Source organism: Gossypium arboreum, chromosome 5 (genome assembly GCF_025698485.1).
Source record: "Gossypium arboreum isolate Shixiya-1 chromosome 5, ASM2569848v2, whole genome shotgun sequence".
Lineage (NCBI taxonomy): Eukaryota > Viridiplantae > Streptophyta > Magnoliopsida > Malvales > Malvaceae > Gossypium > Gossypium arboreum.
In genome coordinates, this window is record NC_069074.1 from 33,068,059 (window position 1) to 33,140,147 (window position 72,089).

The 72,089-nt window shown below is 30.5% G+C and overlaps 4 protein-coding genes, 1 long non-coding RNA gene and 1 other non-coding gene across 10 annotated transcripts; 3 read left to right on the top strand and 3 right to left on the bottom strand.

The window, feature by feature from the left end:
- Window positions 1-23,975: 23,975 nt before the first annotated feature.
- Window positions 23,976-30,300, top strand: LOC108453777 (protein ZINC INDUCED FACILITATOR-LIKE 1-like). 5 transcript variants are annotated; one of them, XM_017752068.2, is made up of 18 exons: window positions 23,976-24,380; window positions 24,921-25,159; window positions 25,401-25,441; window positions 25,758-25,818; window positions 25,921-26,023; window positions 26,127-26,229; window positions 26,324-26,377; window positions 26,462-26,524; window positions 26,977-27,026; window positions 27,144-27,219; window positions 27,475-27,690; window positions 27,805-27,892; window positions 28,499-28,584; window positions 28,686-28,793; window positions 29,009-29,053; window positions 29,140-29,228; window positions 29,347-29,390; window positions 29,840-30,300. In XM_017752068.2, the coding sequence occupies exons 2-18, from the start codon at window positions 25,015-25,017 to the stop codon at window positions 29,929-29,931; spliced, it is 1,464 nt and encodes a 487-aa protein (XP_017607557.1). In that variant the 5' UTR covers window positions 23,976-24,380; window positions 24,921-25,014; the 3' UTR covers window positions 29,932-30,300. The 5 variants fall into 5 exon arrangements, with proteins under 5 accessions (XP_017607557.1, XP_052883906.1, XP_017607558.1 ...); XM_053027946.1 differs by having other exon boundaries at window positions 24,374-24,415; XM_017752069.2 differs by lacking the exon at window positions 23,976-24,380 and adding an exon at window positions 24,494-24,823.
- A 10,029-nt stretch (window positions 30,301-40,329) lies between these two features.
- Window positions 40,330-41,279, top strand: LOC108451940 (uncharacterized). Its single transcript, XR_001866325.2, has 2 exons — window positions 40,330-40,695; window positions 40,958-41,279. It is a non-coding gene; the product is annotated as an uncharacterized LOC108451940 (long non-coding RNA).
- Window positions 41,280-42,312: 1,033 nt separating this feature from the next.
- LOC108452170 (uncharacterized) lies at window positions 42,313-42,950 on the bottom strand. The gene has a single exon (XM_017749931.2). The coding sequence runs from the start codon at window positions 42,866-42,868 to the stop codon at window positions 42,392-42,394; it is 477 nt and encodes a 158-aa protein (XP_017605420.1). The 5' UTR covers window positions 42,869-42,950; the 3' UTR covers window positions 42,313-42,391.
- Window positions 42,951-43,023: 73 nt separating this feature from the next.
- On the bottom strand, window positions 43,024-43,097 carry TRNAR-UCG (transfer RNA arginine (anticodon UCG)). Its single transcript has one exon. It is a non-coding gene; the product is annotated as a tRNA-Arg (tRNA).
- Window positions 43,098-49,151: 6,054 nt separating this feature from the next.
- LOC108452354 (trihelix transcription factor PTL-like) lies at window positions 49,152-51,652 on the top strand. Its single transcript, XM_017750131.2, has 2 exons — window positions 49,152-49,753; window positions 50,440-51,652. The coding sequence occupies exons 1-2, from the start codon at window positions 49,338-49,340 to the stop codon at window positions 51,284-51,286; spliced, it is 1,263 nt and encodes a 420-aa protein (XP_017605620.1). The 5' UTR covers window positions 49,152-49,337; the 3' UTR covers window positions 51,287-51,652.
- Window positions 51,653-54,332: 2,680 nt separating this feature from the next.
- LOC108449920 (RING-H2 finger protein ATL7-like) lies at window positions 54,333-60,586 on the bottom strand. Its single transcript, XM_017747303.2, has 3 exons — window positions 60,002-60,586; window positions 58,921-59,018; window positions 54,333-55,036 (listed from the first exon to the last, which is right to left on the bottom strand). Exons 1-3 carry the CDS (start codon window positions 60,158-60,160, stop codon window positions 54,610-54,612), a joined length of 684 nt encoding a protein of 227 aa, XP_017602792.1. The 5' UTR covers window positions 60,161-60,586; the 3' UTR covers window positions 54,333-54,609.
- Between the last annotated feature and the right edge of the window lie 11,503 nt (window positions 60,587-72,089).

Here is a 72,089-nt window from a genome sequence, read left to right on the forward strand (position 1 = left end):
AGATCTACCACTGTAGTCAAAGGCATTTGTCACTTTCATAATTAATGAATTCGGTAGCCGTCGTCACCCATTGATTTGTAATCTTCTTTTCACTCCTTTTCGTTGAAATTTCATATCGCTAAATTCACATCACTCCATGCTCCTAGTATGGTTCACGTGAACTCTGCACATGTAAATACATTAGTATTAATCGAATTTTTTATTTTTTAATCGTTAATTAAATTACTTTTTTTAAATTAATCAAATCTAAATATTTTGATTAATTAAATTAATTATCAGAATTAACTGAAATTTATATTTTTATTTTTATTTTTGTTAAAATAAGTATGAAAATATAAATTAAATATATTTATAATGCTTATTTGATCGAATTAATCAAATTAATAATAGCCTAATACATATAATATATAATACTATTTATTAAGTTCAGTTAATTTCGATTAATTATCCGATTTCAAACTAAATTAGATCGGTTTGGTCGGTTAATTTGATTTTAATCTAAATTTGAACACCCCTAAGACCACCCGAAGGTTTGCTCAAAAAGTAAAAAATTTTGGGTAAAAATATAAATCCAAAAAAAAGTTTGTACAAAAAAATAAGATCCATTTTTTAAATGGATCGAGTCTTGGATACGTGTTTTTTTTTGTCCGAACCCAGACTTAGTCTAGCCCGAATCTACAAATAAAAGAATTGTCGTTTTATTATTGATTTTACTACTATTTTATAAATATTTGTTAGTTGTATTTATCTTAGTATTTTATATTCTTTTTTATGTTTTTGCATTTATTGAGAAAGATTTTTTAATATTTTTAGTGTATTTGATGTATTATATTATTTAAAATTTATTTTATATAAAATTTTAATATGGGTGAGCCAAATTGAGTTCGAATTTTAGTATTTTTATTCGAGGTCAAACTTGGACAGAAGTTAAACCCATTTTTTCGAGCTAAGCCCGAACTTAATTTTTTTTACTTGGCCCGACCCGACCTAACCATGCACAACTCTAATCTCATTATCGCATCAAATTATTTAAACGTAACTTTACTTTTTGAATCCTTTCTCATAAATTGAATAATGGAATTAAGGGTGAACGTTGAATCAAATCAAGTGAAAAAATTTTAAGTTAACCGAGTTCACAAGTCCTATTTTATCATTTTAACTCAATTTGAATTTTTTTTAAATTGAGTCGAGTGAAATTAAATTCGAGTCGAGTCGAATTGAGTGAAATTGTTCGAGTTAAATTAAAAATTAAACATGTCAAATAAAAATATTGTTACATTATGGCTAATTTTATATTATAGCACATAAAATTGAAACCATATATATTTGAAATTTTTCAAAGCAAAATAATAAAAAAATAAGACACTTGAGTATAATAAATTTGAATCATTAATTAGCTCTCAAAATTATTATTTTAGAATTTTTAAAAATAAATTTTTATATATTTTTAAAAGTTTTTTAATATTTTATATATTTTTAAAAATATAAAATTTGAAATTTTGATAAATATTTTGAATTTTTTAATTTTGTAAGAGAGATCAATTTATTTTACATCAATTTGTTATTCAAATTGTGAAATTCAACTTAACTTGAACTCAAAACTCTAATCAATTTATTCAATTTAACTTAAATAATTTGAATAACCTAAATAATTCAATTCATTTAAAATTTCTTTTAATTTTTCGAATAGAACCAAAGTCATGAATTTTGCAGTAACGAGGGGCAATTATGGTGGGCAGTTACTTTAATTGTTTTTAAAATATTAATTTATTGTATTTTAAAATAACATATAAAATCAACAAATTTTGAAACACGACAAAATTTCTATTTTATGCTACTTTGAGATACAAGCTGTCAACTCTTTTTTCTTTTACGTTTATTTTTATTTTCATTAGCTAGGTAAAATTGTAACATTATTCCTTTAAATATTATCTAATTTAACTAAAAATTAGTTTATCGAAAATTATTTTAAAAAGCTTAACAATTTTACCATTAAAATTAACAAGTGCTTTTGAAAAGATTAAATATTTATTATAAACATAATTGTGAAATAAAAATTATGTATTTAAATCCATCAACATTATAATAAACTCAATCCATTCAAGACATGAACTGATGAAAGCAGAATCACAATTGTGCTTAAATTATAATAAATTTATTAAAACTACTTTATTAAATAATTAACATTATGATATATAAATTTCTTGAAATTTATAAACTCAAGTTCATAAGTGTTATGATATATGAAATATATAAGTTTAAATTATAATAACAATTATATTGACTGAAATGTAAAGTATCTAATATTTTTGAAACTTAGATTGGTGGTTCAACCGATTAAATCATCGATTCACAGTTCAATCAATCCAAATAATTCAAAGTAAATAAATTATTAAAAATAAAAATATTACAAACTAGCAATTCTCAATTCAACCGTTTTGACTAATTTTTAGTTTAATTTAATTGATCTATATTAGTTTACAGATCAATTATTTTATATCTCTAATTGGACCAATCTCCCAATTAATTCTAAATCCATCGACTAATTTATTAATTTTAAAACTTTTGAATAATTAATATAAATTATTTATAAAATTTAATTTGAATAAATAAATTATATTTACGGTGTCACCAAACCAACTTTTGAAAAGCCAACAACTTTTTCATTTTCTTGAAAAACGAGTTGAGAAGTTGATTTCACTTCACATTTGCTCTCTACTTGAAAAACTAGTTTAATTTGAAAAGTACTTTTAAAATTAAATAGTAAAAAATTCAATTTGACTAAAATCATAAAAGTTGGAGGCTCAATTTATCACCCTCTTAATTAGTAGTATAAGGTTTGTATTACATAAATTCAAGTGTTAAATTTTATAAAAAACTAAATTTAAGAACTAAATTGGTATTTTTTTTCTTAATATAGCATCTTAAAGATAATGAATTTTACTTTCGCTAATCAATTATTATTCAAATATTTTTACTCAAATAATATAAATAAAATATTTTTTATTAAAATAGGATATAGTAAAAATTATTTATAGGAATAGACAAAACTAATAGTAATTTACGGTGTCGCCTCACCAACAGATTACACCACCGTCACCTCTCCCAATCATTACAAAATGATTGAATTTTAAAAAATAATATTTTTTGTGCTGCCATTGTGTCAGGCGACATCGGTATGTATTTTTCGGCCAAATACTAATATTTTTTTAATATAACGGATTAAAAAAATATTTTTTAATACTGTCATGACATGTCAGACGGCACCGATGATAATTTGTTATTATTATTTTTTAAACCGTTTGAAAAAAATTAAAGTTGAAAAAAAAGTAAAATCATAAAAAAAAAAAACAAAACTAAAAAGTAGTATCAAGCGACATTGACTTGACGGCCTACCATCAATGATTGGCCAGTTAAGGAGCCACCAAAATTACAGCTTTTTAATTTTATTTATTTATTTATTTTTAGCCTTTTTTTATTTTTAAGATTTTTTTAATATAACACCTCTTAATCTTAAACTATCGCCGGAATAGTATTATGGAGCATTATCGGCCCTATCGGATAATTTACAACTAATATGCAAATAATTATCAAACATAATATAAAATAATCTTAAAATCCCTTAGATGGACCCTCGAGGCCCAAAATACGAACTAGGAGTGATTCGAGACTAATTCGGGTGCTTGGAGAAATTTTTTGTAATTTTAATTTAATTTTTTTTAAAAAAAACTCAATATAACTCATTTTATAAATATCTAACATTCCCTGCAAATTCAAATTGAGACCAATCCAAACAAAAAAAAAGTCACAACCAATCCAATTCACCTTTAAATACACCTAAATTAAACCTAAAATATTAACTTAATATTTTAATTAAATAAACATTCAAAATATCATTCAAAATTTTACTAACTAGCTTTATTCATTTTTCTTTCCAAGTTTAATACCAAACTTACCAAATTTGTCAAACCATTTCATTTAACTTAGTACCAAAACACCTATGTACATGCCACTTTCATCTAAGGAAGAAGACATCACCAAAATTTTTGTGTTGGAGTCGAGATCATTCGGATGCTGGACCGGGACTCTGGACTCTTATTGACCTGCACACAGAAACAACCGTACGTTGAGTACTTCATACTCAGTGGTATTACCATAATTCAAATTATAATAATAATAATGGAATATAATTATTAAGCATATAACTATCCAATTTTTCAAATATCAATTCATTCTTAAACTTTCATTAATTAACAATAATAATATAATTTATTTTTTTTTAGCTATTCTTCAATTTCATTCACATATCATATGCCTCAATTTTAATCCACAATTCAACTTTCTCACATTTTCAATAATACAATCAATCAAATTCATTTAATTTTTCCCATTTCGGTTATTCACCCTATTAACAAACCCGGACTTTGACGAATACACGGATTCTAACCCAAACACACCAGTACAACACATTGTGCCTAAAATGGTACATAGTACCTGATCAGTATATGACACATAAGTGCCTGAAACAACACACGAGGTGCCTGATACGACACACGAGGTGCCTGATATACGACACATAAAGTGTCTAATCGACAAAGCCGATAAATCCAGTACTCTTCCAAATCCTATGGCATGCCAACTATATCCGACTTAACCCGACCAGTTAATAGGGTATTCTAGTTCTCAATTAAATTTTCACTTTCATACCAAATTTAAGATCACTATTCAATTTCAATTTCACATTCAAATCAATACACAATTCAATTATACATACACATTCACCATCCATCCAATTCTCATTCAACTCAAATATTAATACTTACCTTATACTCTTTTATTAAATATAAAATTTATATAAAACATTTAATAAAAAGTAATTTGAATTATAGTAATACAAACCCGAATTTGTTTGATTACTCCACAACAAGTTTTCCTTTTCCTTTTGATGCCGATGCTTGGGTTCTTTGCTAGCTATGAAAATTAAAAATATTTTACACTATTAATATAACATTGATTTAGAATAAATAATTGAATTTCTATTCAATTTATACCTTAATTTCCAATTTAATTCTAATTAATTCATTTACTTTTCTAACTCAATTCATACTTTATTTCTATTCAATTTCAACCAAACTTATACATGTCTATTAAAATTTCATCATAAATCCCTAATTTTGAAATTCTTTCAATTTAGTGCCTATTATGTAAAACTTATGGCTTCTTTTACAATTCAATCCCTTATTCAATTCTAACTTGAAATTCATTCAATTAAACCCCTAATTCATCATTTTGTTCAACATGAACTATGTTAAAAAACCTAATAACTTCCAAAACCTCAACTTAATTTAAACAAAACTTTGTTCTAAAGCTTCTAAAACATCAAAATCACAAAGAAAAGGACTTAATTGACTTATCTATTTAAACTTCAAGCTTTAAAATTGTAACGCCCCAATTTTTGGGAATTCTGTGAATGTTGGCATAGGTTTAATTATGTTAGTGGGCCTCTAGAAGGCCTAAGCTTAAGATAGAACCCGGCAATTTTAGTTAATTTTTTTGTTCCATAAGAAAAAGGGAGTGAAATTATGAAATAGGACCTATGTGAAAATGTTTGAAAATGTTATAGGCTAAATTGAAGTGGCCAAATAAATAGGAGTGCAAAATAGGAGGATTTGCATGACAAACCTCCCATTTTACATGAAGTGGCTAGCCATCATGTTGTTGTAGACAAAATGTGCACTTGATATCCATAATTTATAGTACAAATTGATACAAATTGATAATGGGTTAGGTAAATGTTCCATGATGGGAATTTCATGTCTTTTGTATTAAAGAATTAAATGGATGAAATATGAAATTTTATTAAAAGAAAAAGGGGTGAAAAGAACAAAGTTTTGTCCATCTTTGTTCATCATAGCCGAAAGTTAGAGAAGTGAAAGGAGAGGAGAAAGCTCTTGAATGTTCGGTCACTTGGGGAAGAAAATTAAAGGTAAATTCATGGTAGTTTGCTTCTATCTTGATGTTCATGAGTTCTTCTTGATTCTACCTTAACTCTTGAAGCATATTTTGGTTTTTAGTTGTGTTGTGAGCATTTAGTCATGAATTAAAATGAAGGAAATGGTTGTTGTTTCATGTTCTTTTGATGAAAAATGGAAGATAGGTGAAGTTGAGCCAAACAAATGAGCATGCATGTGCCTTATATGTTAAAGGGAAAAATCGGCTAACATGTTGTGCTTTAAAATGATGAAATGAAGATTATACTTAAGTAAAATCATAGATATGTGATGATTGATTGGTGATATACATGTTTAAATAACATGCATGCAAGTTATGTGTGAAAGAGTGATTTGGTAATAAATCTGCTTGGGACAGCAGCAGTAACGTGACTTTAAAAAATCACCATAAATTGTGAGAGATGAGTTAGAAGGTGAATAAATTATGTAATTAAAGCTTAATGAGTCTAGTTTCAAATGAAATAAACGAGAACATATTTTGAATTCTGTACAATGAGAAATTTGATTCGTAATGAAGAGTGGTCAGATTAGTCAAACAGTGAAACATGCGAAACTTTGAGAAAAATCTGGTATTGATTGGCCAAACCAAAAATTCTGAAAATTTTATGGATAGAAGATATATGAGTCTATTTTCAGGGAAAATTAAAGGCACTTGATTTGGAGTTTCGTAGCTCCAGTTATAAATGATTTAGTGACTGTTGCTCAGGAAGACAGCTTGCAGTGAAATTATGATTATGTGGTAAACATTGACAAAAATTTGTTAATGAGTTGCTTATTGATTTCTTATAAGCTTACTCGATCTGTAGGTGTGGTTGGCGAATATTGTAAGGGGTTAATCGTAGTTTGTATTTGAATAGTTAGATTAACGTGTTAGTAATCCAATTGTAAGCGGTTCGTGTGTGGATCTCTCAAGATATCGTCATATAAATGCAAGCAGTGTGTAACTAACACCCTCTTATAGACTAGATCGGCATAAGTAAAAGCAGAAATGCCGAAAAGCCAGTATTTTGAGATCTTGCGAGTGTGTGAATGCTCATGAGATTAATAGTTTGATGTATATGGTAAATTAAAGTGATAAGACTGCAGAGTGCGTGATTCTGTGCATTTCGATATTTTTGAGCTTAATGGGCCAAAAACGGGATAATGAGCCAACGGGCCCAAATTGGTAAGAAAACGCTGTAAGTGTTTCTGATCGTACGTAAATGACTATGTTATGTATGAAAACCTTAAGAATAGTTAAATTACTTGAATACCCCTATGTATGCAAAATTACCATTATACCCCTAGGGTTACTTTTGACTGAAAAGCATGACGATCTGATTCTGTATGATGTATGCCATGATTATATCTGTTGCATAGGGACTTGGGTTATACTATGGAGGAAGCGTCCTGGTGGCTATGCCACAATTATCTAATCTGGTGGCTCTGCCACATACATCTGTCCTGGTGGCTATGCCACAATTATCTGATCTGGTGGCTCTGCCACATATATCTGTTCTGGTGGCTTTGCCACAATATCTGTATCTGGTGACTTCGTCACAATATCTGGCAGCCTCGCTGCGATTTCTGTGGTGTGTAGCGGTTGGGTGGGTCGAGTAGTCTCCCCACATGGTGTAAGGCTGGTATGGGGGTGTTATGGATGAATCTGGGTTGGGTTTCTGCATAAACATGTAATATCTGTTCTGTTCTATTCTGTTATGGGCTTATGGGCTTTATTCAATTTCATTGCAGGCTAAGGCAAACTTATTCATTTTCTGTGGGTTGAGCTGATTTAGACTATGGTTGGGTTATTTTACACACTGAGTTTTCCCAAACTCACCCTTTATTTTTCATCCACGTAGGTAAACCCAAACCATAGTGGGCTTGGAGTTGTGAGGGAATTCGGAGTGGCCACACGTTCTGCAAATTCCTGTTTTCTTCCGGTGAATTGGACATCTTTTCTTTTATTTTTATGATTTGGGCTTTAAGTTGTAATAAGGCCGCTTAATTTTTTTTGATGGTTTTGATATGTATTACTAAAATAGGTATTACTTATTTTAACTGTTGAAATTGGATAGCTTTAGGGCGCATTTTCAAAAACAACAATTGATTTCAAAATAACACGACAACAAGCAAAGCTTCCGCAATGAAAATATTTTCCAAAATTAATCACTTTTCCTAAAAATGACTTAATCAAATCGGTTTCCTAGAAATATCCATGGCGTTAAGGTGTGGCAATGGCGGTTTGCATGTCTAGGATTGGATCCGAAGGGAGTTTGGTACTTAAGCAGTCCGATGGACTCACCTCCTCTTTTCCGGTTTCTTACCTAGTGCACAGCTTCCATTCACTTTAACCTATAATGAAATCATCTTTTAAAACACTCAGTAAGTTTTCTTTCTAGATCAACAATATAAAATGTTTTGAACGCTTCGATGTGGCATGTCGGATCCGGTCATAACGTCTGGGCCGGGTTTGGGGTGTTACAAAAATCCTAGTTTTTCCTTTTATTTTTCTTTCTTTCTTTATTTCTACTACTTTCGAAATGTTCTCTGCTTTCCTTCTTTATTCTTTTGCTTTGTTTCTTTTTATTATTTACTTTATATTCTTTTAACATTTAACTAATATAGATTTTTATTAATATAATAATTTAATATATAATATATAAATATTTTACTTAAAATTTAAGAAAATATATCATTATAATACAAGTGTTTAAATACATATTTCACATATGTACTATTCCATCATCATACATTTGTCATATTTTCATTTATTCATTCTATAAAAATCTCATAATATAATAATAATAATAATAATAATAATAATAATAATAATAATACACTATAATAAATATCTATTTAATAACAAGTATAAATATTACAATTGTACACATATATTTTTGTACATTTGTACAATATAAATCACCATCCATTTGACAAATTTTTAATTTATTTATCATACAAAAATCTTATAATATAATTATTTAATTAATAAATATCTTTTAACTTAATAATTATAATAAATAATAAATATCTTTTTACTTAATAATTATAATAAATAATAAATATCTTTTTACTTAAATAAAAGTAATTAAGTATTTAGTTTACAATTGTACAAATATGATTATTACACATGTACATTTTATTATTTATTACCATACAATTCTCTTTATTTTATTTATTTCCTATAATATAATATCTTAACTTTAATTAATATAATTTATAATGTTTTAATTAAATAATATTTTTATAATATAAATCAAGAAAAATTTAAGATTTTTTCATGTATTGTCGCCTCATCTTAACCCATTGGCATATTTACCTATTTAGTCCTCTTATTTTCTTTTACTTTATAATTAAACTTTTACACCTTATTCAATTTAATCTTTTTTACTAATTACTCTAAATTAAGCTAAATTCACCTAATTAAAATCTAATTAAGCACACTACTAGACTCCTAATTACTCTTAATAATTGTTTACGAACTTGAATTACTAAGACGGAGGCCCGATATTACACTTTTCTAATGCCCGTAAATTTTGGGTCATTACATTTCTCCCCTCTTAATAAATTTCGTCCTCGAAATTTACTTGAGAAAAGATGAGGATACTGTACTCTCATCGTTTCTTCTGGTTCTCAAGTCGCTTCTTTTACATTAGATTTCTCCATAAAACTTTCGTTAGAGGAACCTTTTTATTTCTTAATTCTTTCACTTCTCATGCTAATATCTGAACTGGCTCTTCTTCATAAGTCAAATCAGATCGAATTTCAATGTCTTCAATAGGAATAACATGAGAAGGATCCGATCTATATCTCCGAAGCATTGAAACATGAAAAACATCGCGAATCTTCTATAACTCTGAAGGCAAAGCTAATCGGTAGGCAACCGGTCTAATTCTTTCCACTATTTCATACGACCCAATAAAACATAGACTCAATTTACCTTTCTGACCAAATCTCAAGACTTTCTTCCACGAAGAAACTTTAAGAAATACCTTGTCCCCGACTGAATATTCAATGTCTCAACGTTTTAAATCAACATAAGACTTTTATCTGTTGAAAGCTGCCTTTAATCTATCTTTGATCTTTTTAACTATTTCCTCTATCTCTTGAATCAATTTCGGCCAAACCATTTTTCTTTCATTCAATTTTGTCCAACATATCGGTGATCTACACCTTCGGCTATATAGAGCTTCATATGGAGCCATCTGAATACTAGATTAGAAACTATTGTTATAAATAAATTCAGCTAGTGGCAAATAACGTTCCCAACCTGATTCAAAATCAATTATGCAAGCTCGAAGCATGTCTTCTACTATCTGAATTACCCGTTCAGATTATCCATCATTTTGCGGATGGAAAGCTGTACTGAAACTAAGTCGAGTACCCAATGACTCATGTAGATGGCTCTAAAATCTTGATGAAGCTAATGTTGTAGAAGACTACAACGATGGTGAACTTCTAGTCGCTTCAGTCAACAATTCTAAAGTGGGCGAGGAGTATATACTTGATTCAGGCTGCACCTTCCACATGAGTCCCAATCAGGATTGGTTTACAACTTACGAAACAGTATCTGAAGGTGTTTTTTTTATGGGAAATAATGCTTCATGTAAAATCGTAGGTGTTGGAACAATTAAAGTTAAGATGTTTGATGGAGTTGTCAGAACACTTAATGATGTACGACATGTTCCAGAATTGAAAAGAAATTTAATTTCGTTGACTACTCTTGATTTAAAAGGGTACAGATACACAGTTGAAAGTGGAGTTTTAAAGATTTTCAAAGGTTCCCTTGTTGTGATGAAAAGGCAGAGAAAGACTGCCAAGTTATATGTTTTGCAAGGTTCTACTGTCACTGGTAATTCAGCTATCACTTCCTCTTCCTTATCAGATGATGATATTACTAAACTTTGGCATATGCGCCTACGGCATATGAGTGCGAATGGCATGGCAGAATTGAGCAAAAGAGGACTTCTTGATGGACAAGGAATTTGCAAACTGAATTTCTGTGAGCACTGTGTTTTTGGGAAGCAAAAGAGAGTTTGATTCACCAGAGGAATCCATAACACGAAGAGAACATTGGAGTATATTCATTCTGATCTGTAGGGGCCATCTAGAGTGCCTTCGAGAGGTGAAGCTAATTATATGCTAACCTTTATTGATGATTTTTTCAGAAAAGTTTGGGCGTTCTTCTTGAAGCAGAAAAATGATGTGTTTTCCGCATTTAAGTCCTGAAAAATTATGATTGAAAAATAGACAGGAAAATAAATAAAATACCTCCGCACAGACAATGGCTTAGAGTTCTGTTCTGATGAGTTTAATAGATTATGCAAGTTAGAAGGGATCGTGAGACACTTGACAGGTTGCCATGCTCCACAGCAAAATGGTGTTGCAGAACAAATGAACAGAACGATCATAGAGAAGGTTTGATGTATGTTGTCAAATGCCAACTTACCAAAGTCATTTTAGGCTGAAGCAGTCTCTACTGCATGTTTTTTGATCAACTGATCTCCATCCATTGCCATTGGGAAAAAGACTCCACAAGAGGTATGGTTTGGTAATCCTGCTAATTATTCTAATTTAAAGATTTTTGGGTGTCCTGCGTATACTCATGTTGATAATGGAAAATTGGAACCGAGATCCATTAAATGTGTTTTTCTTGGTTATAAAGCGGGTGTAAAAGGGTATACGTTATGGTATCCTAAAAATAGAGAAGTTGTGATTAACAAAGATGCTGTTTTTTATGAAACTGCTGTGCTACCTAACTTATCTCTTAAAGACTCTTCCAATAAAGAAAATCAAAAGCAGGTGGAGCATCAAATTAATACAAAGTCGACACCTCAAGCCAGTACAAAAATTGAGAATAGAGTTACTTCTTCACCGCAATACTCTATCGCTAAAAATAGAACTAGAAGAGAAATTAAACCTCCAAAGAAGTATGCCGAGGTTGATCTAGTTGTTTATGCTTTAAATGTGGCTGAAGATATAGATGTGAATCAAGAACCATCTAATTATTCTGAGGCGGTTAGATGTGAAGACTCAGAAAAGTGGATGTTTGCTATGCAAGAGGAGATGGAATCATTCCACAAAAATAGAACATGGGATATTGTGAAACTTCCTAAAGGTAAAAAGGTTGTTCATTGTAAATGAGTGTTTAAAAAGAAAGAAGAGACTCTAGGAGTTAAAGAACCCAGATATAAAGTAAGGCTTGTTGCAAAGGGTTACAGTCAAATTCCAGGAGTGGACTTCACAGATGTGTTCTCCCCAGTTGTTAAGCATAGTTTGATTCGAGCTTTGCTTGGTATTATGGCCATGCATGATTTGGAGCTTGAACAATTAGATGTAAAAACTGTATTTTTGTATGAAAAACTTGAAGAGGATATTTACATACAACAACCAGAGGGTTTTACAGTTTCAGAAAAAGAGGACTATGTTTGCTTGCTGAAAAAGTCCCTTTATGGTTTGAAATAATCACCAAGATAGTGGTACAAGAGGTTTGATTCCTTTATGACTTCTTATGATTTCAAAAGAAGTAGTTTTGACAGTTGTGCTTACTTTAAGAAAAACAGTTATGGTTCTTTTGTGTATCTACTTCTTTATGTTGATGACATGTTGATAGCAGCAAAAGATAAAGGAAAGATAAGAAAGGTTAAAGCCCAACTAAGTGAAGAATTTGAGATGAAAGATTTGGGACCAGCAAAGAAGATACTTGGTGTGGAAATTCTCAGAGATAGAAAAGCAAGTAAATTGTACCTAAGTCAGAAGGGGTACATTAAGAAAGTTCTTTGCAGGTTTAATATGCAGAGTGCTAAGCCTGTTAGTACTTTTTTAGTAGCCCATTTCAGACTTTCATCGGCTTTGTCTCTATAATCAGATGATGAGATTGAGTACATGTCACATGTTCCATACTCTAGTGCAATGGGATCTCTCATGTATGCTATGGTTTGTTCACGTCCAGATTTATCATATGCAGTCATTGTAGTTAGCGGATTCATGGCGAATCCCGATAAAGAACACTGGAAAGCAGTTCAGTGGATTTTAAGATACTTACGAGGTATTACTGATGTCTGCTTACAGTTTGGAAGAACTAGAGATGGAGTCATTGGATATGTTGATGTTGATTTTGTTGGAGACCTTGATAGAAGAAGATCTCTCACAGGTTGTGTCTTTACAATCAAAGGTTGTGCAATCAGTTAGAAAGAAACTTTGCAAACTACAGTCGCTTTTTCTACCACTGAAGCTGAGTACATGGCGATTACTAGTTTGTTTACGTCCAGATTTATCATATGCAGTCATTGCAGTTAGCAGATACATGGCAAATCCCGATAAAAAACACTGGAAAGCAGTTCAGTGGATTTTAAGATACTTACGAGATGTTACTGATGTCTGCTTACAGTTTGGAAGAACTAAAGATGGAGTCATTGGATGTGTTGATGTTGATTTTGCTGGAGACCTTGATAGAAGAAGATCTCTCACAGGTTATGTCTTTACAATTGGAGGTTGTGCAATCAGTTAGAAAGCAACTTTGTAAACTACAGTCGCTTTGTCTACCACAAACTGAGTACATGGCGATTACTGAGGCTTGTAAAGAAGCTATTTGGTTGAAGGGACTCTTTAATGAACTCAATGAAGACCTTCAAATCAGTACAATATTTTGTGACAGTCAGAGTGCAATCTTCCTTACAAAAGATCAAATGTTTCATGAGAGAACAAAACACATTGATGTTCGGTATCTTTTTGTTCGTGATATTATTGCTCGTGGTGATATTGTTGTGAGCAAAATTAGTACTCATGAAAATACTGCAGATATGATGACTAAGTCACTTCCTATAACCAAGTTTGGGCATTGCTTAGACTTAGTTGGTGTTCATTATTGAAGTTAAACCCTTAAGGGGTTTTATGGAAGAGGTGGAGAACTTGTTCGTTGAGAGTTCACGATGAAGATTAGGCGCTGATGAGCACATTGAACTATCCATGTGGCTGAGAGCCCTCACAGCCCAGGCACAACGACGCGTATACTTCGTCTGAAGTTGTATATGGGTTCCTCCTGTGTTTCTTTATCTTTATCATAAAGTTTACCTCTCACTAATGAATTCATTAATTAATCTCTATTTTTTTATTATAATTTATTATAATAATATTAACGATTTAGATTTATTATCATTTTTTGTGTGTCATGAAAATTTATAGTAGGTGCGAATTCTCCCAATTTATGTCCTACCATACGATCCGTTTGTTCATTGAGAATTAAGTATCAAGGTGGAGATTGTTAGAATTAAATGACCCGTATCATTATTTAAATAAAATACAGTAGTAAAATAAAATAGAAGTAAAATCTATATAGAGCTACACTTTTTTTATTTTATTTTAGAATAAGGTTTTTTAAACCTTATTAAACTCCATATATTTTATATTGATTAGAATGAGGTGTTTCAATCTTACTAGAATATGGCTGTACAAGCCTATAAATAGACATAGTCTATTCCTCTTGTAATTAAATTCGAATTTGACATAGTGAATTTTCTTCTCCTCTGCCTGTGGTTTTTTTCCCGAAAGGGCCACGTAAAATCTGTGTGCTCTTTATTTTATTTTAATTTATTTTTTATTTTATTTTATTTTTCACAATAACATCAACAAACAAATTCTTATTGAACCTTATTCTTATTTTCTGGCGAGTTTCAAATATATAACCAATAGTTGTTTCTAAAATAACACCATCGAAATGAATAGTTGTAGAAAATCGTTCTCCATTTTTCTCTCTGAAACTACTAAAGAAACTTATTCTCTTCTAAAAAAACTTCAAAAAGAATACAAATTTTCAAAATAAACACTCAATGCTTGTTGATTTTTGCTCAAGTTTGGGGCATATATAATGTTTGGTGGTGCTGCCTAACTGCCTAACATGTCAACGACGTCAATTAAAAAAATATTTTTATTTTTTATTCAATTAAGTAAAATAAAAAGACTGAAAAGCCTGAAATTTTGGTTTCCCTATGACTAACTGATTACCTCGGTGGCAGGCCGTCATGCGAGTGCCGCCCAACATGATTGATCAGTCACGGGGACAACGTAATTTCAGGCTTTTCAAGCTTTTTTTTTTCCTTTATAATTTCACTTTTTTTTAATCCTTCATTTTTTAAATCGTTGTCAGTGCCGCCTAACATGTCAACGGCACCATTAAAAAAATATTTTTCTTAATCCTATATACTAAACAAATACTAGTATTTGGCTAAAAAATATATATTGGTGCCACTTGACACAATGGCGACACCAATTTTTTTTTTAATTCAATCATGCTGTAATGATTGAGGGAGGTGAGAGTGGTATCACGAGTTGGTTAGATAACATTGTGAGCCACTGTTGGCTTTGCCTATTCCTATAAATAATTTCTACCCTATCTTTTTTGAGTAAAAAAATATTTATTTATATTATTTTAGTAAAAAAGCTGAATATCTCTTCATATTGTTGTTTATTTTTTGAGAGATTGATTCATTAAAATGTTATCATAGCACCAACAAAATAGCACCTCCTCCTATCATCATCATCTTTATTATTATTATCATTATTATTATAACTGATGTGTCATTTCAATTAATTTTTTATGTATATAGAGATGATAAGACTCGAATCATTCAATGAATTTTAAATCAATTCTTTTCGAATGAATTAAGTTTTTTCTTTGAAAAATAGATGAAGGTGAAGTGAATTTTTTCTTTTGGATAGTGGGTATAGAGTAATTATGATAATTGACTGTCCCATCATGTCCTGTTCTAATATGTGAAATTATCATTTTATCTATATATATATATAAACTCTTAAAAAGTAAAAATGTAATAAAGTATTGTACAAAAATATTTTTTATGTTTAAATATTTTAAAAATTATGTTTAAATTTCTACTTTATCTTAAAAAAATTGAATATATTAAATATAAGTAAAAAAAAATTAAATTGAAGGGAAATGAAGCGGGATGAGGTGAGGATAGACTTAATTTAAATATTTCATGCTCCGTCTTCCAATTTGGTTGTGATTTTCTTTGTGTTTCTTGGGATGCTTTTGTCAGCCCTCGGGAGTGTTTGTGATTGGGTTTTATTCCTTTTCTTTCTTTGAAATCAATTCCTTATTTGTGAAAATATGTTTGGCAATTCCTTGTACGGTTTGACCAATAATAAACAACAGTACCGTGTTCTTGAAAGTTACTTTTGTGGTGTATAATTTCATTATTTCATTAATCAAAATCCTCAATGATTACTTCTTTGACATGCCTAACAAAAGCCAGCCATTTTCGGTGGTCATTTTCGGTGGCTTTCGCCAGCCATGTCAGGAAGGTTAACAGTTAAATTATTCAACTACCGATTTTTATTAACAAAATGGGCAGTTAATTTTTATTTTTATTTTTTATTACTGATGACTCAATTGGGTGTACTTTTTTCATAGTAGCTCAATTGATATTTATTTTTATTTTCTGGGGCTTTATGACCCTTGAGCCTAAAAAATATTTTAATCAGTATTTTTATTAAAATGATTTCTCTTTTAAAAGGATTAATAGTTGAATTTAACTCAAAAAATAATGATTAATTTGACAAAAATATAAACATTGAAGGCTAAATTTATCTTTTTATCTTTGAATTTTGGGAGTAACTTATTTTAATAATAATTATATTAGTTGAATTGATAAAAGAAACATGAAAGATTGCGTTAAAACAAAGATTAATGTATTGGACAACTAGATTTAATTTGATACTTAACTTTAAAAAATCTGTTTTAATATTTATAATTTTTTAATATTGTGTCATATCATCACCTAAGATTTGAGTCTACTTAGGGACTCACTTTACACCCACAAACAACAGTTTGATCTCCATATCTTGACACCCATCACAAAATCTCAACAGTCAACTGCTTATGAGACATAGAGATACCATTAAAACTCATTCATATAGCTTTTATTATCATTTGAAACTTAGATAATCTCCATGCAACTCCTTACTTCCTCATCTTACTATTTACGAACATAAAATAAACTTACTCTTTCAGAAGTAACATGTAATTCCATAATACTTACCTAGGATATGAAACAACCTTCCGTATGACCTCTGATCATTAGTTTCAGCTTAATAAAAAAGTTTTTTGATTAGCTTCAAAGCAAGTTAGCAATGGTGTTTTTAAATAGAAGAAAGATGATAATTTCCCTTTTCTTATAAAACTCGCATCATTTTATATATATATATATATATGTAAAACTCATGTTTTCATTGTCACATCCAGAATAAGGGTTAAAAAAAAATAGGGATAAGATTTAGATTTTTTTCTTCTCTAAGCATAGGATAAGAGAATTAGAATGCATTAAAAATTTTTGCTATAAAAACTTATTAAGAATAGAGTGTTGGGTTTAATGGTAAGGTGGTAGGAAAGCTAAAGGTTTTGGGTTCAAATTCCCTTTATTTTATTTTTTGTTGATTTTTTTTCAAAATCCCCTAATGCTTAACCAAAAGTCTTAAAAACAATTTCTTGTAAATTTATGATAAGAATGAATCCATTGGTTTAGTGGCAATGCTTTAACTCACCTTTAGGTCTTAAGTTTAAAGCCCTTTGCATGCATTTATCCAAAATATTTTATTACCTTGTTTTTGCCCCACCAAAAAAATGGCAAATTTTTAAATGGCAGCCCAAGAAAACTGTTTTTTCAATTTAGTCCTTAATTTAAAACAGTCATCATCCTACATGAATTTTGCAAGTATGATAAATAGCCAATTGCAAACAAACCCTAGAATCACATCTAGCAAATTTTCAAGAAAAACATACTTAAACTTTTTCATTTCCAAATCAACCTTCAAGCTAAATGAGTCCCCCTTCCTTAAGTGGATTTTCTTTCCCATCTCCAAACTAAGTTTTTAAGTCTTCAAATCAGGTGTGAGATCTAAACTTAAAACATTATGTATAATTAATTATAGTATTATGGAGTAAAAAAAGGTTGTTATACAAATTATATATTATGCGGACCTATAGGAAATAACATGTGAACATTATAGGAATTCTAATGTGAACACATAGGAGTTATATGTGAACCCATAGAAATTATATATGAACCTTAACTACTTAATAGATGAGTTGCACATATTTAATCATGTGAACCCTATACATGCTATGTGCGAACTCTATATATGCTTTATGTGAATCCCTGTATATGCGACATTGTTATTTTTTTTACGTGCACCAAATTTATGTGTGTTTATGTAAGATTGATTGAAATACATGATTGCATGCCCTTTGATAATAAATTGACAATAAATGTGCTAAATAAGCATAGTATCAAATATTGATAATGAGTATGATATGACGAGTATATTTGCAAATACATGAAATTGAGAATGTAGGACGGAGGAGTTTCGTAGGCCACAGTAACACTTTAAGTCCACATCAAAAGTCAGTACTGCATGAAGTAGGAGGTAATGCTTGAGGGCAGTTAGGATGGATGGGTGGGAAATAAAAACTATATTTGCATTACATCTTACTATAAATTGTATTTACAATAATTTATTATATGTTACACATGCCACGCCTAATTCGTTATTATGCTATTAAATATATGTTTTATGTTTGTTCAATCATATATAATGATTTAGGATTTAAACTTACACTGAAACGTTGTAAGCTCATTCCTTCTTTTCCTTACCTCATAGGTAGCGCAGAGAATAGGATTCGGATCAGCATTAGAGGATCCTCGAATTATCAAGTCGTTTTCTTTTATTCAAAAATTTCCTTAATCATTTATTTTTTGGGGTTTGTAATTATTTAGTATTTTCTCATTTTTTATATTTTAGGTTTGGGGTTTGTTACCTTATTTACTATATGCATGACATTTAAATATTACTATAATATTTGCATGTCATTTGGTTTAGAAAATTATCATTTGTTTTCTGCCGCTTTATGAAATACTTACACCACGTTTGGTTCACTGGAATGGAATAGGGCTATAATAGAATAGAGCTGCAATAGTATAGAATTGTATGGTTGAATGGAATGGAATAGTATTATTATGTTTGGTTGAATGGAATAAAGGTTGTAATAGCATAGAAAAAAGTTGAAATGACCAAAACATTCTTAGCATAAATTTTTTAATAGATGATTATTGTTATTATTATTAAATTTTAATAAAATAATAAATAATTTAACCAAAATTTAATATAATTATTATGTAATTTGATAATATTTTTAATATAATTATGTTTTTATTTTTGTAAAAATATTAAAAACCAAAATATATCCTTTTAATTAAATTTAGTGATCATTTTGTAATTTTTAAAAATTAAATGACCAAAATATAAACTTACTAATAATTTAATGACTTGAGTGTAATTTATCCATAAAATCCCACCAAATACCCAAGCCCACAACCACCAAAATCCCAAAATGCACCCATCATCGTCACTTTCTTCCTCGATTATTTTTCCCTTTCACTAAAATTTTCCATCAACAATTGTTCTTAAAATTGCTTCATTCCAACATTTTTATTTTATCTAAAATAATAAAATATTTATCATTCCATTCTTATCTACTTGTTATGCTTAGAAATTTTGGATCCCAAAATTCCTCAAGACCAACCGGCCATGACTTTCTTTTCTGCCTTAAAAACCAAACAGTAACAAAGATGAAGAACCATGTAAGGTACTTGCTAAAAAATGTAAGCAGATTTGGTTCCTTTAGGTGTTCTTGTAGATGGATTGTTGTTCTTTTCTTTGTATTTTGTTTGAGTGTTTGAGATTGTGATGATTGAGTTTCTTTTTTTAAAGATAAATGTTATAAAATATTGTTATTTTTTTCTGCCATGGTTTACTTGTTGCAATGTTTGAAAATTTTAATTAATTAAAAAAATAATCCACTTTTTTAATTATGTACGTAAATAACTTGAAATGAATAGTAAAAATGGATGGGGCCAAAGAGATTGGCATCACCCCCTTGTCATGTCACCCGATTATTGGTTGATAGAATTAAAAAAAATTAATTTTTTGGGTGCTGCCAATCTATTTGGCGTGACCAATGATAAAATAGTGGTGGAGCCAAATAGATTGACGTCACTACTTTTATTGCGTCAAACTTTTTATAAGTTATTTTTATTTTTTTTAAACTCAAATTACTTTTTTATTTGATGGTGCCATGCAGAATGACATAACCACCATGCTGCCAACATTTTATTTTTATTTTTTTACTTTTTTTGAGTTTTTTAAAATTGTTTTTAATAGAAAAATGATTTTTTTGACGGTTTGATTTGGGATTTTAGTGAACCTTCAAACATCCTGTTGACCTAGAGAATTCTAAATAATCCACTCGTTGGCTACATAATCAATTTGAACCCGTTATTGTCTTACCATATCTAATAGAAGACTTACATAACCAATTTGAACCCGTTACCGAATAAATCACTGGCAACCAAGACCCTTATTACTTGAAGTTGTCACTGCATATGAAATTAAAAAAATCAGATCTACACTCCAAAAAGGACCATTAAATTTGTCGGTGTCAGAACTCCACTGGATCATTGTTAAATAAAATATACCTTTAAATTATAAAATTTTCTAAATAAATATAAACACAAAAACATAAAAATCAGTCCTGATCTCCCTCTCCTTCATCCTTTAACATAATAAAATTCAAAAAAAATTCTTCACCTTAAACTAAACTGCAATTGAGGTTACATATAGCTATTCGGTGACACCAAAGAGAATGACATCACCAAAATAAAAAAAATATTTTTTATTAAAAAACAAATTAAAAAACTTAAAAAAGTAAAAAAAATGTTGGCAGCATGGTGGTCAAGCCATTCTCTACAACACCGCCAAATAAAAAAATAATTTGAGTTTAAAAAAATAAATAAAAATTATTTTAAAAATTTTTGACACAATAAAAATGTTGACATTAATTTATTTGGCTTTACCACTATTCTACCATTGGTCATGCCAAATAAATTCGCACCTCCCCAAAATTTGTTTTTTTTTCTCACAAAATAAACAAAAATATTAGTATTGGAGATGATATTTCTATAGGTAATGTCAAATAAATTGGTAGCACCCAAAAAATTAATTTTTTAATTCTAACAGCCAACGGGAGATTAAGGTGTGAGTGATGGCAATCTCTTTGGGTCCGTCTATTTTTACTATTTATTTTAGTCATTCACGTCCATAATAAAAAATCATAAAAAAAGTCATTTTATATTAATAAAAAAATTTGGATTATTTTTATAAAAAGAAAAAGACTAATAAATTCTCATTGAAAATAACCATTTAAAAATATCTTTTAATTTTAATTAATCTATTTTTCGGTGGCAGGTGGAGAAGGATATTGGCAGAATTGACGCATGTTCCACATGTGGGGATAACAAATACTGGGACCTACTGTGTGTCCTTTTTCAATGACCCATCGCTCTCTCTTTCTGCTGGCTTATATTTTTTGGAACATAAAAAAAATATATATATATATATATATATATTTATAATTTTAATATTTACATAAATATGATCATAATATATAAAATATAAAATATTATACAAATTTCTTAATTACGTATCAAATAATTACCTTTCAAAAAATAAATTCATAAATTTAAAATAAATTAAAATTCATTATCTCAATTCAATGTTATAAAAAGTCAAAACTCATTATGCACAAAGTTCATTTAAAATAATTTGTCATATTAATTCAAATTCAATGAATTGGACTTCTTTAGATTCATTCCATTTGTTTTTTTTCTTTTTTACTCTTTTTGAAAAGAATGACAATTGTTTTATTTATTTATTTGTATAAGGTTTAAAAATATTCATAATTTTATTTAATTTTAAATAAAAGAAAAATAAATCTAAATTTATATTCTTTTATATTAACAATGATTTTAATACCAATAGAATTAATATATAATTAATGAAATGACAAATATTTATTGCAGAGATGATGTCTGAGAATTTTAATATGATTTTATTCAATTAAGTAAATCTCAGTTTAATGTATTGGGGCATTATGCTTGATTATTCGAGACAAAATATTAAAATAAATAAATAATTTATTGATAGTTATATACTTTTATATATTAAATTAAATAAAAGGTTTTTAGTGTTTAATAATAATTTTGGGTCAACATCTAAATTTGAAATATTCTCTTTCAAATTCCATTTTGGCTTGAGTCATGAAACTATTATATGGGGATACTTTTGGATATCTTAGGTTTTTTATTTTTTTGAATTATCTTAGTTTATTATAATAGTTTTTGATATGTTAATTTTTAAAAATTAATTAAATTTTTGTATTAAATTTGCACCTAATTAAGTTTTTACTATTAAATAAAATAATTAATTAAACTCTTACTTTAACAGTTTTCATCATTGACCATTAAAATAAATTGACGATCTAATCGATGGTGACACATGATTTAATTTAATATTTTCTTCATAAAAATAATTTAAAAATCATAAAAATAAAAAAATTAAAATTGATATAAACTAACTAAAATCATAAAAACTTATAAATAATATAAAATATAAAAATATATAATAAGTTATAAAATTATAAAATTTAAAAAAATTATTAGAAATCTTGAAAGTAATAAAATGTAAAAAAATATAAAAAATTAAAATTATTAAAATTATATAAACTTATAAAAATTATAAAAAAATTATAAAAACTTAAACTAAACCAATTAGCCCAAATCGGCAAAGGTACCAGTCTGGGGAAAGTCATTAGACTGGTTGACCTAGAAACTGGGCGGTTAAACTGAATTTTCATTTTTTTAATATTTTTATCAAACTAAATTTCATTATTTAACTATTAGCATATGTCCAAATGAAATATACTAACTAAGGTTTTCAGAAATTGGCCTAATAGTCAAACCGATTAGGTTGTTGGTTCGCCAATTTGATTGATTCGTCCAGATAATTTAAATAAAACATTAAAACATGAAAAATATTGAAAAAAAAAAGTTGGTTCAACCATCCAATTCTCAGGCCAATCAGTCTAATGACTTTCTTTGGACAGATACCCTTACCAATTTCGGTTTAATTGGTCCAACCTACTGATCTAGTCCAACTCAAGTTTTTATGATTTTTTTTATAATTTTATATCATTTTTCATTTTTTAATATGTACTAATTTTAATATTTTTGAGAATTTTTCAGATTTTTTCTTTTGATTTTTAAATATTTTGATGAGAAACATGTTAGATTAAATTAGGAGCTGTCATATGTCACCATTTGATTGATTCGTCAATTTATTTTAGCAGTCAATATGGTCAATGGGGGAAGTCGTTAATGGAGGGATTTAATTGATTATTTTAGTGAACTGCATTATCTTAATTGGATGTGAATTTAATACACGGGCTTCATCGGATTTTTTTTTTCATTTTAAGGGCTTTTTGACATATAAGCTTAGTTTTTTGTTGGCATAATGATAAATTTAGCCTTAGCATTTATATATTTTGTTAATTTAGTTCTTATTTTTTAATTAAATTTTACCATTAACTTTTACAAAAGAGTCAAATTATTTTTAAAAACCTATTTTATATATAAATGCTTATTATTGTATTTATTTTAGACATATATAATTTTATATTTTTATAAATAATAAAATTAATAAATACTAAAGTTTGTTTAAAATTCAAAATTATAATTTATTGTTTTTAATAAAATCAAAATTAATGAAACTAAAGAAGTAAATATAAAAATTCTTAATTATAAATTAAAACATTTGATAATAAAAGTTATTTCCAATGATAATGTTATTCGTCCTAATTAGCTCCATTAACAATAATTACAAAATAAGATCATATTAAAAAGTGGTGAATCATTTCGTCCAATAAATCCGGAAGATCAAAACCTTAAACATTTGAAGATAACTTAATCTAAGTGGTGGTATACAAATTGTAGACGAAAGCCAAGAGCCACAAATAGGAAATATTTTACTGACCCGGAAGGCAAAAGTATGGAAGTATTAAATAACTAGCAAGTTGGTGTAAGACTGAAAACAACAAATCCTTGTCCCTTTTCATGAATTTGTAGTCTTGCAAATCAATGCACGTAACTTGTCATATCTCTGTCTCAAATCCGTTCATTACGTTTCTTTTCTTGTCTGTACACAATTTAAGGAGACCTGTTCTTATTTTGATTCCTGCGATTTGAATTACCTCGCTCGCATGATCTTGCCCGGTAGTTTCTCGAAAAGCCACCTTTCCTGCATCTAATTATTGTCCATATATATACGATGTATATACATGCTGTCGTCGTTGTGGGTTTGACGTGTACAATGATGCCTGTCTGTTAGACGATTTGGTTCAATGATTGCGCTTTTAAAACCGGAACCCGAAACTCTTCTTCCATATCTTCAATTTGTTTTTGCAGAAATAATTTTTCCAGGGTAAGTTCTTTTTGGATAGATGGCTCTGGTTTGATGTGTGCTTTTGTTTTTTTTTTCTTTATTCTTCTCCACCCATTTGAGCATGAACTATATGCTTTTTGTCCCCAATGAATATATTCGTAGAGAAAACACATTGATGATATTGGTTGAAGTGTTGTTATCTTGCAATAGTTACTTAAGTCTTGGATTATTATGTTTGTTTTTTGCGCTTTATTCTTGCCTAAATTCGGAGTTTGTCATGCCATTCGAACTTTTGTCTCTGCCTATGCGTCATAGGCATGTAGACATGTCAGCCATAGTGAATTTTCTTGTGATCTTAGATTCAAGTTGGTGTTGAATCGGATACTTAATGAAGCTTTTTTTTTAAATGTGTATTACCCACCCTTTTATTCTCAAACAAGATTGATAGAGAGCACATGGTTTTCAACATACTGCAATTTTTGGTTTTTATTCTGTCGTTTTCATATATATATATATATATATATTATATTCTTTTGTTATCTTTGTTTTGATTGATTGCTTTTCATTGATGAAATTTAGGGGCTTGGATAGCTGAGTATCAAAGAGGAAGAAAAAGAGTTTATTGAGCTGAATATAGATATATAGTCATTCACTTCAGCTCAAAGAACCAAGTATGGCTGCAGAGTATAGAGAGCCCCTGTTAAAGAAGAAGTACTATAAGAACTGCCCTGGATGTAAGGTTGATGAAATGAAGGAATTGGAGCAAGGCCTCCCAATTCGGCCACTGCTTTCCATATGGATTATTGTCTTATGCACTGGTAAGGACAACCTATGTTGTTCGGGACTCGGATTTGAAAGTCGGATACGGGTGTGTCTGGCATTGATATGATCAGTTTTTCTTTAAAAGTTTGTATAAAAAAATTTTTGCAAGTCATATCTTCATATTCATATGTCGGACACGGCAACATAAGTTTCAAGGGGAATTTATGTAGAACGCCTATTTCATTGATTTCCTTTTATCTTTATTGGTCCTAATTTCCTACTATCAAATGTTTCCAGCTCTGCCGATATCATCTCTCTTTCCTTTCCTATACTTCATGGTGAGTTTGGTGAATTTCTTCTTTATGATCGTTTATCTTTTTGCAAGTTTATGTAAGCAAAAAGTTAATGATTGTGCACTAAGTTAAACCCAGTTCAAGAGTGGAAGTGTCCAATACAGTTATGTATCCGAATGGGTATGGTTAGATTTTTTTAAGTTTCTCAGTGTATTTGGAGGGTTCATAGAAGTCATATCCCTGAACCCATGAATGAATCAAGAGTGTCGGACACGTATACTTCAAGAAAAATGAAAGCAGGTTTACTTAAGTTAATGTGTTGCTTACTGTAGTAGTTTTCCCTTCATTCTTCTGTTTTCAGATAAGGGACTTTCATATTGCTGAAAGAGAGGAAGATATTGGCTCCTATGCTGGTTATGTGGGTGAGCTTATGTTCACTGCTTTCTCTTCATTGTTGTATTCGTTTTTTTCTTTTGTTTTCAATCAAACATATGATCCTAACACAATGCTCCATTTCTTTGAAGGATCTGCATTTATGCTTGGAAGAGCTTTAACATCCGTATCATGGGGAATATTTGCCGATCGTTATGGTCGAAAGCCTGTAATAATTATGGGAACTACTTCAGTGTTAGTGAAACTTCTATCATAGTTCATCTTTCTGCATACTTCTAGTTGACGTTTCTACAGTGATGGTGGTATTTTCTTAATTTTCATTGCAAATGCATCTCAGGGTTATTTTCAACACCCTTTTCGGCCTTAGTGTAAATTTTTGGATGGCTGTAATTACAAGATTTCTTCTTGGAAGTTTGAATGGCTTACTTGGGCCAATAAAGGTTCGTTCGCATTCAGCACGAAATGGTTCAAACCCAAATTTCATTGCCATTTGTTTCTGGATAACTATTTGACTACTTCTCTCACAATCTCCAGGCATATGCAGTCGAAATTTTTCGAGACGAATACCAAGCATTAGGCCTATCAACCGTAAGCCTTTATTGACTTTTTACATGCTTTGATAGCATGAACTTTTGCTTCTGCATCAATTTAAGAAGTATTACTCGATCTCAGGTTAGCACAGCTTGGGGCATAGGATTGATCATTGGCCCTGCTCTGGGAGGTTTTCTAGCTCAGGTACTTCCATTTAAGGCTTCAAATACAGTGTAGACCATTTATTAAATTCTATAAATGATCTTTTATAATCTATATTACTCGGACTTGAGTGTTACTATTGGATATGGAAATGTGACCGACACGGTTATGTTCAACTTGTTCAATGATTTTCATAATCATATATATCCCCATACTTATATCTGGATTTACGTTGGATACAGATGTGAGTTGGAGCAACATATTCTATAATTACGTCATCATGGTATTAGTCCATAGCATCTTTAACTTCAACTCACAGTTCAGAAACCAAGATTATAATCATGTTAAAACTGAGAAAAAATTAGTTTTATGCTTAATCTATAATTTTGAAACTTTTTATGGAAAATTGTGTCTATACAACTATTTTTTCACCTGATTTTGATATATGTTTCCCTGCACTTCAAAGTATTCATTTTCTAAATTTTATGATTCAGCCAGCTGAGAAGTATCCAAATCTCTTTTCCAAAGATTCATTGTTTGGAAGGTAAGTGAATGAACATATTCTGCTTTATTTCCTACACTGTTAGATTTTAGAACTTTTCACGTTCTGTATTAGTACTAACTCTATATTGTTTAAATATGATGATATTCATTTTTGCAGGTTTCCATATTTCTTACCATGCTTGGCCATATCAATTTTTGCCTTGGCAGTAACCATTGCTACTTGCTGGCTTCCGGTACGTATTCATTCGGTTTAGTCCCTAATTTCCATCAAACCTATGCCCCAAAACATTTCTGGATATGAGTATGAGGATGTAAACCTCTAAGCAACCTCCAAATATTGAGGGGAAAAAATGAACATACAACCATGAGTTATTTGGATCTTTATTTGTAAGAAAAATATTTGCTTGTTCGTGTAATGGCTTGATGTGGTTGGCAGTTTACTCCATTCCAGATTCTAAAAAAAAAAAAAAAATCTCCTTTTGTTGCAGGAAACACTTCATAAACACAATGACAATGATCAATCATCTGATGATTCATACGATGCTTTGGAAGCTGCATCTAATGAATCTAACACAAAAGATATAACAGAAAAGGAGGAAGGAAGAGAATCCACTTCTAAGCAAAGCCTCCTAAAGAATTGGCCTTTAATGTCATCTATCATTGTCTATTGTGTTTTCTCCCTTCATGATATGGCCTACACAGAGGTACTGATCACATTTAACTTAGATTCATACAAGCTTGTCGAAAACTTCATGGTTTTCATAAGCTATAATAATCAATCTAATCAAAATTTGTTGCGACTTATCTTCATGCTGCAGATATTTTCTCTATGGGCTGTTAGCCCTAGAAAGTATGGAGGCTTGAGTTATTCGACGGAGCAAGTCGGGGAAGTTCTTGCAGTCTCAGGTGTTAATATTGATCATATTAATGTTCTGCATGTTTAAGATCATCGTAATACGTTTTTCGTATGTCGCTCTTAACTCTCCATTTTTATTGAAGTACCCGACGCTTATCCACACTTGTGTGCGAGGATGTGATCCTCCAAAGACTCTCCAAATAGGTTGAAATCCTGGAAAAAAAATTGAACATTCCCGTGTCAGAAACATACCTATGTCCAATACTCTCACATCCAAGTTTAAGCAACATAGCTTTTTCCCGCAACTGTATTCTCTTCACTTCATATAAGCTGCCATGTCTTGGCAGGATAAAAGTATAAACTTCTGCAATCACAAGTATATGACTCCATTATTCAATTTGTTAAGCGGTGTTATTCCACATCCATTAAGTTCATATATTGTGTCTTCGTGCTTAGGTTTGGAGTCTCCACCAATTACGAGTGGTTCATTAAATTCCATAAAATCAATGTTTATACATTTTATATCAAGAAAATGGAATTAATAAGCACAGTAAATATGGATAGCTGAAAGAGTTTTGAGATTATCGTGTCCAAGCAAAACATGTGCTTCCTATGGAGCAAAGCTTTAAATTGATCAATTCTTCAATTTATCTTAGGTTTCAGCCTTCTTGTCTTTCAAATGTCCCTATATCCATATGTAGAGAGGCTTCTTGGACCTGTAATGGTGTCTCGGATTGGAAGTGTAAGTCTCCAAAACCTCGTTACATTTATCGTACTTCCCTGTTTTATCTTTTTGTTAGTTTATAATATTTTTTTCCTGGTTTCATGATTTCCTACTTGCAGGTCTTAGCCATACCTCTCTTGCAAAGTTATCCTTTGATAGCCATGTTATCTGGCTTCACTCTTACCTTGGTAATAAACTGTGCATCAGTCCTCAAGAATGTTCTATCAGTAAGTGAAATATCAATATCTATATGTTAGCCTTAAGAAATCAGATCAGCCTTGATTAACAAGTCTGTCAATAGTCAATGGTTAACAATATATACATAACAAGTTTTTAGAAATGATCATTTAACTGTTAGGCTTCACTGGTGCTTTAAATTTCTTCAAAACTTGTATTTTTGGACTTATATGCCTTCTAACTATAAAGTTTTCGACACAATTAGGTATCAATCATAACCGGATTATTCATTCTGCAAAATCGAGCTGTGGTAAATCTTCACTCTGGATTATTCTTTCTTCTAATTATAGAATTAGAATCCACCTCTTCTTAATACGATTAAATCTGGGAAAACAGGACCAGCACCAAAGAGGAGCTGCTAATGGCATTGCCATGACTGGAATGTCTCTTTTCAAAGCAGTTGGTCCTGCAGGAGGTGGTGCATTGTAAGTTCCTCTAGATTTTATCCCTTGCTGCTAGTAGGCCAGTATTGTCATCTTGTTGAATGTTCTCTTTTTGTTTCGATTTCTATAATAATCAATCTCGTAATCTTTTTTTTCACAGGTTTTCTTGGTCGGAAAAGCGCCTAGACGCTTCATTTCTGCCAGGTATGCTTAATCAACAAAGTTTCACTTTGAAATTTCGGGAAATGCTTGGGTAGAATAGAACCGAAGCATGTTGTGAACTTTTACCATATCTTTGGAAACTTTTTTAGTTAGGTCCGTATCAGTCCGCACGTATCATAATTTAAGAGTATTGATCAAAGTAAAAGTGACCTTCAAGCATTTCAACTTAGACTTGATTAAAAACGAATGCTGACTTCAATAAGTTGAAGATTCTCTTGATCATGTCTTGAAACAAGGATATTCTAGGGGGAATGGATAGTCTAGGTACCAAGAAAGCAGTAGGGTCTTCAAGCCCCATGCTCGGTTCACGCACCGTAGGTTGTAGCGCATGGCTTTACTATTTGCTTGTTCCATGAATGTGTTTAGCATAAGCAGGTTTACATTGTATAGATACAAGAACTTAGAATCTCATTATTGTTATTTGATTACAGGTACTCAGATGGTATTTTTCGTCTTGAATATAGTTGAGGCAGTTGGATTTTTGTTGACATTCGAACCATTTCTAGCTCAACATAGGCAATAAAACAAGGGATCCCAAATTTTATTTTAAGAATGCAAAAAAGAAGAGAATACTCCAAAGGCTTAAATCTTGGTCAACAAAGTATCCAGATACCAGCTATGTCACTCGGGTTCTTAATTCTTTTTGAATATTCATATACGATACTATGTTAAATATAGGTGTGAAAGTAACAGCCCCCCAAAAAATGAACACACCTATGTCAAGTCAAGGCATTATTTGTATCTAGTACTTACCACTGAATCTGAATAACGTAGCTTATGAGTATATTTATTCTTGTCTATTGATGATATTTAGTCATTTATTGCTCCCAACAAGGTTTTGGCAAAATGTGATTGCTTTTAATATAAAGACTGTTTAGCAGTTTTTGATGTATACTTTTGCTTCGATATTTATTCTGCCCTATTAGAAAATTGCCAATGCAACCAAAGTCATGGTATTTATTGTTATTTTTTTTATCAACAACATGAAAATATGACTTAATTACCATTCACTTAGACATAACAACATGGTTTAACAAAAAATAATATCCAAAATTTGAACAATATCCAAAGGAAATACTCTGCATGTTACCTAAGACTCTGTATGTGCAACTTACATAATGCATTAAACGTACAAGATGTCAAGCCTTGTTCTGAAGTACATCAAGCAACCAAGTAGGCTTATGTTCTTTTATATTCCTCATCCTTTTGATTATAGGAGTACACATCATCCCTATAATACATCCTATACAACATGCTGATACACAATTATTAGCACCCAATTCACGACATATCTCAAACTATCACAGCCACTAACTCTTCATCACAAGTTAGTAAAGCACACTAGAAATCATCCACATCCCATAACAACTAGAAGTAAAGCAGGCGGTTTTAAACCAAAGATCTATATGGCCACAATCATCTCAAATGAAATTTCAGAAGCAACTGATATTCATGAAGCAATGAAATATCCAGCTTGCTGTGTCTGATTTGGTTCGGTTTTCTTTTTTTTTTATGTCTTTTGAATATTAATTAACAATGTTTTAATATCTTTTTCATAAATATTTTAAATAATAAAATTTCAACTTTTATGTGATTTAAAAATAGTTATATAGAATTTTAAGTTATTTTATTATTTTGAATATAAAATATTTATTTAATATTATAATAAATTAAATTAATTATAAATTAAACAAATATAAAATTTGTTTGATTCCAAATAACCATAGTTTTTTTTTATAATTTATATTTCATAAATTATACAAACGCATTAGTTCAGATTAGTCTTTAATTTTTCAATTTTTCTTGTTCAACCAAGCATAGTAAAAAATTTGCACTTGATCCTACAACCTCTCCCTCTTACAAAAGTAATTAGGGTTCAAAATTAAGAAAAATCTTGATGGCTCAAGAGTTATAAGACTAGGCTAGTGGCAAAAGGATACTCTCAAACAGTTGGCTATGATTTTTATGAGAATTTCAGTCCTATAGAAAGAGAAGGTACCACTAGAATAATTCTAGCTGTTGCAGTATTGAATGGATGAACATTAAGGCAAGTTGTTGTCATCAATGGTTTTTTGAATGGTTCTTTATCAAAAGAAATTTTCATGAGTTAACCTCCAAGGTTCGATGTTGAAACATTTGATGGTCAACAATTAGATTATAGGCTTCACGAGGCATTTGTGGCCTTATACAGGCACCAAGGGCCCGGTTCGAAAGGCTAAGGACTTATCTCACATCATAGCTCAAATTTACATATTTTCAAGTCTATACATTGACGTTAAAAGGATCACTCCAACACCCCAAGATATTGGTTATGGTGTTTGTGGTTGATATAATTGAGATTGGGGATTCTAACATTGAGATTAACAAGTTAGTTCAACAACTAAATGGTGAGTTTTTCTTAAAGACAAGGGTAGTCTGAATTCTATTTCCTAGTGTGGAGGTTCAATGCACGGCAACACCTATATTTCTCAATCAAAGAACACATATCATGGACTTGTTAATTAAAGCCTCTATACATGAAGTACATCATTCCTATTTTTATAGTGGGTGCACAATAAATGGTTGCATCACATGGTAAATCTCTGGAAGATATCCAATAATACCAAAAAGTGGTAGGTATTAGCGCATAACTTGATCATGCTTTAGCTCATCTTTGACATTTTTGTTTTTCATATTGGTAATTTTTAATTTGAATAATTTTAATTTAGTTATTTTTTATTTAAATAATTCTCCTTTTATCTAGATTCCTTTAATATATGATTACATCAACATATATATATATAAACAATTTAAATTCAATCATCTCAATCTTTCTTCATTTATTAAAACTCTTTATGGTAATTAGACCCATTCACTCATAGCCATAGCCTCTAATGTGACTATCATCAACATTGCAACGAAAGCTTTGACTATTTGTTCCATCATATGTCAGAACAACAGTTGAAATAATAGGTTAGGACTGTTAAAGGTTGCGAGATTTTTGACATATTTGATTGTGTATATATAAAATGTTTTCATGCAACAAATGAGTAGGTGGTTGGTGATAATGAAAACCAAATCCATGTGAGGACTCTTAGATCATTAAAGTATTTGAAGCTACCGGAAGATTTGTTTTTAATAGAATTTATGAGGTAATTATTAAAGATAATTAAGTGATAAATTCAACTTTTAAATGATAGGTTAAAGTCTACCAAAATATTATTGAAGGGACTCTTGAAGAAGCTTAGTCGACTTGTACCAAAATATTATTGAAGGGACTCTTGAAGAAGCTTAGTCGACTTGCAAAATATAGTTTTTGGAGTGCTTATTTCGATAGTTATTTTGTGCTTTTATTGATAAATTTGTTTGACATTTTATAAGTTTTATTGGAGAAATTTTTTATGATTTATATGTGAGGATATTTTGGGGTGAGCAATTGTAATAATTGAGTTCATTATTTGGGCTACAATTATCCATTACAGAAAGATTGTGTTTAAGCTAATAGGTGGTCCAAAACAATTGTTAAATAATGTTATTTGTTGAGCAATGTTTCATGGAGTAGAATTGTTGATTTGAACTACATTTACAAATATTATTTGTTATTTCTCTCTTTACTTTGCACTTTTCATTAATTTGTTGATAAGCAATTTGTTCCAACTCATTATTCCACTCTCTGTTCCAACTAAACTTACGACAATAACTTGGGATAATGACAAACCAAGGCTTTTCAATTGGTATCAAAGTGGACTTTAGACACACGTAAAGGAAATTCTAAGTTTGGTTTGTCATCATGCTATCCATAGAGAAGGTAGTTTAATTACTCGAACCCCTTTATTACTCGATTCAAAAAACTATGCATGTTGGAAGGCTCATATAAGGATTTTTGTCATGTCTATTAATGAAGTAGCTTGGGAAGCTATTGAAAATAAGTGGACTTGACCAACTGCTACTACCACTGATGGTACCACACGACAAAAGCTTATCATTTCTCCATTCTTAATTTCAGCACAAAGTTATATAGTGGCCCATCACAATTGGATACTAGAATAATGAGTATAGATAAATAAAGCACTAAGTAGGTTTCTAGGAAAAAGAGGTGGTGTAACATTTTTAAATATCAAGTCTTTTCTAATTAGAATCATGTTCCTAACCATACACTTTCACGTCATCACAATTATTTCCAACAACTAGCTATTAATTTACCACAAACAAAACAATTTTCCCTTTTTTTCTTCTTTTCTAAAATTTGGTTTTGGGCTTGTAACCGATCCAAATATATATATATATATATATTCATAATAAATCATGTTTAAAAATAAATTCAACTCACGTATATATAAGCATACAATTCAAAGTAAGTTTAAAATAAATAAATTAAACTTGTATACTTGTTCAAATATGATAACATGACAAACAAGATTTTATCATCATAATTAAAAATTTAATACAACTTTAAACTTAATGTTCAATTTAATATCTTATTATTAAAACTTAATTTGTTAACTTGGGTTTGGGCCTACCCATATTAAAAATAAAATAATATTAACCAAGTCTAAAGTATATCCACATTATTATTATTATATTAGAAATTTCACTTTATTAACTTCTAATTTAAAATTCACTAATTTTTCAATAAGAATAAATTAATTCATGCAACATAAAATCATGGATTGATGCTTCATTAAAACAATTGATCATAGACACAACGTACTTTAAACGCGATCAAATTTTTTTCAAAATTAAATCAATTCTAGCCATTTGGAAAAATATAGATCTCACTCTTTTTTTTATACAATCACTTTATTTATAATAGTCTCATTTGTGTGTCAATATTTTGCATGTTATAGAGAGGTGAATGTTATACAGTTATAATAGTATGTTGTTATAGAGATATACTTGTTGCAGGCCTACCATAGAATTTACATCGAGAATTTCCATCAAATAAAGAAACTGAGAATTATGTTAAAAAAGAAAGAAAGTGAGAATCAAATCAATAAAATTAAAAGATGCGTAATAGGTGTATGCATTATTGCTTTTATGCATATTTTATTTTGCATTCTTTCACATGATTAATTATAAAGTTCATAAATCTAACAAGCTCAATAAATTAGTATGAGTCATCAAATTTAATTAATTAATTTATCATGGGTTATTAAATTCAAGTAATCAATTTATAAGTTTACGATGTTCTAAATTCATAGTAGAATACATTTTTCACATGATTAATTATAAAGTTCATAAATATAACAAAATGAGTTACCAAATTAAATTAATATATCTATCATGAGATATTCAATTTAAGTAATTAATTTATAAGTCTATAATGTTCCAAACTCATAGTAGAATATATAATTAGGGCGTTAATAGTTTATTGAATTGATATTTTTAATTTCACTCTTTCAAATTTATTTTCATTTAATAAAATATGATTAATAGATTTTTCATGTAAAAATTAAACATTTTATTGAGATAATATTTTTATTAAGATTATTTTTATTTAGTAAATTATAGTTAATAGGTCTACTTACATGAAATAACTATAATTTACTTAAAATTTTAAACAATATGCTCTTATACGAAATAATTTAATAAAGAATATATTGTTGGAAAAAAATCCGGTTCGAAAACGGTTTTCTTGCACAACGAAAAAATAAAGTTTTGAAAACCGAGTCTATTTGTGATATTTATAGCAATAAACCCTTTATCAAAATCGCACACATGTTTTCGGCTAGACGAATCTTTGTCGTTCCTGGCTTTCAACCGAACAGCCTTCTCCACTATTCTTGTACCACGAAATGCTTCGAGTGTGGACTCAAACTATTTGAATCAAACACAAAACCAAAAATAGTTTTCTTAACTTTAAGTGTGAAAATGAAAATCTCTTCTCAATAAAAACCAACAGAATTGTTATTCTGGAAAATAGATTTAATATTCAGAGAATAAAACTCTCACTATTTTCGGGCAGAGTAAAAATATCTTAAAAGTTGTATAAATAGCCCTATCGATGTTATCTATTTATAGAAGAAGAAGTAAAACCCTTGTTGAATTGTAGAAGTTTATTTCAACTAGAAAAATGAACTCCTAATCTAACTAAAAGTATAAGGGGTGACAACCTTAGTTAAATAAATTAGGGTTTGTCGCCCCTCTCATTAAACATGAGAGCTTTTGGACCTCTCCCATATTGGGTCTAATTACAAGTACTTCTTAGACTTTTAACTTAGTACTTAATAATTTGATCCAACCTGATATTTATTTTTCTATTTTTCAAAATAAAAATCTCAGTTAATTCTAATTAAATAATCTTCTCAACCCAATTCTAATTCTGTTATAATTATAATGTCTTTACTAGTAAAAAATCTATGAGAAAATATATTTAATATTTCTACATTTAACGATTCACTATTACCAAATGATTTATTTTCATTTTGAAATTCATTTTATGCAAAAATATATATTTATTTTCATGTCATTTTCATTTTTATTTTGGAGAAAACCACATTCATTTCCAAATGATTCCATTTTCATTTTCATTTTCATTTTAAAGAAAACCATAATCATTTCCAAATGTTTGTCATTTCTCCATTTTTACAATTTCTATCCATTTTTGTTCATTTGACTCAACATGCAATTCATTTATGATTTTAATGAGTTAGTGGAGGGATTATTCTCAAATGATTTATAATTAAGTTCTAGCTTTTCGCCTATTAATTATAAACTCATTTAGTCACGAAGTTATTCCACTATAGTATCTTGACTGAGCTCTCCTCCAACGACATACCATTACGAAAACAACTCAATCAGTGCTCGTCCAATGACTTTGTCATAAGTGTGTTACCTTCATATGATATTCTTAATCTATTTGGGACAATATCCATTCTCCCAATATGATCATATTTTATCTCATGGTAACCATTACATCTTCTTTAATGAAAAGTCAATTATTATCAAATAATAATCAAGTCATTCATCACAAAGATGAACGACTTGTGGTCACATTTACTTTTCATCAACCATGTAATACCAATGAAATAATATCATTTACCAATGTCTCGGGCTATGAATTCCATTGTTGTGAATGATGCTACATACTACAGAAGTTATATATCCAAGGCACTAGCTTTCGGTTCCTTTTCTATTTGAACTCAAGCTTTTACTTACATCAAAGTACATGATTCATGCATAAATAATCCATCATCTGCTCAAGATTTAAGTACGCTACACTATGAACGTCATAAGTGAATAAATCCATAAACAGATTTAGAATCTATTCTTCTTGGGACTTGCCGGTATATTGTTAGTCCGGTCAGCTACATCTATGTCTTTATCTTTTAGGATTCATTTGCTTCGATGCCTAAGATAAAGCATCTCCCCAATTGAACATGATAAACAACATATTAATCTTTCAATCGGCTTGCTCATTTCCGATTAGACTAAGGATATATTTAGGTTCGTCTGCTAATATAAGTTGTCTTTCCGTATTACGATCTGACCACGTAATATCACTTAGTATTAGTTTAAACATTCGAAAACCAATGAGAGTTAAGATAAAACATAAAAAATCAGTTCTATTAGACACTTGGCTTTTATAGTGAAATGTTATTATAGCGGGTGGTTGTTATAAAGAGGGTTTACTATACATGTTATTGATGCATAAGAATCTCGAGCAATAAGAATATCTATAACCTTGGGATACGGATAGCAAGATGATAGTAGCAGCAGACACATGGTATGTTTCATGGGAAACATGACATAGGTAGCATTACAGCAATAATGGCAACACCGACCATGGGCATCAACAATGCAACCAACATCCAAGTACAAAAATATCCTTAAGATTGTTGGAAACCAAGAATATGAGTTGAATAACTTGAGGCCTGTTGAACATTCTTTAAGGATATTTCGTCATATAGCGTATCCCTTAGAATTCAACAAGCTCTTTCGCTATAAAATGGGAATAATGATTAACAATCAATTACAATAGAAAATATTCAGCAAACTCAAAAGGAGGAGATGAAGAGCTAGAGGAGAATGAAAGATTTTTAAGGTGTATCTAGAGTAAAAGTAGGTCATAGTATATATACGACCTTTATTGACCTAAAAATAATAAAAATAAATGGATTTGACTTGGCCAAAAATAGTTTAAAATGTTCAACGAATCTGGACTTGACTAAATATAGCTTCAATCGGTTAAGCTATTTTTAGATTGGCTATTATAAGTCTTACTAATTAAGTAATTTTATTTTATTTTACTCGAAAAATATATAGCTTCAATCGATTAAGCTATTTTCAGCTTGACTAATTATAGGTGTTATGAAGTAAGTAATTTACTTTTTTTGGGACTCTAAAAAATTTAGTAAAAAAGAAGTTAAAAATCAAAAGGGTTTACTTGTACATGATAATGCTTTTTAGGACCAACATGCAAGTTCACCTTTTCAACTTGGTTATTATTAACCCAATAAAATGTAATGACTTATAAATAAGAATTTCAAAATTTTCTTGAAGTATGTGAGACTTTATTATTTTGAAATATCTTAATTTTTGACATAAACTTCCACTTGAACATTTGAAGTAATTGCTTAAAATAATATAAAAATATCCTTATATTAATATACTAGAAATCCTATCACACACTTATGCGTGTGAAAATCACAGATTTAAAACACAGATGCCTATTTAAAAGTAATATACAATAAACAATGAAATGTATGGTTTGAAACTAATTAATTATAATAACACATGAAATATGTACGATATTAAAATTAAAAAATAGATTAACTTATGAGTAAAACGAAATTTAAACACAAATACTGTCAAAACCATTTTTAATTTTGAAAAACAGGGACCGACTTTAAAATGAAGTATGGAATCGCCACCAATTTTTTTTGTTTAGGTGTGATCGGGTCACCTAATAAAACATTAATTTTGGCCTACGAATTTCAAGAAAACGGGTTTGGGAGCCAGTTACGTACGAGGAAGGATTAGCATCCTTGTTATGCCCAGAATTGGTACCTAATTGATTAAATAATGTTCTTATGTCTAAAATTTGAAAAGATTTTGAAATACGGTTTCTTTTAAAACATTTGAATAACTCGAATTGGATGTTAAAATTCTCTTGCTACGAAGGAATAAAATATCACATCCAGTACGTTAGGACATGACCTTTTAAACCCTCGAAGCCAAAATTGACTCTTGATCTTCAAAAATTTAGGCGTTGAAAATTACAAAAGGATATTCAGTTATTTGATCCAATGAAGAACCGAAACCCAGCACGTTAGGGCACGATTTCTCAGATTTCCAAACACAGAACATTGCCTTGTATTAAAGTTAAGAAAACACGAGCGAAATCTTAAAATGACGTTTGGTTATTTGGTTAAATGGAAAATCGAAACCCAACACGGTAGGGCACGATTTCTCGAATTTCTAAACATCAAACATTGCCTTTGTTTTGAGAAATTTTCAAATAAACAATTATAAAACCAGCTCAAAATGCATTTATTTGGTTTACTTGAAGCAAAGAAAATGAAATGATCAATTTAGACAAATAAGTTGGCAATCTCAATTATAATACAATACATGGAAATGAAAAAACAAAGTACCAAATATAGAACATGTACATGGTTAGTATATTATACAAATTATTGTCAATAATATAAGATACAGATATGAAAATCAAAACACTCCCAATAATAATACACTATTTGACACCTCCTTATAAAGACTTATGAATAAAATAATAAAAACTATTTTAAACAATGAAACAAAAACTTTTAAACGGTAATGAGCAAATAATGTAAAGGAAGATAAATTTGAAATTGACAATGTAAGAAAAACAATTTAAAAGTGAATTACATGTATATAAGCAAATAATGTATGCAAAATTTGAAATAAATCATGAGATAAAAAAATAAAAAAAATGATACATAAAATATAGAGTTTAACATATAAATGAATTTCAAAATAAGTATTATAAGAAGAAATTTAAGATTAGTGCAGTACAAAATAATTTAAAACCAAAATTTTAAATAAGATATAATATAAATTATATTCATAAAAATAATAATGTATGCCTATATAAAATTTTTAAACAAATGTGTACACATTGGAAAGTTTTAATATAATTGAATTATATAAATATAACCATAAAATATACAAAAGAATATATATGAATTATAATCTATATAATATGAAATCAATGATTATACAAAATAATTTGAAACAAGATTTATTAATCATTAATTAATAATATACATAAAATATAAATAAACAAAATGAACAAATAAAGTATAAAAGCATAATACACATAATATAAATAATGTATATATAAAAACATAAAAATATAAGAAAATGTTGGAAGTAAACAAAATATAATTTAAAATTGATCCTTAAAAGAAACAAATGGTATGCGTAAATAGATTTAAAAGAAAAATATATAAACATATTTGAAAGGGATTTAAATAAGTAATTTAACATAAATTATGTATATATATATATATATCAATGTATGAAAATAAAGATCATATTAATCTTTAAAACATAGAATTATATAAAAGAGAACTTTAAAATAAATAAATTATATAATAAAAAATTCAAAAAAAATACAAAAGAGAAAAAAACTAAAAACAATGTGAAATCAATAAAATAGTTTAAAATAATATGTTAAAATGAATAATGAATAAATTATAAAGAATATAAAAACATGAGCTAAAACCTAATTGAAATAAAAACAAAATCATAAGTATAATTTACAAATGAATAAAACTACTACAACATAGCTAAACACCAGAGCGAAATACGCACAAATGAGCAGGGATTTAAAGTACAAAATATCCCAAATATCGAAACGCCGCGTTTAAATAAGGATCAAATTGAAACGATGCGCAAATCTCAGGGAGAATATAAAAACAAATAAAATAGAATCAAGGCCAAATTAAAGATCAATGTAGGAGGGGAGGGACTCGTTGCGGAAATAGCCCTTTTCCGTAGAAAACACGTGAATCCTGAGGACACCGGGTCAGGTTGAAGCGGGTCCTCGGGTCATGCCATTATACGGCACCGTTCTGGAGCCACTAAAGCAGGCCCTAAACGGTGTCGTTTCATGCCCTTTATAAAAGCAAAACAAACCTTAAAATGAACACTTAAGCATTCTAAAAAATCAAAAAAAAAAAAAAGAACCCTAAGCCCCTATTTCACTTTCGGCCGCATCATAAGCACACCGCCCCCAACCACCATTTCGCCACCGACCCTATTTGAATCCCCATCCGAGCTTCGACTTCAACGAAGCAAACAAGGATTCGAAGGCCACTAAAAGGTAAGTCCCTTCCCTTTTATAAATTTTTACATGCAGTGGAAAAAGATTGAGGAAATAGAAACAAAAATCAACGAAGAACGGGATCTAAAATCAACTTTAAAAAACTGATTTCGAATTGATTTCTATTCTTTCAATATATGCCCCCCTTTTCTTTGTTTACAATCGGCCTTATATAGCCGAAACAAAAAAATACGAAATTACAATATCATTTTTTTTCGTTATTTCTCTGTTGTTTTTGTCGTTTTTTTTTTTCTTCTCGCAGGTTCTACTGATGCGGGGAGTGTCGTACGGAGGAGAAGCCATTCAGTGACGTGGAGGCCTGCTTCCAGGCTAGCAAGTTGCAGCGCAAAGGGAAAGAAGCTCTTAGGGTTTCTGCTCACAAATGTCTTGGGCCGTTTGGGCCTTATATTTCTTTTGGGTAGGTCTAGCTAGGGTTTGCTGAATGGTTTTTAGGTTTTAGGCTGGCATTTGGGTTATTCGTTTGGGTTTGATGTTGGGTTTATTTTTGGTTTGGGCCTCAAGACTTGGGTTTGTATCTAAATATATCACATAAATAATACTAAATGCACTACAATTATTTATCATGATTTTTGTCATCAATTATGAATTAGTGTTTACAAACTCAATAAATATTATTGATATATACAATTGAAAGAAATAATAAATTGTACATATTAAAATAAAAATATATAAAATATTTTAGTTAAGCAGTAAATTTATTTTTTAATAATCCAATTGTTGTGAGTTCAAATCCTACTATATGCATATTTTAATTTTTTTTAAAAAGACTAAATACTCTCAAATAATAAAATATTTTTAATTACAAAATAATATTTTTATAATTTTCCTGTCGAGTTGGTGACTTGGTTGAAAGGTGAGATCAACTCAAATTAAAAACTTAATAAATAATATAAATAAAAACCAAAAGAATTAATCATTTGTAGCAAATATTTTTATTGGATAAGAAAACTTGAATTTTAAATTTGTCGAGTAAAAGCTCCATAATTCAACTAATGCAATGATTGGCAAACTAAAAATTAAATGCGAAAAAAATAAGTGTTGAAAAATAAGTATCTAAGTGTTAAATTTAAGTTATAAAATATGTTTATATAATATTTAAAATTAAATAGTAAAAATAATTATACTGTTTGATAAAGAATAAAATAATCTTAAATAAAATAAAAATAATTAAATTTATTCTATAATAAGTAAGTCTGCAAAAATTCTATCTAATATGTTTCAGTTCATTGAATTTTTCAATATTTTATCAAATAGGGCGTAAGTATATCAAAATTAATTTTTGTAAAGTTTAAAATAACATTTAATAACCAATCATACTACAAATTTAATGACAAACTTACATGAATTTCAAGCTGATTCACATAAAATTTAAATCTCCATCCTTATGTTTGTAAACACTTTCCTCTTCCCCATTTGTAATGTAAAATATATATATATATATTTGACTCAATTAAATAATATATAATATTAATATCCAAGAAAAAAAACCAATGCCAATAAATAAGTAACTTAATTCTCAAATCTACCTTCCAGTATCTCAAAATTTTGTTTTTTTTCCTTTTTCTTTCCCTTCCTTTTGATAAACTCAAGTGAAAATTTTCCAATACAACAAAAAATTAATTAAAAAGAACTAGGAAGAATTCAGAATTAATATACAAACCAAATACAAAGTTCATCAAAGCAGAGTAATGAGAATGAAAAGAAGAAGAGCAGCAATGAAAGAGTACTTAAGAGCAGCTAAAAGAATAGCCCCTGAGATAAAAAACAACTGCCACAAAACCTGAACACTGGCCCACGTTAGCAGACCCGTCAATCCAAGGGCTACGATGTTATCAGGATCTGGGTCCAACAAATCACCCAATCTGAAATTAAACATCGACCGTCGTTCATTCCTCGATTCCCCTCCGTCATTCCCGTTAAAGGACCCCTCCGGTTGAACCTTTGATTGTTTTTCTTCTCCTTGTGGTTTCTTGTTGGGTTGTTTGGTTAAGTCATCCTTGTTCCCGTTTTGAGCAAAGAGAAATGAGCGTGAAGGATGTTTTGGGATGTGGATTTGGGGTTTCAGAAATACAGGAGCATATTTGAAATTAAAATATAGATTTGGAGAAGCTGATGGGATTTGGGGATGTATACAAGAGACCAACCCTAACATTTCCTCCCCCCCTTTTTTTTTTTTCCTTAGATTTTGCCTGGTTTTCTTGGGAGAAACAGAAGCGAAGGTAATTATGTAATTATAAAATAAAATAACAAATAAACAAAAAGACAAAAGTATCCTCGAAGGGCAAAAGAAGATCCGACAAAAACATTCGACCACAGTGGGAGTCGAACCCACGACCTTTTGATCCGAAGTCAAACGCGCTAATCCACTGCGCTATGCGGTCATGAGATTTGGTGAATATAAAAAATATACCAATTTTTAAAGTTGAAAATTTCCCAATAACCTCGACTATTTTCTGTTTTAAATTTAACACTTTTTTGTGTCCTGTTTGAATTTATTGAGATTCAAAATATTTTTTTTTAAATCGAAAGAATGAAAGGGTAAGGAAATAAGCCATATAAGTCCGAAGTAATTAGCTGAATCAAAGTGATTTAAGGATAATTGGGTTAGTTAAATAAGGCTTTGAGGAAAGTCCAATCCTGAAACTATTATTATAAGCCCCAAAGCCATATGACTTATAGTAATTAACCAACATTTTCTTTGTAGGCCATTTATGAAAGGATCAGCTTAAGCATGATTGAAAAAGTTGTATTATAGTCTACTCAACCATTATGCTAAAACACTCGTGTTTAGCTCTTCAATAGTTATTAGTTCAGGTTTTACTGTGGCACAATTTCTACCGCTTAACTCTTATAAAAAAAGTTGTTGTATTATAGTTTAAAGTGTATGGTAAATAGAGTAATTTTTAAGGTATTATGAATAAATTAGTTCATAAATTATATCATCAATTCACTCAATCGATTCTTATAAAAGATTTGTAATATAATTTTAAATAAAGAGACATTACAAAAATATCTAATAAAAAGTGACTCATGAATTGTATTTAATAAAAAATTATTACCAGATCATCCAATGTTCCGTCACATATCATTGTTAAAATAGGAGTATAATAATATAAGCTTTAACCTATGCTTTTATCTTATTATATCAACTATATATATACACAACATCCAACAAAAACGCATAATATCATTTTTATTAGTTGATATTATTTTCTAAGAATACTGCAATAACTTTTTGTATCATAAAACCATAACAAAACCATATATTTTCCCTTTTATTGTCTAGACTCTCTTTCTTTTCAAATATGGTTTGGACTTTAGAGCAAGAGATTTGCTAGTCATGACTCGACATAAAGATTGTCTCCTCTTTCCTTTTCTTTTCAATTCTTCTTTTTTATATTTCTAAGGAATCCGATAAGATAGAATGTTTATTTTCAATGCGATGTATTTAGTTTTTTACTTCACATTAAATAATTATATAAAATTATAATTTTATGTTATTATTATCTCTTTTAATAGAAGAATGATAAATTAATTTTTTTAATATTTTTAGTTTAATTTAAATTTTTTTAAAAAATAAAAAATAAAACTTAATTTATCATTCTTTTATTAAAAAAATAAAAATGAGATGAAATAAAAAAAAAATTCATTTTAGTTAAGAAAAAATTCCGGCTCCGACAAAACCAAGTTTGAAATCGGAGGGAAGGGGGGTCAAATCTATTAGACCCGAGGAACCCAATCAAGAGGGGGTCCGTACGACCAGATTGACATGATGATGATGGTGATGATGAGGATGATGTGTGTGATGTACAGCTGTGATTGTAGGGTCCCTCTTCCTTCCCCCACCAAATTTCCCATTTAGGCAAAGACAAACCCCACTTTCCCTCCTTTGCCTCTGCCTTTATACCCTTTCCCCAGTCACCCCCCAAATATTCTTCTTTAATCTTTTCTCTTCCTTTCTTTATTTTTTTTCCTTAAGCTTTTTGTTAATCACTGCCTTCCTCTGATCTTCTTCTTTGCCACGTCACCCTTCCACATTTCACTCCTTACTAATTTTGCTTCGGCTCCGCTCAGCTTGGCTGAATTTTATAATTTTTTAGGTTAAAATATTTCATAAGTCCATGTACTATTCCTAAATTTAAAATTTAATCAATGTATTTTTATTTTAAAAATTAAGTCCTTCTACTTATTAAATTTTAAAGTTCAAGTCTAACAGCTAATACTATTTAAATTATCATTTTAAATTTTATCCAAAACTATTCAAAAATAAAATAAATAATGCAATATTAGTAAGATTAAAATTATGAAATAATGAATTTTCAAAATAAAATTTACTATTATCAAACAAATTAATTATATTCAATTTCTTTTACTAATGTATCAAATATTCTATAATATAAATTCAATACTTATAAAATTAAATATTCAATATTCAATAGTTAATTTTTCAACACTTAATTTTTCAGTTTATCAAACATATTCTAAAACTTTAATTTTTTAGTTTATCAAACACACCCTAAAACTCTTGTCAAGCACCCGTTTGACACATTGTTAAATCTTGTCACACTCATACCTCACCTTAATATTATATATAAAGAAATGAATTCTTAGATATTTATATATTCAAAATTATTATTTAAATCCCCATTTTATTTATGGAAAAAAACAAATTCTAATATTCAAATTCACTATTTATATAGTTGTAATTTAATCTATATTTTTAAGGGTAAACTATACCATTAGTTATTAAACTATAGGTAAGTTTTGTTTTGGTCATTTAACTAAAAAAGTTACAATTTGGTTAGTGAACTATTTGCAAGTTTTAATTTAAATCACTGAACTATTTAAAAGTTTTTCTTTAAATTATTGGATTGTTAAGTTTTTATTAAAGTTTTGCTAGTGAGCTCCAAGCTACGTTTTGGCGATGAGTACAGTGGATTAGTACCCATCAACTAGTAGAATAACTTACCTTAAATTCAAATCGATTTGACATTCAATGTCGAATATCGAAGAAAAAAAACTGTTTGAATTTTGATTCATATATTCGTGAATTCCAAAACTATTTCACGAAGAAAAGAAAAAACTAAACTATAGAAAAGAAGGGAAAAGAGAGCTTTCGAGTAGTGCATGTAGTGCAAACAGAAAACGCCGTATAACATCGATTTTAATAATCTAATAACTCAAATAAAAATTATTTAATAATTCAGTAACCAAATTATAATTTTTTAGTTAAGTGATCGAAACAAAAATTTATTCATAATTTAATGACTTGGAAAAAGAAATAAATGAAATTAAAACAACATTTTAAAGAAAAAGTTGGAATAGGTATTTGAATATAAATAGAGTTGTTTCAATGTTGGGAAACAGTAGCCAGTACAGTTCAAAGGTCAAAAACTGAATCAATCAGTCAGAATCTAGTTCGAATAGATTAAAAGTTTGATCTTATATATTATTCTTAACTAATGACATTTAATTTATGGTGAGAAATTCTCACTTTACAAAAAAATTATATTATTTTAGGAATATTTTTATTGTTTTACATTTTTCATATAAAAAATAAAAGATACACATAATAAAAATTTAATCATACCGCTTTAATATACAACAATTATACTTTACCATTAAAACAAATCACCGTTTATTATTTATATATTTAATAAATCTAAAAAATACATATGAACATACTATTTCTACCAAAAATACATTTGATTTTATATATTCTTTTTTATAAATTTGTTACCTAATATGCCATAATCTAGTGGAATAAATACAAGTAAGTCAAACATATATTTAATTATTAATTATTTTTATAATTTATTCTATGTTAAATATGTGCGAAACATTACAAAAATAAAAGAAATTATTAAATGGATAGTAGATTGTATTATGTAGGTTGTATTAAATATATATATATATTTATTTTAAATAAAATGAACTTGTTTAAAAGTACTTAGTTGGTATTTGAATTTTTTTTACTTAGTTGGTACTTGAACTTCTATTTTGCCACTTAAGTTGGTACCTCCACACTAATACTATTAGTTTGTGTTGATGTATCACTAATCATAAATCCGATGGTAACACATGACAACTTCTTAGAATGATATGAGATAGACATAAATTAAAAAAATAAAACCCTTAAAATATATAAATTAATTAAAAAGTATAGACATTTTTTCACATCAATAATGAACCTGGATATATATTTTGTCTAGATACATTTGAAGGCATTTGTCCATATTTATTCTAGATATATTTTTTAGTATTTTATATATATTTTATTATAAAATATCAATTTTTGTTATTATTATTTTTAAAAATAAAATATATAAAACGTCTAATATTTTGAAAATATATAAAAATTACAATATATGAATATATAAAAGAACTAAAATTTATTAAAAAATATAAATATATAAAGGAACTAAAATAACACATGGTTGTTCAAATGCATTTGAGTTTAGACAATCATCTATCTAGGTTCATTGTTGATATAAATTTTTTATTAAATTATAAATTTCAAAATTTCAAAAATGATAATAACGTTTTGATATTTTATAAAAATTAAAAATATAGAAATTTACTAAAAATACATCTAAAATGAATCTAAATAAATAGGTGTCTATATTCAGATGTATTTGGAGACTAGACAATCATTTGTTTAGGTTGATTCTTGATGTAAAAATATATATGCTTTTCTTTATTAATTTTTATATTTTAAAGAATTTTTAATTTATGTTTGTCTCATGTCATATTAAGAGGCTGTTATAAGCGAAAGTACAATTTAATAGTGTTAGTGCAGAAGTACCAATTTGAATGACGAAATACAAAATCAAATACAAACTAAGCATTGTTGGATAAGTTTAAGGGGCAAAGTGCATAGTACCCCTTTTAAGAAGGGTAACAAAATAGCGCAAGGTAAGGAACCTTGCTTGGAGCTTGGAAGGCGCGAAGTGGCTTTTGACTGCAACCCATTGATCGCCATTGTCATTTTGTATTATGGTTGCACCTCTGAAGATGAGTTATTGAGAGTTGCATTTCGTAGAGTTGTCTTATAGCTCCTAATATGGGACTAGGAGTGATACTCTTGAAGATGAGTTCATTTCATGCTTTCCATATTGACCATGGTGTGCAGGTGCATGTTGTATAGAAGTATCTCATGTCTGTTGAGTTAATTTCATTGTCTTGGAGCCATTGGAAGATCTAAGAAGGTAATGAGGAGAGATTGAAAGAATCAACATGCAGAGGGAGAGGGGGAGAAATCCAAACCATTCAACTCTAGCAAAGTCACATTGAATGAACATACTTTCCAAGGATTCTGCGTATTTGTGGCATATAGGACAGATGTTACCTGCACCAATGTTGCGTCGATGAACGTTTACTTTATTGGGGAGGCAATTGTTGCATATTTTCCACGGGAACATTAGAGCCAAAGATGTTCCCAAACTTTAGCACTAGAAATTGGAGAGGGGCCACTAGCAGATTGAAAGTTCCAAAGGAGTCTCCTTGCTTGTTTTATGCTAGAGTAAACATTTTTGACAATGAAGATGCTATTGTTGTTATCTAGTCTAGTACTTAAATGTTAGTATTATATACATATACTTTTCGAAAATGATTGATTTGTTGGAGTGGAAGTGTATTATTAACTCTTATCGAGTGTGGGTTTTTGTTATTTTTAAATAGTAAATTAAAATATATATTAAGTTTTTTTAAAGATATTATATAAAATATAAAAATAAAAATATTTGTTTATTTAAAAAGTTTTAGGATTTTATATAGTACAGATTTACAGTAATATTTATAGATTGTTTTTTAGAAATTTTTATAAAAATGAAATATAGAGAGCGGAAGAAAAGCAAATAAAAAAGGTGGAAAAGAACAGGGCATAGGACGTCATTCAAGTCACAACCATGCTTTGAAAGCAATGGCTCAAGCGCTTAGCCGCTTAAAAGGTGAGAGCAACAACGCAACATTATTTACATACAGGCAGAGGCAGATGGGGTAGGGGCCAAGCCCCCAACACCATCCTTTATCCCATCCAAAAATTCACTAGCCAGGTTTTTGATTAATAATAAATTTGGGTACCTTAAAAAAAAAACCAGACTTCTCAGCAGGTAAAATACTGCTTATTTTCACTTCAAGGGATTACAGGTCAAACCTTAAAAAGATGCATTAGACTTAACTCCAATGTATAAAGCTTCGAATCCGGTAGTCCTAATATTTTCTTCTGAAATTTTTTAAAATAGTTTTAAGGTTAGAGTTTTTATAAAATTGAAAAAGAAAATAGAATCATATCCTGGGTCAAAAAAGACAAAGTGGAAGGGCACTGCAACACGCGTCGTTTGATCAGTTTCTGGGCTTTCGTATATCTCATCATCTTCGTGTAATATTGTGACAAATGGAGACGATGCATTGGTCCTCAATCTACATATACTTTTTGTATTACAAATGTACAGGAGAGAGAAAGTTAAACATGAATTTAGTGATGAAAGAGTGATGCAAGTTGCGGTAGACTCGGATCCTGTCTCCCATCAAAATGGTCCAAACAAAGTCCTCTCCTACACCACCCACACCCCACATTTTGACTCTCTCTCTCTCTCTCTCTCTCTTTCTAAAAAAACCTAATGGAAATGGGTGATCAGTACGGCCTGCCTGATTTCCAGCGGCTTTTAACGAGGAGAACCCATTTTCCGGCATCCCTGCTGCCCCAACCTTCTGACTCGCCTTACCTTGCTCATCATAGGAACATGGCTCTATCACCACCTCCTTACCATGAACCACCCTACGTGTTGAGCAATGGGAATATTGCAATGCCTAGTGGTTTGCTTAGGTTTAACACTACTGGTGCCACTGATTTTACTGCTGCTGCTTCAGCTTCTGCTGCTGTTGGTGGTGGAGGATGGAGTTTGGGAAATATCGACGGCGGAAACAGCCGGTGGCCGAGGCAGGAGACTCTTACTCTTCTTGAGATCAGATCTAGACTTGATTCCAAGTTCAAAGAGGCTAACCAGAAAGGACCCTTATGGGATGAAGTGTCTAGGTATATAATATATTTACTATAATTGCACTAAACCCACTTCAGTCTTCTTCTTCATCTTTCACTTGGATTTCCATTTTTACATCATGTTTTTGTTTCAATTTCATGACATATGGTTAATCAAGAAACCCTATTTAGCCTACCCAACTGAAACCCACTTTGTCTTTCTTTTTATATGAAAAGTCACCCCAAGAGTTTTCTATATATAAAAAAAAAGATTTTAATTAAATTTCTGATTGATTGAAAGTAACAGAGCTGTGAGTTAACTCAGAGATCCAGATGTTTCTTTTACTTAAAAAAAAAAAAATCACCCATCTGTTCACAACTTCTTAAACTAAAGATTATCTTGTTTTGCTAAAATGGTTAATCCCTTGCATTCCTTTACTTCAATTTCAGCAACTTAAAATAATATTAATTAATTAATTGTAAGATATATATATATATATATATGGAAAGGAATGTTTTTGGAATATTTTAATCCTTAAGCTATTAGAGGAATGTTGGGATACATTTATTCTTCTTTTTGAGACAAAAGAAGATTATATCAAGGAAAATGTAGAGTTAGATTTTGTTTGAAGTTTTGGGGTTAGGTTTCTTCTTAGGGTTTGTATTCCACATATATAATAACTTATACAAATATTATTAATTAACTTTTTACTGTTGATATTTTATATTTCATCTTGGTTTAGAATAATGGCGGAGGAATATGGATACCAGAGAAGTGGGAAGAAATGTAGAGAGAAGTTTGAAAACCTTTATAAATACTATAAGAAGACCAAGGAAGGTAAAGCTGGTAGGCAAGATGGGAAGAATTACAGGTTTTTCAAACAGCTGGAAGCCATTTATGGTGAAACAAGCAACCCAAGTTCAGTCCCAGAAACTAACAACATTAGTACTGTTCCAAGCAACCTGCCGGAGAAATATCATGAATCCATGCAAGAACAGAAGATGAGCGAGAGCCTCGGTTTCTCCGACCCCGAATTCGAGGCTTCCTCGTCGGAAAAAATGAACGACGACGAATGCGAGCTTTCGGGTATTGCTTCCATGGTGAATCAAAAGGGTGTTAAGAAGGGTTGGAAAAGCAAGGTGAAGGACTTCGTGGACTCACAGATGAAGAGGTTGATCGATTCACAGGATGTTTGGATGGAGAGGATGTTGAAGGTGATTGAAGAGAAAGAAAAAGAAAGGGTTTTGAGAGAAGAGGAATGGAGGAGACAAGAGGCTGCTCGGTTCGATAAAGAACATGAACTCTGGGTTAAGGAAAGAGCTTGGATTGAAGCTCGGGATGCTTCTTTAATGGCGGCTTTGAAGACGTTAAGACCCTTGACGGCTAAAACCCAGAACGAGATCAACGCCAACAGATGGACCGAGCATGAAATCTTGGAACGGAGGTTGCAGGAAAATGGGTATTCGACGAGGCAAAGCACGTGGGAAGACATAGAAGCGAAAATGGTGAATTTGGGGTATGGTTATGAACATGAAGCAAACAATGCAGAGTGTTACAAGAAACGGAAAGAGGATTACTTGAGCAGCTAGACTCCATTGATGGTCAAGAGGAAAATAAGAGCGTTTACGGCGTGAAACAAAGGGTAAACCAGGCCGCCGCCGCCGCCATGGATTCATCATCATCATCAACATCAATTCGTTTCAGATATCAGCAGTAAACAGGTATGGATTGAAGATGATGAGAAAGGGAAAGAATCAGCAATTGTCTTCTCTTCTTAAATATTGTACTAGTAGTAATGTAGATGTAGGAGGTGATATTTGTATGGTGAATGCATGAGAATTATTTTGTGTTTAGAGTTTCACTTTACTCCATAATGTGAAACAATGGATTCATCTTTGTAAATTATAAACAATGGATCCATACTGAGTTATCAACATTGATTTATTTTCCTTCAAGCTTGCCCTACTCTATTTGTTCCTTCAATTACCTTCAATTCATCTCATGTTTTGATCTTCAATTTAAATTTTATTTGCTTTTCTAAATTTTGAGAAGAAAATTGTAGATTATATATTTAAAATGTATAAAATTTCCAAAAACTTGTACAAATCCATAAGTTTAAAAATAATAATAAATATTACATTACATCTTACTATATTTTAAAATCCAAATTATCCATTGATTAAAGATATTTAATAAAATTTTAAATCCTAAACCCTAAGAGTTGTTTAGATGAAAATTTTAAATTTTTGGGATTTTTAGAATGCTTGCATTTTAGAATTAGGCTAGCATTTTGATTTAAGAAAAATTAAGTTATTCTAATTTTATAAATCAAAAATAATTATAAAGAAAAATAATTTTATTAAAAATATATCAATATATTTGTAAAAATTATAAATAGTTTTAATAAAATAATATTTACAGAATTAAATAAAATGATTTTAAAATTTATGTTTTTCTATCTTATAGTGAGATCATGTGTATTAAATCAAATAAAAGGAATTTTGAAAAATAAGAGTGAAATTTAGAAAAGGAAATTGATTTATTGAAATCCTTCTTGAAAATTTTAAAATTTTCTCATATAAGCAAATTCAATTTTAGAATTCTGAAAATATTAATACAACAAATTCTTCACCCAAACATAAAGTAAAACTATATATTTTAGATTTAGGATTAGAATGTTAATGTTAATATGTTTCTAAAAATAGTTTTAATAAAATAGTTGTATACAAGAGATTGTTTAGGTGCATGGGAATTGAAAGCAATGAAGGAAATGAGAATGGTGGAAGCCATGGTGACAAAAACTATTTACATTTATTTATTATCATTCATTACTCTCAGTACTTCAACTACTGTTTCCTCTTAAAATAATGTTTCCTTTTTCCCCATATTTTTTTCAACTTACTGTTACTTAAATGGGGGATGAAAACAAATTGTGTGAATATGTTAAATGTACAGAAACTGAGTGTACTATAAAACTTTATTTCTGTTTTCTTTTCTTACCTTTCATATTTGGTATTCTCCACAATTTTAAACAATTGATATAAATATATTAATTTCATTTTGTAAAAACAATTTTTTTAAAATATAAAAATAAATATCGAAATGGGTTATTTGCTTGAAACTTTTACAGTAAACCATTTTGGTTTTTAAATTTTCTTTTTTGGATTATTGTGGTAAAAGAACTACATTGTACAAATGTTGACAGGGACGAAGCTAGGGGGCCCCCCTAAAATAAAAATTTACCCTTTTGGTTCTTAAATTTTTTAAAATTTCAAATTAATAAAGGTAAAATTATACTTTAGCCCTCCTAAAATTATAAAAATTTGATTTAATCCTTTACAAATTATAAAGATATAAACTATAAAAATTAAAATTTTATCTGCCCCTAAATATTTATTCTGCCATACAATGTTGAATATATGTTATGTAATAAAAAATGTTATTGGGATAAAAATAAAAAAATAAATAAATGAGATTGTTTTGAAAAAATATGTGTAAAAATATTAGTAATTCTTCAAAAAAAAAAAAGTACAAAATTCACTCTCCACCATTTAGATCGTATTTTTGCACAAAAAAATACCATTGCCGCTTATCTCTCTCCCTCCACCCTTTTAAAATATTTTTTTATACTGGTGCCGCTCATTCCTCCCCTCCGCCCTTAAAAAATATTCATTCTATAATAATGCTTCAATTATTGTGTCAAAATGTCACCAATCTCTCTTCCTCCAACCCTTAGAATCGTTTCAAACATACCATTTCAGTATTTAATTTTTTTAATTTTTATTATACAAGTAAAAATGCCCGTTTTTGAACTCCGAGTGTACTAAAATATTTAAAATAAGAAATACATAGCAATTTTCCTTATGTCAATAGTTAAGGATATGTTGTTTTTATTTAAATATTAGTGGAGATTGATATGGATGCTATTATATTATTTTAAAAATATTATATATATATATTTTAGTATATTTTTATTTTTAATTTTTAATGAAATTTTATATTAATATACATGTTTATATATATAAATATAAAATTTAAAAAGATTATATTTAATTTCTAATATAATTATAAAAAAAGGAGCTAAAACCCAAAATTTTAGAAATGAAGTTAAAATATTAAAATTTATATAAATCGATATAGATTAGTAATGATTGAAATACATCAAAATAATCTAAAATTATAATAAAAATAAAAGTTAAATGTAGTATGGATTTTAAAACTGAAATGAGTAGCAGTCTGGTATTGCCAAGAAAACTCTTTGTTGGAAGTTAAAATGTTATGTAGGCTTCATAAAATTGTAGGACTACTGCAACAGATCTCTTGATCTCAACAGTCGCCCAGTCTATCATAATATTGAGAATACAATATTTCATTTGATACTCATCCTGAAATCCATCGCTAGATTATATTAATATTAAAATTAACTTTTTTTTCAATCCAATAGAATATGATTGCCTGTAAAGTTATTTTTACAACATTTAATATATTTTGAAATATATTAAAATCTCGAAAAATTTACATTGTCCCATTTGGTTCATTGAGTATTTTTTAACAATGTAATGATAATTTACTAATTTATTCTTATTAAATAAAATATAACTCCAAATAAAATTAAATTTCAAAAATAAAATAAAATTTAACATACCAAACTAAAATCATTCATTAATATAAAATACATTTCCTATAATAGGTAGATCTGTCAAGTACTTAAAACACAGAACAAGGCTTTTTGGAGAGAGAAAAGGAAAGCTACCAAAACTGCCAGAAACCATCTAATACTGAGGATTAAAATTACACCAAAAACATCCAACTTTTGACATATTTACAAATAATCCACCAAAGAAGAACCAAGGGAAAATAATCCACTTTCACAACCAGAAGATCTTTGCATCAACTCACAAACAAACATTATTCAAGGGTTTGATGGGCTTTCCACAAGCTTCTTTCTTGGTTCTTTAATGTTGCCTTCATCATTTTCGATTGTACGGGACATGTTTTCCCCCGACCCCAGATTTCCAGTTGCAAATGAATTCTCTTGGTTTGGGTCCATCTCAGGGCTCTCACTGGTTCTTGAGGGAAATCTGTGCCCTCTCAACAAACAGTTGTACGTATGCATATTAAAAGATTCTGTGCCAAAATGAGAACGATCGGCCGAACTGAACAACGGTTGCATCAACCTTTTCTTTTCGGGCAATTCACGCAGCGATATTCGGCAAACAGGGCAGGTGGAATGCTGTTGCAGCCATAGGTCTATGCATGTTACATGGAAGGAGTGCCCGCAATACGGGAGGATTCGCAACACATCTTCGCGGCGGTATTCAGAAAGGCAAACCGTGCACCTGCCACACGTAGCAATTTGACATTTTCATTAGCTCGGCTCTAAAAAGATGCCTCAAGCAATCTAACTGAAGAAAATATGCCTCAAGCAATCTGTGCACCTGCCACACGTAGCAATTTGACATTTTCATTAGCTCGGCTCTAAAAAGATGCCTCAAGCAATCTAACTGAAGAAAATAAGTAAAAAGTTCTAAAAACAAAAATATCGATGAAATAAAATAAGAACCGCGAATCTTCCATTAACAGAGAGAAAGACGGAGACGCAAGAACACTTCAATTTGCAATTCTAAAGAAATACATTCTGTCATGCGGAATCATCAATTAGATTATCAAAAACATCGTGACCCAAAATGATGCCTCATTCTTCAACCATACTTAAGAGTTTTGCTCTATATTGCTCGGGCTTTTCATTTTGTTGAAATATCTTTGTCAGAAACTCGTGTTCAACACATTTCCGGACAAGGGTAGAGGATAACCTATCCAACAATCACACCGAAATCTGAGTAACATTGATTTTAGTCATCAAACACTGTTCAGGCATGACCAGATCCCATTTATATTCCTAGCTAGCTAACAGCTTCACTTGCTTCCTGGACCCACCAAATACCTAATACCAGAAGTTTGACGTGTATTGCTAAGTATAAAACTTATAGAGACTAATAAAGAATTTGGGTGTAGTTATGTCGGGATTAAATCCTTTTCCCTACTTCAGATCAAAATCGAAATAGTGTTCAGATAAATCACCATCGGGGATGTTCCACTAGGTCCACTCATGCAGCACAGAATAAGAAAGAGGGGGAAATAGAAGTGAAATAAGAGGAACATATACAATCCATAATATCTCTATCATCCAAAAGCTTAAATAGAAATGTCCAAACCAGAAAACCTGAACTTGAAATACCTTGCATGTGAAATGATACGAACTTAAAATCAGTTGAATTGCCACCACTAGCCCTTCCCTAGTCATTTAGATTTAGTGGAAATAAATAAATAAACAAACAACTGCCTCCACTTCTTTTTGATGGAACCAACCTCCACTTAAAACGACAATTGGAGGCATTTCCATCCATTAAAAGTGGAGAATGTCTTAGCTCAAATTCAAGGTAGTGAGCTTAGCAATTATTGTTATAAATAAATTCTTCAAAACCGTCTTCTTTTTTTTTTTGTATAGCAGGTCAATGACTGCTTAAAAAAGTTAGATCTATTAATAAAATAATGCTATAAGGGAAACTATCAAGAATATGTTCTTCACCACTCCTTTAATGAAGATGACGATATAATTGGAAAATATGGAAACCAGAAGTTTGCTCAATGTCTAATCCAAACAACATTTTTCCGAGCAGTGCTCGTTGCGGGGAAAGCATCTTCCAGTAATTTTTCCCATCTTCCAACAAGTCTCTATTGCCTTGTCTTTTATTGAACATTTCAAAAGAACAATTAACAGTGGCTACAAGCACTAAAATGTTAGAAGGATCAAATTATAATTGAAAACATGGCATGTTTGTAGCACAAAAAAGTAAAAGATGATAGAACATGCGAAGGCAGTCAATATCTAGGTCTGACAAAACCCGGCAAGTCCAATGTTTCAAATATATCATTATCTCTACCGTGGCAAGTGTTTAAAGTCTTACTTGAACTTGCAAACTAAAACTCTATTCAATTTGGGGAATTTGAGATGCCGGATGAGAAACACTTCACATCTGTACAGCTGTGTGAAAACTTCCAAATCTTAAAATAATAACAAAATGTTATGCAACAACTTAAAAAAGCCTCTCCTTATTGCTCTTTAATCTTTCTTTATTGGGACCCTAATGCACCTTGGCATCGGAAACTAGTTCACAAAGCAAATATGACTGGTCATAGCTCATGCCTAAATCTTCTAAACTTCTAACCAGCAAGGGGAAAAAAGAACTTTCAAGTGCAGAAAACTTTAGCTAACATTAGAAATCTAGCACTAGCACACTTTGTTGCTCTGACTATTCATTTTTCTAGACGTATCCATGTTTGATGCATATCCAGACATGATAATAACGAAATCTGTACAGCAGTGTGAAAACTTCCAAATCTTAAACAGAAAATAATAACGAACTGTTATGCAACAAATTAAAAAAGCCTAGACTTATTGGTCTTTAATCTTTCTTTATTGGGACCCTAGTGCACCTTGGCATCGGAAACTAGTTCACAAAGCAAATATGACTGGTCATAGCTCATGCCTAAAGCTTCCCAACTTCTAACCAGCAAGGGGAAAAAAGGAACTTTCAAGTACAGAAAACTTTAGCTAACATTGGAAATCTAGCACTAGCACATTTTGTTGCTCCGGCTATTCATTTTTCTCCAACTATTCATTTTTCTAGAAGTATCCGTGTTTGATGCATATCCAGACATGAGCATGAGGATATAATCCTCCAAGAATCCTCAAAATACATAGAAAGAACTTTAAAAAAAAGAACATACCCATGTCAGCACATGCCTATATCCAATACTTCCCCCAGAGTCTGAGTAACATAGTTAGCATAGGTGAGATATTTTATTTGGAAACAGTAAACAACAAAGGACAGCATGAAAGAAAAGAACTGTGCTTTCTAGGAGTATCCATGTTTTCCGAGTATTTTTTGATTATGGGGCATTAAGACGTGGACATTTATGTTTTCTGGGTTCATATTTCTCCCACTGGTTCAATCTCTTGTTTCAGAATTTCTGCTCTTTCACCCTAAATTTCTTTCCTCTCTGTCATAACCCCAATCGTATTTGTCTCTATTTTTCCTGCCTGTTGTGCATCATGTGTACAACATATGAGACAGAACATACATTTTCTAAGGTTTACAAGTTTTTCCGTGGTTTCCGACACTCAAAAGAAATTTGTGCATGAGCGAAAACATGCTCCAGAAATTTAGTAAAACAAGAACCTTTGTATCATCTGGGGAAACCGCAGCAAAGATCAAACCACACTGTAGATAGGCAAAACTAAAAACAAAAATATCATTCTTTTATGTCTACCTTGGAATTTATGCACAGACATTACCGATAAGAAAAGCTGCAGTAAGTTCACATTAGAACCAACTATGACTTTTAGAAAATGTTAAGCAATGGTTAAAAGGAATAACTTGTATTGATGCAAAGGCACCTGGTACTTTCGATATGCCTCGTGGTAAAATGAATACACTTTACCTACAATCAAGGTTCAAGTCTAAAAAAGCATAAACCAAAATTTCTAAAACATCTCAAGCCATTTCAAATGACATCCATTTTCTTTGCCATACAATTCATTTCACCATAACATGTCATCACTATAGAATCAATGTAGCAAATTTTGACAAATTCCCAGATATTCATACTATTTATATACATAAACACAAGGAGGAAACTACCTATGATTTCAACTCTCTCATCTATTTATCTCCCTCCACTTATGCTTTATCGTCCATTCTAGATTATCTCATTGACTGCTCTGTCCTATTTTACTTGGATATGAGCGATGATATGAGTATTCCTCCAACACATGTATGTTAATTTTTTTTTCCAAGTTTCCACGTATTTGGATTTTGGAAGATGGGTCATATCTCTACACCATACCTACACATGACATGAGTAATCCAAGAAAAAGGAAGAGCCAGAGCTAGGCTCTGTCTCTTCTTGCATTGTTATTTAACCCCATTCTTTGCAGAGTCCAATAGGGCACAAACTATAACCATTGACAATTCCAACATCTTCACTACGAATAGAAAAGTTATTACACCCAAAATTAATTACTGACTTGCAAATCCTAGGCATCTAACACTCTTTTCACGAAAAAAAGAAAAATTAAAGAGAAATGATCTTCATAATGTTAAATGGTAAAGAAAGATGCAGTAACTTCTGAAATGAAGCAAAGGTTCTGAGAACATACTGAGCATCTTTGTTAGCTGAGAAGCACTCATCACAGAAAGTCTTTGTTGGGAAATTCGCAACAACAACAGGCTCAATACCGTGTAAACCCCGTTCGAGCTGCAAATACAATATTCAACATCAATAATGAAGACGGACCACTCCATAAAGGTGAATGCAACAACTGAAAAGATAAATTACATGAAAATGGCATATATTTACTGTTAAAACTTTCTAATTTTCATCTTTGCCTTGTTGGTTGTAACAAAATGTCATTCATATTATGTACTGTGTTGCTCAGACTCTTCTTGAAATACGAATATATATCTGGATATCAGTATGGGGATATAATCTCAAGGGCTCTCTAAATACATGGAAATCTAGGAAAAAAAAAATTAAACATGCGCATGTCGACACATACCCCTCTCACATGAGTCCAATTATCTTGGTGTACTGATAACCACTGCTATACCTAAAATTGACAAAAATCTTCTCCTTTCAACTTTTATTATTATTATTATTATTATTATTATTATTATTATTATTATTATCTTCCAACTTTTAGTTCACATATCAACCAAGGCATTGAAGCGTAAAAACCAAAAAAATTCTTCAAAATCAGTAAATCACTTCTAAGAAATTTTCTAAATCTCCCAAAATTTAATTTTCTGTGGAAACCATTTTAGAAGTTTAAATGCAGAAGTAAACGGTTTCAGCTATAATTCATACAGAAATTCAAATTTTCAGAGAAGACATGAGAAAATAAAAGGACAAAAAAAAAGAGTCAAAATTCCCAAGAAAGAAACTTAAAAATCTTCTCTTGAGTACCCTTAAATTCCATTCTTTTATTATTAAAGTTGAATACCCAGTATGAAAAGAAAAGAAAAGAAAAGAAAATGACAAGCAATATTTACATCAGAAAAAAAAAAAACGTTTTTTGAAGAATCTTTATTTTTCATCAGTAAAATTGAACACCCAAAAAAACCAGATTTGTTAATAAACCAAACACACACAAAGAAACAGAACACAGCACAGTTCTGGAAATCTAAGAATTAAGGGTGAATCAACTTTCCTTTAAAAAGAAAGGAAAAAGAAAACCATACCATATTAAGATCAGATCTTGAAGAGATTGCGAAGGGTCTCCGAGAAGCACGTAGCTGAATACGAGCACAAATCAAACGTGTACAAATAAACACTATGAACATAATACTCACTGTGAAACCTATAACAGTCATCACCAAATTTAGCCCTCCTGATATCATTTTTCTCCTCTTTTGATTATATATATTCTCTAAGGAAAAAAAAAAAAAACTTCGTTTGACAGCAAAGAAAATCAACTTTTCCAGCTTAAAACAAGAAGTAGAAACGAGACTGAAGCAGTTGAAAGGCTATCCATTTTGAATTGACAGTGTTTAAATATGAAATTGAAGGGGTTGAGTTGGAGTGAGAACTTGAAACAAGGAGTGGGAGGGCTTGAGGTTGGATGACTGTTCCATTGTTGGGAACAGAGAGGGAAGAAAAGAAAAGACTTTGTTGGGTACAAACACTGAGAAAGTGAGGGCTGCAAGAGAGATTATCAGGTTATTTGTAGATTTAAATCTTCCAAGTCTAATCTTGGACTCAAAAAGGAAGAAAGGAAAGTTGAAAACTGATCCAACTACAATCTGTTGCTGATTTTACCAACATCTATTTATTTACTGTTGATGGGGTTAATATGTAATTTGCTTCAAGTTTAATGGTTTTAAATATTTAAACAAATTATTTAGTATATTGCTTAGTAAATTATTTGATACAAGTGATGTTGGAGTTGACAAATACCCTATAATCTATAGTAAACTATTTAAAAAGTAAATATTTTTAAAAATTAAACACCAATTAATTGTATAGAATAAAAAAAATACACTCAATGTATCAAGTACCGATTGAGATTGAGTCTACCAAATACACATTGTTTAAATAAAAATTGTTGCAATATGTTTGGATTGATGATGTAAGTGTTCACAAAATGTTTCTGTTTCCATTTATTTTTCTTTAATTTCGGGTAAATCCTTTAGTTGGTCATCTAACTTTTAATGTATTTTCATTTTGGTCATTTAAAATGAAATCTTTGTGATTTAGTCACCTAACTTTTAGAGCGCTTTCATTTTAGTCACCTAAGCGTTAAATCTCTAACGACAGATAACTGTACATGCCACATCATGTTTACACTTTTATTTTGGTCACCCAACTTTTAGGTCACTTTCATTTTGTCACAAAAAAAAACCATTTTAAAATATTTATTAGGGTAAAAAAAATAAAGATTAAAGTGAAAAGGCAGTAGAAACTAAAATAGTACGCAACTTTTGTCAAATTCTACTTGTTTATCTCATTGCCGAAAATTCTAAATATGGGTTTTGAAATATAAAATTTTATCAAGATTCAAAATTATAGTAACAAATCAGTTAACATTATCAATGGATAAAAATTTTTCAACAAATTATTTAATTTATTTTGGTGTTTTCAAATTATTTTAAAAAATGATCAATTAAATAATGAAATTTCAAATCTTTTGGTTACATAGGTGGAAAGAAAAAACTACTTTTGGCTAGACTAAAAGGGATTGAAAAGAAGCTTGATCGGTATTCGTCGAAGTTCTTATTGTATTTACAAAAAAACCAACTTAGATTGAAACTAAAGGATGTGCTATCTCAAGAAGAGAACTTGTGGCAACAAAAGGCTCGATGTAAATAGGCATGCGACGGTGACAAAAACACTAAGTTTTTTCATGCCAATACTATTAATCGAAGAAGGTCGAATAAAGTTAGCATATTAAAGCTTAGTGATAACAATTGGTGTGATGATTAAGAAATATTGCAAAATATGGCCATTCAGTTTTATATATCCCTATTCACTAAAGATTTAACAATTATCAGTGGCTTTTCTCTTTAAGGTCAGTTCTATAAGATGTTTGTTGTTAAGAATGAATCTTTGAAAGCCACAATAACAAACGAAGAGATACATAGGGTTGTATTCGAGGTTGCACCTTTAAAAGTGCCTAGAATTGATGGATTACACACAATCTTTTATCAGAAAAAGTGGCCAATGGTTGGACATAGTGTCTGCGAATTTGTGAGGAATATCTAGAATAGTGGTAAATTCAAGAGTTGGATCAATCGAGCACTCCTATTTTTTATTCTAAAGATGGAGAATCCAGAAAATCTATCCCAATTTCAGCCAATCAGTCTCTGCACGATGCTGTATAAAATTATGACTAAAGTCATAGTTAAGATGTTAAAACCCTTGATGTAGGAATAAGTTCTACCAAATCAATCAAGTTTTGTCCTTGGAAGGAATATAACAGATAACATTATTGTTGCTTAGGAGGTCATTCATACTATGCGTAGAAAGCAGGAAAGAAAGGATGGATGGCTATTAAAATAGACTTAGAGATAGCCTATGACACACTTTAATGGGATTTTATTAAGGACATTTTGGAGGATATTGGTATGCCAGATATGTCTGAAATCTTATTATGTAACACCCCAAACCCGGCCCAAACGTTATGGCCGAATCTGACGTGCCACATTGGAGTTGAAAACTCACGTTCCGTTTTAGTGTTTTAAAACCATATATTTTGTTGAGTTAACAAAGTGTATGGAAGCTGGGCACCAGGTAGGTATCCGAGACAGAGGAGGTGAGCCATGAGGGCCGCTTAAGTACCAAGCTCTTTAATTGGATCCAATCCTAGACATGCCCACAACCATAGCCACACTTTGTTATATCGAGTTTAAATTTGTTTAAGTGGGCGTCTTTGATAAATCGATTAATCGTAGTGTTGAGATATTTTGAAAACAAGTATCGCTTTGAAAACACGTCCTAAGTCTAGCCCATTTGAACAATTATCAACCAGGTTTGAAGTTATTAAAATAAAATAATCCAGAAGAAATAAAAGAAAAGTTAAAATGGCCTTATTACAACCCAAAATAAATAATAATTAAAGGAAATTTAATGAAAACCAACGCTTGTTTAAAAGCCAAAAGACGATCACCGTGGCTACTCTGAATCCCCTCCGGCTCCAAGTCCCCACATCAAGGCTCACTGCAAGGTTAAGGAAAGGGGTGAATTTGGAAACTCGATGTGCAACAAGCCCTTTCGAGCCCAAAACAATGATGACTGTTGGGTCTAAGCCCAAATCCAATCTCAAACATGTCTTGGGCCATAACCCTTTTCATATTTCATATTTCATAACACTGGGCAAGCTTTTTCAAATTTCATATTCTTGGGCAAGCCTTTTATCAGAAACGGTATGGCCCATAGGCCCATTTCAATATCACATATAATGTCAATGAAAGAATGCAAGCCCAATTGGGGAGACTACTCAACCCACCATCCGTTACTCTCTACCCGTACCAACCAACACACCATGTGGGGATTAACTCGACCCACCCCGCCATAACTCTCCTTTGGCAAAGATAATGCTTTATCATATAACTGGAGGCCTAGCCTCTTTTATTAACTGGGGCAAAAGCCCTTTTTATAACTGGGGCATAAGCCCTTTATCATAACTGGGGCATAAGCCCTTCATCATAACTGGGGCATAAGCCCTTTCTCATAACTGGGGCATAAGCCCTTTAATAACTGGGGCATAAGCCCTTTTGCACTTCCTCCATCCATATAAAAACCCAACCCAATGCATTTATGAACATCTCATGTGCATATCATACATATCATGTGCATATCATACATGTCATGTGCATATCATACATATCATGTTTATTAAAATCCCATGCATTAAGTTCATATATAAACCCTAGGGGTATAATGGTCACTTTTACCTAGGGGCAAAACAGTCATTTTCATATTATAAGGGTAATTCTGTAATTTTACATAAAATTAGGGATTTTTCCATGTTCATCATCAGTTACTAACTATTCATTTGTTTAACCGCGTTTCTAGCCCACTTTTAACGAAACCGAGTTATTGGGCCTAAAACCCCTAATGGGCCTTACTTAGCCGATTTTGTCATCTAGGCCCATTTAGCCTATATCCATAATAGTATTAATAGTCTTAACAGATAATTTAACAGATTTTTATTTTCTACCAATTTTACCTAAATGGGCTCGAAAGCCTATTGGGCCCTATTTCAGCCCCTCGAGGCCCAACTTACCGTGAACGCCAAAAACACGTCCTTACCATTTCCATTGTTCCCGATCATCATCTCATCGATTCTAACTAACTAGTGAGCGTTCGCTTGCTCACAAGTCCTCGAAATGCCAGAATTTCGACATTTCGGCTTTTCGGCATTTATCACTTTAAGCTATGAAAAAGGGTTCGTTACACACCTGATTTGCGATATTCCTTGACGAAATCTCCTATGTGATTTCTCCTATAATCAACCACTTATAGATTAGACCATGTTATTATTAAACCAAATCGAAAACTACCTATTATCATCACTTACACATTCGGCCACCATCCACAATGGCCCTTGGGTTCATACCTTTGCCGAAGTTGATGACTAGATTTAGTCACTCCGATGATCCAAGCTTTTCACACACTCTTCGATCGGTAGCCTTTAATCCTCACTAGCACCAACAAACCAAATAACACCAAAAACCCTTTTAGCCTTAGTCGATGAGAGGGTTTTCACTTTTCTTAAACCACAAGATACAAATGGAAAGAAGGTTGAATACTTACCAAGAGATCTACTCGTTGAAGAACGTTCCAAATACCTTCCTACCTCATATCCGTTGTGAATCCAACTTAAACGCGCGTAGAAAATAGATCTAAATATTAATTCCGAATCACTAAAATATGAAGCTTTGACTTTTCAAGAAATATTAATCTAAGCTATTACGAGGGTTAGTACACACCATTACGGGTTGAAGTTAAAACGTTTCCATAATCAATCACCTACGATAACCACCATCTGTCACTCAAACTCAACTATTCCAATATCAATATATGTAAATCCTAAGCACATCAGTCATACGGAACATAAGGGCATATTCGATATTTTACCATACAGGGGTATTACGATCACTTTACCCTACAAGGGCTTTACGGTCTTTTTACCTAATAGGGGTATTTTAGTCATTTCATCCTACAAGGGTGTTTTGGTAAATCTATAAACCAAGGGTATTTCAGTAATTTTGTAAACCAATGGTATTTCTATAATTTTTAGAAAGTCAAGGGTATTTCTATAACTTTGTAAATCAGGGGTATTTTGGTAATTTTACAAATTGAGGGTATTTCGGTAATTTCACAAACCAAGGGTATTTTGGTAATTTTACAAACTAGGGGTATTTTGGTAATTTTACAAACTAAGGGTATTTTAGTAATTTTGTAAATCGAGGGTAAAACAGTAATTCTGTAAATCAAGGGTAAAATAGTAATTCTATAAATCGAGGGTAAAACGGTAATTCTGTAAATTAAGGGTAAAATGGTAATTTTGTAAGTTGAGGGTAAAACGATAATTATGTAAATCAGGGGTAAAACGGTAATTCTATAAATCGGGGGTAAAACGGTAATTCTGTAAATCGGGGGTACTTTGGTAATTTTACAAGTCGAAGGTATTTCAGTAATTTTACAAATCGAGGTTATTTCAAGATTTTTACAAACTAAGGGTATTTGGTAATTTTAGTAAACTAAAGTATTCTAAACATGGATAACAATACTAATGGCTCTAAAGCTCATTCTCTACCAAATGGGCCCACACCCTCGTGGCCCTTTTAGCCTAAATCTAGCCACAAATATTAGATTCACCTAGCCTAGCCCAATATTTACTACACAATCAAACAACTTATCCAATTGGGCTCAGAGGCCCATTAGGCCCACATGACCCCTTTCGACCCATCGCGGCCCGAAGTAGCCATCCTACAGCTAGAGTAGTAAGAAATACACACCTGATAGGAGACTGGAGTTAATCCACACTCCGAGCACTCTTAGCCGACGCCTAACCCAAACGAGCACGCCATACAAATGAAAGGGATCGACCAAGAAAGGTACCTCTACTCTCCTCATGGTTCTCTCTATTTAAAGCCGACCAGATCCACTCTTATGTTAGCTTCCGATGTGGGATCCTCCAACATTAGAGTTTAAATTCAACACCAACTCTTGCCGCCTGTTAACAAAATAAATGCTCCTTGCTTGCCATGGGATTCGAACTTATGCCTCCCCTTAAATGCTCCACACGCTACTTGCCACTAAGTCACAAGGCTTTTGTGTCATATTTTATCCCCAATTAATTATAAGGTCTAAAGGCCAAAGTCCAGTTCCTTTAAAACCCAAAATAAATTGCAAGAGCCAAGGCTTGAACCCAGGCTCCCATACAACCTTAATGACGCCACAACCACTAGACTACAAGCTTCCTTGTGTCATTTATTTAACACAATAATTTAAAAACCCTCATCCAAGCATCCAGGTTTTTTTTTCACTTAATACCAAAATTTTTGCTAAAGCCCAAGTTTGAACCCAAGATTTCTCTAACACTTCTCAGGGCCATTAACCACCAAAGCGGACATTTAATTGTGTCATTTCATTGCACAATTAAATACCTATATAAAACCTCCTTACAAACCCACACTCAAGGCCCAATACTTCTAGGCCCAAATTCGGGGTGTTACATATTATGCATTGCATTAGTTCATTGACCATGCAAGTTATATGGAATGAGAACTTATCTGATGCCTTTACTCCATCTTGAGGAATAAGACAAGGTAGACCCACCATTTCCCTATCTCTTTGTTCTTTGTATGGAACGACTGGCTCATCTGATTAACTCTAAAGTTTAACGAGGAGGTTGGAAGCTTACAAAACTTGCTAAGATTGGTACGAGTATCTCACACATTTTCTTTGCAAATGACTTAATCTTTTCTGTTGGTTATGAAGAAGATACTGAGTATTTTTGTGAAAAATCTGATCATCGAGTAAATGCTCAAAAAACTAAGATTTTTTTCTCCAAGAATGTGACACAAGATCTAAAGTTGGGTATCAATGGTGGTCTTGGTTTCTCTCATGTGGATAATTTGGAAAAGTATTTAAGTGTTCCACTACTTCATCAAAGAGTGACAAAAGACACTTTCCAATACATAGTGGATAATATGAGAAAAAACTGGCAGGATGGAAGGCTAAGCTACTTTCGCTAGTAAGTCGAATAATGTTAGCTAAAGTAGTATTAGCAGCTATCCCTATTTATGCTATGCAGTCAACAGTAATCTCGAAAGGAGTTTGAGGTGAAATGGAGAAGATCATTCGTAGTTTTGTTTAGGGTTATACTAAGAAAAAAGGGATAAGTATTGAGAAATGGAAAGAAATCTGTAAAGATATAAAGAACGTAAACCTCAGTTTCAAGAAGATCAATTGTCATAATGATGCGTTCCTCATGAAGATTGGTTTTAACATTGTTAAGAAGCTTAATGATACGATCCCGTCATCGTGATTGATTTCGAGTCATTTGTGTTGCTTGATCGTTTAACGATGAAGTCTTCGTTCCTTTTTGTGGAAGTGAATTTTGGCTAAGTAAAATAGTATATAATGAAATAGGTTTAAAAATGGTTAATTAAGGAAGTGATGGTTTCAGCTAACAAAGAAATGCTAAAGGGATAAGCGATAGATCGAAATTAGTTGGAGTTAAAACCTTAAGCAGCAAGAACGAACCAATATTAAAGAAATGCTGACCCGAGACTTATAAGGCTTAATGAGGTTCGGTTATAGAAGGTAAGGACCTTGACCCGTTTCCTAGCAAGACAAGAACCAAAGGTATCTGGTTGGGGTGAACGCCACACTCTTTTGGAGTGATAAGTTCAAAAAAAAAAAGAAAAAGACAAGGTTAATACCACTGAACTAGCAGATAAACCAACAAGTCTTAAAATGAAATTTGAGAGAAGTAATACTCATCAAATAACAACAATTCATTCAAATAAGTTTCAAAAGTCCCATACAAGTGAAATGAGCTTCATATTTATAGTGTAAATATGAGCTAGTCGAATAAGCACTTAAGAGAATTAAATGGACAGCAACTTAAAGCTTAAGGAAGCTAAAATTTCCTTGAAGCTTCCTAACACTTTCCATGAAGCTTCCTTGGACTTGGGAGATGTTAATGGACACACTTGGGAGATCTCAATCAGCTAAAAATAATTAGAGCAATTTAATGGGCTGAAAAAAACATGGGAAAGATTCGGTCAAGGTGATTTAAGGCTGCTTGGATGCTTCTTTAATGTGCTGCTTAGTTGAGCTAAAAAGTCTTGACTTTAGTGAGCATTTTGGGGCACTCCAATGGCCATGCAAGTGTGAAAAGATGTTGCAACAATGTGAAAGCTCCAAGATGCTACTTTGGAGAGCTGGATGGGCAGTCTTGAAGAGAGGAAACATCAGCTCACTTGGCCCTTAGTGTCCACGAAGAGGTGCTGAATAATGAGCACTTATGAGATGCCCAAATTCATGCCGTCCCATGTATGTTCCTAGACAAATTAAATGGAACAAATTAATTAATTTAGGACATCTTTAATTCGGCTGAACTAAGACAACTTAAATATGCAGCAACTAAGACAAATTAAATACTTAAATTTGGCTGGACAAATTAAATAGCAGCAACTAATAAATTTGTCCCAACTAAGACACATTAAATTGTCCCAACAAGACACATTAAATTGATGCATGAACTAAGACACATTTAATACTTTAAAATATTATGTCCAGATTTAGACATATTTATTTGATCTTAAATATTTTAATAACTTAATAAATTTATTCCAGCAACATTAATGCATAAAATTAAATAAAATGACACCAAGCTCATTGAGCTAGCACCAAGACGCTATGAGCTCCTTTGAGCTGATGCGAGCTAAGTCAACTTGCACAAAGTTGCAAATTGAGCTTCTTGAGCTGGTCATTTGTTGTTCGGTCATTTCTTCTTTCCAAGCTCGATTAATGTAGCTTAACAAAGCTTCTTGAAACCTCTTTGCTCGGGCTCGTGTGATTGGTCCCAAATACAGCTCTAAGGGTTCGGCTACTAGCTGCTTGACTAAGCTCGCATCATCAACCAATTATTAGTGTAGGTGCTTAAAGCAAAATATAAATAGGTACGTAAGCTGCCTTCGATTTTGAATGCGGGGAATGCATCTCATTTGTGGAAAGGCATCTACAGAGTTTGGAGTAGAGTACGAGAAGACATAGTTTGAAGAGATAATTAGGTGCAGGAGTGGAGTCCCCTTGTGGATGTTTTTACACAACCTAAGTTTATACCTGATAATCATGTTCCAGTTTTAGACATGGTATTGCCGTGTGGGGATTGGAATTGAGATTTTTTCAAATCTGTCTTGCTGAGTCCAGTGGTGTTGAGGATTTCAACTTATAAACCTCCTTCATCACATGACGTGAATGATTTTGTTGGATCGGGGTATTGATAACAAGAACATATTTACGATTTGCTCGGCATACAACTCTATTTATGGACTGAAGATTAATACTCGTGATAAAATCTGGCATCGAATTTGGCATTTTTGGGGTCTTCAAAAGGCATGATTTTTTTGGCTTACTTTTTTTAAACAAAGTACTTACTAATGATGTAAGAGCAAGAGTGCACATTAATTTAGATACAAACTGCAAAGTGTGTGGGAACTTAATAAAAACCATTAATCATGTTCTAAGACATTGTTTCCCAGCTATAGTAACATTAATGGTGATGATCAAACCAGAAAAAAAAAGAGAAGAATTTTTTAATATCAGTATGGAGGACTGGATTGAGATTAACTTATCTGACTCCAATTATTTTGTGTGTAATTCTGATGATTGATTGACTCCTTTTGGTGTTACCTATTGGCAATTATGGGTTAGAAGAAACAATGTTGTCTTTAATGCAGATTTCATTGAATGGGTTAGCATCTTGGAGAAGAGTTATAGAATGTGAGATAAGTTTTTTCAGCTCAACCGAGAAACAATGAGTCTTTTCAAGCAAAGGCAAAACAAAACTTGCAGTTTCGTAGGGTGGCATCCACTTGAGGAAGGATGGAATAAGGTAAATATTGATGGTGTTATGTGTAAAATGTCTAGTAATGCTTCAGCAAGTGGAGTTATCCGGGACAAGCATGGTACGTGGATTTCTAGCTTCTCCAAATATATTGTTTGTTGTTCTACACTAAACGCTGAACTCTTGGGAGCTCTAGATGGTCTTTAACTTGCTTGGAGTCTAGGTCTTCAAAGGGTTGTGCTTGAGATGCATAGTATGACTGCAATCCAATTAATTCAATACGAATCAGTTGAGTTACATCATTCAGCAGTGTTGTGAGCTATTAAAGAAATGATTCAACGTCCTTGGAGGATTAGGGCGACATATGTATTCAGAGAGGGTAACCGAGCTGTCGATAGTTTGGCAATAATGGCATTTGTAAGGCCTCTAGGAATGTATAGATATATGTAACCCCCGGATGAAATCCTACAAAAGCTACATGATGATTGCTATGGAATGACTTGGCCTACCTAGTCTAGTTATGGTTTTATCCTTCTTAGTGTACCAAAAAAAAAAAAAAAATAAATAAAAAATCTTCCATGTTAAGCTAAAAGCAAAGACAAATCCTTACAATTAATTAAATTAATTAATTTTATCTCCTATTTCAAACAAAGCTCATATTTTTTTTCATCACTCCTTTACCTCAAATGAAGAAAAAATAATTAATTTAATTAATTACAAGTATTTTTTCCTTTACTTTTAGCTTAGCATGGAAAATTCAAGATTATAAAATAAAAAAATTTAGGTTTCAGTAAAAATTATTAAATATAAGTTATTTGAGTTGATTTCATTAAGGATAATCCAAAAATATTAAATTAAATTTTAAAAATTAAAAGGCGATTAAATTACTTAATTTTAATATTATAGTAACACATTATCGTTGGATAAAAATTCAACAATTTATTCAATTTATTTTAGTATTTCAAAATATAAAATTTTTTTGGTGTAAAGAAATTTAAAATTTTAATATTTAAAAAAAAAGAAATTTAAAATTTTGCAATGAGATAAACGAGTACTGATAATTTTTTTTGTATTATTTTAATTTCTATTATTTTAATTCTTAATTTTGTTACCTCAATAAATACTTAAATTTTAAGTGGTTAAAATATAAAAAACCTAAAAATTAAGTGACCAAATTATAAAAATTTATTTTAAATGACTAAAATGAAATCACTCTAAAAATTGAATCACAACTAAATACTTTACCTTCCAATTTTTGTATAGCGGACAAAAATCAGAAGAAAGGTAAAACAATAAAAAAAACCGTCATTTCTATTTTTATATTGTTTTATTTCTATCCTAATCTTGGATTTTCAACATTAAAAGGAAAATACTTTTCTTTTCTATTTCACGGTGACTTTTGCTTTGCTTTTCTTCTGAGTATAAATATGCTTGACATTTGGCATTTATTTCTTTTACCAATTTACCTTTTATTTTTAAATAATAGTTGAACAGATCATTAACTTTTTAAAAATTAAATTATTATTTTCTAATAAAAATATTGACTAAAATGTTTAAATTTTAAATTTATAATCTACATGATAATTTACATGTATTTTATGCTTTTTTTGAATATTTATTAAATTTTATAATTTTTATTTTTATTTTATAAATTTTAAATTATTTTTAACGTAACATATAAAATAAATAATGTCATATCAAGATGAAGTATATGTGAACTGCCATACCAATATCGCTAAAAATAATATTTTAGTATTAAAAGAATAGTTTGACTCTTTTAAAAGATATAAACATTAAACAATTTTTAAAATTTATATGATGCGGAAACAAATTTACAGCCTTTATGGGTTTCTTGCTGATGAAGTTCTTAACTTGTTGCAGTTGTCATACTCAAAGTAACGAGCATGAGTGGCAGACTTTGGCTTGATGCCTTGACGAATGTATCCAAAGTCACAAAAAAATACCTTGTATGCACATAATGAAAGACTCGGGCAATTCTCTTTGCATATAAAACTTGGATTCCTCTAATGATGGATGTAGTTAACGATTATCTCTTCTCTCCATTGGTGTCAACCTGTGAGTTTAATCATAATTAAGCGTCAAGTTTTATAAATTTGGTTGAGTAATTTTTGCTTAAGTTTAAGGGTGAATAAAATTCGATTTGATTCAAAAATATAAAAAAAAATTCAAATTTTGAACTAATTAAATTGAGTTATTCAGATTATTTGAGTCAATTCGAATAA

Excerpts from the sequence above, each read along its gene's own strand:
- LOC108452170 (XM_017749931.2), bottom strand. The coding sequence starts at position 42,868 with ATGTTAGGGTTGGTCTCTTGTATACATCCCCAAATCCCATCAGCTTCT.
- LOC108449920 (XM_017747303.2), bottom strand. The coding sequence starts at position 60,160 with ATGATATCAGGAGGGCTAAATTTGGTGATGACTGTTATAGGTTTCACA. Across the intron at positions 59,019-60,001 it reads CAAGATCTGATCTTAATATG|CTCGAACGGGGTTTACACGG; the intron begins GTATGGTTTTCT and ends TTGTATTTGCAG. Across the intron at positions 55,037-58,920 it reads TCAGCTAACAAAGATGCTCA|GTGCACGGTTTGCCTTTCTG; the intron begins GTATGTTCTCAG and ends TACGTGTGGCAG.
- LOC108453777 (XM_017752068.2), top strand. The coding sequence starts at position 25,015 with ATGGCTGCAGAGTATAGAGAGCCCCTGTTAAAGAAGAAGTACTATAAG. Across the intron at positions 26,378-26,461 it reads AAGCATTAGGCCTATCAACC|GTTAGCACAGCTTGGGGCAT; the intron begins GTAAGCCTTTAT and ends ACTCGATCTCAG. Across the intron at positions 29,391-29,839 it reads AGACGCTTCATTTCTGCCAG|GTACTCAGATGGTATTTTTC; the intron begins GTATGCTTAATC and ends ATTTGATTACAG.
- LOC108452354 (XM_017750131.2), top strand. The coding sequence starts at position 49,338 with ATGGAAATGGGTGATCAGTACGGCCTGCCTGATTTCCAGCGGCTTTTA. Across the intron at positions 49,754-50,439 it reads TTATGGGATGAAGTGTCTAG|AATAATGGCGGAGGAATATG; the intron begins GTATATAATATA and ends ATCTTGGTTTAG.